Source organism: Catharus ustulatus, chromosome 1 (assembly GCF_009819885.2).
Source record: "Catharus ustulatus isolate bCatUst1 chromosome 1, bCatUst1.pri.v2, whole genome shotgun sequence".
Classification (NCBI taxonomy): domain Eukaryota; kingdom Metazoa; phylum Chordata; class Aves; order Passeriformes; family Turdidae; genus Catharus; species Catharus ustulatus.
The window spans coordinates 116,188,144-116,260,232 of NC_046221.1; the positions used below are offsets into that span (position 1 = coordinate 116,188,144).

General features: G+C 37.7%; 1 protein-coding gene across 4 annotated transcripts; it reads right to left on the minus strand.

Annotated features, from left to right (window-relative positions):
* Positions 1-870: 870 nt before the first annotated feature.
* On the minus strand, positions 871-53,082 carry TRAPPC8 (trafficking protein particle complex subunit 8). 4 transcript variants are annotated; one of them, XM_033063510.1, is made up of 31 exons: positions 52,747-53,082; positions 47,211-47,405; positions 44,510-44,593; positions 41,691-41,780; positions 40,222-40,396; positions 39,681-39,834; positions 38,503-38,581; positions 36,873-37,120; positions 35,219-35,334; positions 33,800-33,950; positions 32,381-32,481; positions 30,805-30,910; positions 29,161-29,292; positions 26,989-27,213; positions 25,882-25,990; positions 24,947-25,141; positions 24,627-24,757; positions 23,494-23,568; positions 22,675-22,801; positions 21,520-21,677; positions 20,499-20,941; positions 17,984-18,131; positions 16,603-16,699; positions 16,080-16,148; positions 15,925-15,965; positions 14,305-14,490; positions 13,709-13,810; positions 6,990-7,037; positions 5,495-5,640; positions 3,896-3,985; positions 871-1,910 (listed from the first exon to the last, which is right to left on the minus strand). In XM_033063510.1, exons 1-31 carry the CDS (start codon positions 52,901-52,903, stop codon positions 1,676-1,678), a joined length of 4,413 nt encoding a protein of 1,470 aa, XP_032919401.1. In that variant the 5' UTR covers positions 52,904-53,082; the 3' UTR covers positions 871-1,675. The 4 variants fall into 4 exon arrangements, with proteins under 4 accessions (XP_032919401.1, XP_032919417.1, XP_032919408.1 ...); XM_033063526.1 differs by lacking the exon at positions 44,510-44,593; XM_033063517.1 differs by lacking the exon at positions 6,990-7,037.
* Between the last annotated feature and the right edge of the window lie 19,007 nt (positions 53,083-72,089).

The window sequence follows — 72,089 nt, forward strand, 5'->3', positions numbered from 1 at the left end:
CAGAAAAGCAGGTTGCCAAGGACCCTCCTTCCCCAAACACCCACAGCTCTTCTGAGTCTCAGACTGATGAATCACACACTGCTCAGACGTCCAGGTGAGCGTCAGAGCTTACGCATTTGGGTTTGGAGTGCTGAGAAGCTCCAGGAGCTGCTTTGCCCTGCATCATTTCATCTCACTGCTCTGTCATTCAGAGATTCTCAAATTCTCACTTGCTTTTTACCTGCCACCCACTGCTCAACAACCAGATCTCACTGTGAATTGCCATTTGTACCATCTCCAGCCTCCATCAGACAAGTCCAGTTCCCCCTACAGGGTCTCTCTTCTTTTCATCCAGTTTCTAGACATGGTGCTCTTGATAACCCACTTTAAACAGGCTGTCTTAAAATATACACCGTGATGTAGAACATCGTGGCCTACAGTGCACAGCTGAATAGCACCAATAATGACTTCTCTTTCCATAACCAGGTGTGAGACAGAAAAAGACATGATGGCACAACTTAAGGCTACAATGCCAAGAATATTTTAGATTATTCTTTCAAGCTGTACACCAGCAGAGACCTGAGGCAACATATTCATTGTCAGAGGATGCTTCAGTATTATATTGATTTAGCAAAATGATCTACAGTCCGATTAAGTTTGGCTGTGGAAGGTTATGTGCTGTGTATGGGTTCCAAGACTTTCAGGAAGTCTAAAGGCCTGAAGACAATCATACAGTAGTACCAAACACGAGTAAAATGGAAACCTAAAAATAATAAAATGCATCAGAAGGCAGATGCACTGTCTCCATACCAGCACTGTAGTGTGATAGCAGCAGCACCTGTGGATTGCTACAGCTGTATGTAAAGGGAAACAAGAAAGGCCACTAGTCCATACAGTGAATATGGTGTATGCTTTATTCTATTTACAGTACATTTGTTATAAATATAATACATTTCTTGAAAATCTTGAGTAGATTTTTTAAACAGATCAGTTGTTATAGTTACATAATAAAGTAAGTGACAATTTAAATGACAATCTCATGGTTGTGAAATAGTGCATTCTGTTTTGAGATGAATGTGAAAATACTCAAACTGGTTTAAATTATTTTTTGAACACCCTAGGTGGACTTTTATGTAAACCTTGGAAGTCACCAGTTTCCATAAATATGAAACCAAAATCTTAAAACTAAAGAACTGAGAATCAGAAATGGATTTGAGAGACCTTATTGAACTTCACAGTAAGGTTGGGATTTACCATGACTAATGGCTTCAGACAGGAAAAAGCCAATGAGACTTTCTTCCTGAACCATATCCTAATACAGCCACAAATATTAAACACACCATGCTGGAAGTTGTAACAGCAGTCAAGCTGCATTTTTGACAGGGCATTGGACATACAAGTATGTTCAGATCTGCAGTTAGAGTATTTTATGTTATGAGTATCTTAATTACCAGAGAAGAAATACATTATAAAAGGATAAATGTATTTTCAGTCCAACGTGCATTGCATCGAGAAACAAACTGACAAGTCATCTGAATATTTTGCTATTTTCTTTTCTACATGATCTTTAGTAACAAGTTAGATGTTTGAGGTGATATTTCAAAAAAACTGCAGCAAAAATGTCAACCAGCAATGTAAGAAAAGAATCCCATTTATTTTGTCTTTTTAGTGCTCTTTTTTTTTTTCCAAGAAGTGGTCAGATATTATTGATAATAATCAGTGCAGGCATAGAGTTCTGCTGACTTGTTTCAAACAAAGTAACTTGGTCCACAAGCTTGGCAAATACTCTGGGGGTTCCAAGGTTATAGACACCCGTATGGACAAAGCAAGCCTTGAGCTGCAAGCTATAGACCTCATGGCCTTTCAGCTGAAGCTTGTACTGTGTCTGCCCAAGCCATGTAAAAGATCCATGTATTTCTAGTGCTTCAGAGCTGAAAAAATAAAAGAGAAAAATATTAATTCTCTGCACTTGATTACCAATTTACAGACTCCCTCCAACTTCAAGTTTTCCCAAGATTTCAGAATGCACTGTCCCCCTCATCAGGTCCTTAAAAAGACTTATACTTAGCAAAAACTTCTTTCCAGAAGTCAGAACTTGGGAAGTTGCTATTCTGGTTCTCTTTGGATGAGTGCCTACTCCATTTGTCTTTGATGTCTTAGAAGCTCCTGAGTCTTTTTAACTGCTTGCCTACAATCACTACCCTTAAATCACTGCTTTCCTCAAATGCATACTGCTGTCTTTTTTCTGTGGACCCTCCTCAAGAGATTTAGGTTTACCTAGCAAGACAAAATGAGACTTTGCAAGGATAACAGTTGCCATCATAGCTACAGACAGGACTGTACTTAACATTTTATCAAGGTACTAAATGCAACTTAAAATTAAAAAAAAGGATCACGTGTGTCTGTCTTCTTTCCTACTACATCCATATCCACATACACTTGTTCTCACAAATGCATGCAGACTCAGAGTACCCAGGATACCCTTGGGTAAATTGAGGGATGTTTATGTCCATCCATCAGTTCACTTTAACTCTGGGTCTTACCAAATACTTTTTAATGTTCTCTGACTCACTTAAAACTCATTAGAGTGGATGTCCCCTTAGCTCAGATGAATTACTACAAATCTTGAAAGCATTTCTTTGGTACTATACACAGGACATAAATTATACATGTATGTATAATGAAGAATTCAGTGTATTGTCAGCTTTCTACATAACTGGCACATAATACTAACACTAAATGTAGTAACAAGATTCAAACCATCACAGTTTAAGGAACTCCTATTTAAGGCATTCTTAGGCCTGTCCCATGAGCTAGAGTTCAATCAGACTGCATGTCACACAGGAATAGTCAACATGGACATACACTGCTTTAGAGCCATTGCATTAATACATTAGGAGAGAGTGTGGGGGGGTTTTTCTTTATTTTTAAGTAGTTTCAAGGTACATGAGGACACTACCCTACCAAAGACATGTCTCACAATGTAACACAACATGACCATCTTGTGAAAAACAGCACATCAGTGAATGGCTTCCTAACAGTAACTGAAAAGTAAATCACAATTAAATTTTCTGTCTTCCCATTCTGAACCTGTGTATTAGGCTCTGGGCTTTTACCATCTTACTCGGCTCCATGGACTGTTGGCAAGAAGCCAGTGTTCCCCCATGACTAAGCACCCCCCAGTATCCTCACAATCTTTCTCCCGTCCCTGGTGGTAAACAGACCAGGCAGTATTACATCTAAGGGGGCAGAAGGAGGGAAGGGGAGCAGTAACCTGCATTACTCACGAGTTGAAGTTGCCTTGTTTAAACAGAAGTGGCAGAATTAACTGGTATACATATCATGGTACTGAATTCTCTATCCCACAAAAAATCTTCAGTAAAACTTTTAGACGTAATTAATGAACACTTCCTCAGTACTAATATTTATTTATACTAATATTTTCCCACATATTACTACTAGTTCTATACAAAAAGGCAGTCATAAGAGTCAGTTGTTAAACCTAGACGAAGTCTTAAAAATATCCAATATCTACAAAATTTAACACTAAGTCAAATTGCAGGAGGAAGTTGTTGGCTACAAATTCTTTAGTACTTTAAAAAACAAAAACCTAGCATCTTATGTTTAATAAAGGCTGGTGAAGCTCCTACTTCACTAGTTGAAAAGTATTTCCCTTTTTCTAGAAAAGACCTGCAGAGTTTCAGCTATTCAAGAGTCACAATTAAAGGCCCGTCTCAGCAGAGACTGAAGACTCAGAGTTAACTGTATGAGCCCTTTATCAACTTCCATTCCTTGAAAGAAGCCACTGTTGAAAAGATTCTATTCCAGATATTCAATATAGATAAAATATTACAAAACTCCCCAAACTAGGAAGGGGTCTTAAAAAAATATTGTTTTATTAACATTTGCACACTACCTTGTTGGTTTATGCCTCAAATCAATCATCACATCTACAACAGCCTGGGAACAATTGGAAAGTAGGAGAGTGACAGGTACCAGACAGAGGCTGCAAAGAAAAACAGTTCCACATTAAGGAAAGAAAAAAAATCTTATTTTGCATAGTCTTAATTATACTCTTAAACAATTAAAATTATTATCAGTAACAGAATTTATATGTAGTTGTCAATTATTCCGGAGTCAAGACAGTGTAGGTAGAAATATAATAATTTACACTGACTAGAGCTACTTATAGTAAAAGTTATTAAGACAAACAGCATTGTCTCATTTGGGCCGAATGAAGCTACCATCTCCCTTCATCTAGCAGAGAAAGGACAGAAAAAGCATAAATACCACCTAAGTTTACAGGAAATCTGCTTGTGTGACAAGAAACATTCCAGAATGAAGTATTCCAGTATACTATTTTCTGAATTTCTGGTTGGTACACTATGTTTGGATACTGGGCTTCTGCACTGCCTCCTGTAGAGGAATTGCTGGCACTGGGCTTTAAGTTACAGCCTGAACAGTGCCCAACCAGAACAGACAGTACATGTATATCTGGATTTAATGTAGGCCTTTATCCTCAATAAAACTAATACAGTTAATTGATATTCTGCTTGTTCACAATTACTATTATTGTTTCTATAAATAATGCTGCAGCAAGAATGACTCAAAGATATCAATAGGGAGGAACACAAACACCACAGCTAAAACAGCTCTATGTATGCAGCAAGTGATTTTTGTCACTGGAATTCCTTGCCATTGCCTAACGGCTTAAATATCCTAAACTTGCAAAAAAAGAACAATTAGACTATAACCAATAAGAGGTGAATCTCTTACAGGGATAATGCATGCTTTATCACTGTTATTAAAGTATAGCACCTTATAGAACATTTAAATGTTAGATTTTAAAAACAAATCCCTTTCATTTGACAACTTATATTAACTGCTACAAAACACTATAACACAGTAGAGCTTTCAGGTAAAACAACCAAGCCTAAATAGGTACCTTCATATTTCAAGCACAGCCCATTTAATGTTTGGAAATTAAGCCAGGGGGTTGGTTCATACTATTACAACTTTGAAACAATCACGGATTTTACAGGTTCCAACAGAGGTTAATTCTGATATTCTTCTAGGAGATAAGCCCCAGAGATCTGAACTGTTACCACCTTTCCTTCTGACCTAAGTCAGAAATATGTGCAGCTAATCTTGGCAAGTGAGATGCAGACATAACAGCTCCTTTGATCTAAAAGTACATCTTTCTGTCTGGTTTCTCAAAGAAATCACACTGTTTACTCTGACAACAAAAATAAACAAAGGGAGCAGACTATTTTTCTTTCAGTAAGTTTGATAACATTACTTGTCAACATTAAAACTGTGAGCTATGGTATTAGTCTTTTTTTTAATGAAACTTTCATTTTACTTATAAACTTCTGAAGCAACGAATTTAAAAATTGAACAATATTTCACAATTGCATACTAGACTTTAATATCATAACCCACACTGCATCTCTCTAAAGGATTTATGTCCAATTAACTGTATTTCTAAAGTTTTTAAAGGTAATGTTTCACTAACCTTTTTTGATGAAAAGAATGATTGAAAGACTCTGGATAATGAAGACTTGTCTTAATAAGATTAGAAAGCTGCTCTGGTGTTGGTCTTGTAGGCACCGGTGTGTTTTCTGGTCGAAAAAACTTTAGGAGAACTGTTTCTGGTAGTTCCTGAAACAAATTCAGAATAGCATTGATAATAGTAATATAAGGTACAAGAAGTCCGGTCTAGTAACAGAAGCTACAATTTTTCATTACCAACAACAGCTCATAAGGAAAACAAGTCTGAAGCATCATGAGCTCACAATTTTTTTCCCAACGTGGTCTGTATTTAAGTGCACTGGATAAGTAACTGGTATGATTTATCTATCACCTTCTTTTGAGACAGATTTCACAGTTCCTTGTGAAAACAACATTGTGCAAGTTTCACAAAAACACGCTATTGGTGCAGTGGTTTTCTAGTGCCTGGGTCTGGCTTGTAGGGAAAAGGGACAGCATTTACACTGTTCCCTGCCCAGTACCTGTATCTAACAAAAAAAAAATTCATCACCTGCCCTAGGAAGTTTAAAACAAGAAAGTCAATGCATAAGTTTCCCAGAATAGATCCAAAGTAAAGCAAACGGAAATTTACAGGAACATGTGAACACTGACAGAGGGATTTAATAATAGAGTATCTTTGAAATTGCATAACAAGCACTTGCAAATATGAAAGTTACCTTTTGTCCCCAGCTGAAAGCCCAAGAAAAGCTCTAATACACTACCTAGGATTCCCCCTAACCCTTTGGACAAAATGAGTCTCTGAAGCAGAAGAAATTAAGTGATACAGAAAGCTGCAACCAGTCTGCATTTGGTGAAGCATTTCTGTCCAACATCAACTAATCTGGTTTGTGAGCAGGATTTATTCAGGAAGGGGCTGCCCTTTAGTATCTCCTTATGAACCTACTCTGCAGAAAATCCATCTTTAAAAAAAAAAGAATTTGCAGCAGTAAATGTGATTGCCTGCTAAAAACACACAAAACAAGACTTCTAAAACGTCATCAGTCAGTTAGTACAGTATAATAAAGTTAATACTTTTCATTAAAAGTTGATAGACCGTACCTTTTAAGTTGAAAAGAAACACTACAGGCAATGAAACCTGATTTAAAAATCAAACACACTGGGTGTTCAGAAGTGTGTGTGAACACCTTAGTCACTGTGCTGATAATAGCATGAAGACAGCAAATGTTTTAACAGGCTTGCAAGTCTTTCTTTCAAAAGGAAGAGTGGTCTTCTCAAAATGTAATTTGAGAAGAAAAAAAGATATTCCACAGTAACCACAAAATACATTTTCAGTGTTGAATGAATTTGGTGTTTCCATCCTACCCTAACAATACAAACTGACAGCATGAAACACAGCGGAGATGATAGGTTTTCATTTAAATAATTCTCTCCCCTCAAATAACAGTCCAACCAATTTTCAAGGCTGCCTTCAACCACACAGCAATAACCTACATACTGTAGTTTGCCCTAGAGTCAATTACCTGTTCCAAGTCCTCCCAATCAGAATTCCCGAGTATTTTTTTAAAACCCTAAAAAAGACAAATACGAATATTTACCTCTGCAAGTAGACAAGAACATCATGAAATGCAGTAGAAACATTTACAGGTGAAAGTGCAGAGTGCTGTTAATACCTTGAACCTTTAGTTCTAATATTACAACTCTGTCAAAGGACAGGAAAGCAGAAAAATTAATGATTTTCCAGTAGAGCTAAACCTTAATTCCAGACAGTTTCTTGGGTGTCAGAGTCAAAAAAGATCTCTGTCTCTCCAAGTTTATGTGCTCAAACTCTAGGTTTTTTGTTACTGTGTACCTAGACCAAAGGCTAAGATACAACATTTAGCCCATGATTCTCTTACCTAATGAATGGTTCAGGAAAGAATTAAGCACTTCCAAACGATAACCAAGATGATGTGCATACAGATCAGAAAGCTACCTAGACACAGCTAATAAATGCTAAGTTGAAGGATGCATTAAACTCCCACTCTACTCTGGAGCTTGTGAAATTGGACCAAGGCTTTAAAACCAAACCAAAGAGCCCATACATACTTGGTACCTGCCCCCTCCCTTCAAGAACATACACTGAGCAGTAACAGCCTTATACTGAGAAACAAAGCACAAGAAAAACCAAGAACTGAACAGGTGATATTTTATTGCTGGACTCCTAGAATATCAGCCCAAGTGAAGTACTGCAGTACTGCCTTTCAAAACAGGGAAAAAAAAAAAAAAAAGAAAGAAATTCTGACCTAAAATCTGCTTGTTGACCCCGTGTGGTTCTGCAAAGTCTACAGAAGTGTCACAAGCTCCACTAACTAGCATAAATCACATACAAGAAAGCCACATCAATGGTTAGGATTGTCCTTCTAAAAAAAAAAAAAAAATAGAAACTGATAAACTGATAGAGGTAGAGAGGTTTGACTGGAAGAGACTTCCTAAAAGATTGGAAAAGGGGTGTGTGTTTTTGTCATTGTTTTACATTTTCTAGCTGCATTTTGAAGCTTTTTCGGTTTTGCCTAAAAATACACAACAGGCATTAGCACCAGAATGACAGTGCTCCCTCAGTTATGTTCCAAGAGCTACAAACCGTATAACTGGTGCTTGGAAAGTTGTTTTCATTTTTTAGAAAGCTTCTTGCTGCCCAAAGCCATTTACAAAGGTCAGCTTCAAACAAATACACTAAAATCTAGATACAAGATTTCTAATTCAAGTAGAATAATCTCAACATCTTCACTAATTTGTGTTACAACAAAATCCCCACCATTAGAGTCTGGTATTTTGCTACATTGAAATAGCTATAAATGATCTTTAGATACACTTGCTAAAGTAATGGTACTTTAGTCATTCACACCAGATTCACATTCAGATCTCTCCTACAATTATACTTAGCTAAAAGTTGAAAAAGCAACATTTTAACAATTCAAAGCATCTCTTGATAGATGTAAACAGACACATCTAGCCATAACACATTCCTTAATATCTTAGAATGCATCTTCAAATTGAAAAGTTCTTCCTTTCTATCAGATGGACAGAAGTGATGGTATCTTCAATATAATCACTTTAAAAGATTGTTATATCTAATATTATGCAACTTAAAGTTTTCAGTTCCATAAACAATTTCTTAGAGACTGGGTCAATGTGCTCTTAAGCACTGCAGTTTGATTTCCATGTTGTATGGAAAAATCAAATCAGCATATCTGCCTTGTAAACTGTTGGGGAGGATGAAACAGGAAAACCTTATAAATATGATTGCCTGGCAAAAGATTTTGAGAATGTGGAAACTATAAGATTGAAATGAAAGCCATCTTTGAGATACCAAACCTTAGTTACTAAATAACTAGAAAACAATAAAACGGTCAGCTGAAAATAATCCCCTCTTCATTAAACAATTCCCTCTGCTTGCAGACAGGTCCAAAGGTCAGAGAAGACCCTGCTAGCTTGGCAGAAGGGGTCTGAAGAGTAGTTTTTAGGGTTTAAAGTGTAACACAGTATGGTAATGCAATGATTCTCATATGTTGATTGTATGTAAATGCTATAAGATTTATATCTTGTATTAGATTGGTTAGTGAAAATTAGAATATTCAACACAGAAGAAGATTTATTGTATTGGAATGGGAACCCTACTCTCTGAGCTCTTACCACCCTCTTACCTCTTTCTCTTACCCCTTGCTCTATTACCCCTTACTCTCTCACTGCCCTGCTCAGAGCTGCGGCTGGCAGCTCCAAGCAGGGCCCTTCCACCCACGCCCTTTGCAATAAACCACAAGTTCCAAGACCTGGTTTTAGAGATCTCTCCATCTGTCCCGACTGCCTACCGTCACTCCTGCAGTAAACCACAAGTCACACATAGCCAAAAGGATTATTGACATGATCAGTCCAATTTGAAGGGGCAGTATGCACAGCAGACAAGAAAACCTAAACAGGAAACTCTTGAATGGAGCTAAGCATAAGTAAAAGTAGAATTACGAAAGCAGTAAAGTAAGAGTGAGACATCTAAGTGATGCGCTTTTCTCTCTTTTCCATTTTAGATCTGAGAATTTCCATTTTAAAACCTCAGTTTTAAGTTGCTTCCTTCAACGTGTGACTCATCTATATTCATTCTAGCTCTCAACTACAGTAATGACAATTACAGGAACAGTGTTTTACTGACACCAAGAATAATACATTTGAAAACAGATATCATCAGCTCTGTCATCCATAATAGGTAAACCAAACGTTGCAGTTATTTGGAACATTTCATTCATGACAGTAATTTAAGTCAGTCCTCCCAAACTGCTACTGTATCTGCTCCATTAATTGATACAACAGAGTGCAAAGTGTGTATTTCAGCTGTTGATGTTGATATACCCTTAAGAACTTGGCTTTTTCTCTACTGAGGCCGTTTAAGTAAAGTCTTAAATCAATTCCAACAATCCCTGTTGGATTCAAGCATCTCCTCCCACGTATTCTATAAAAAAAGTCCTGAACTAGCAAAAGATGTCACTTCCACTTATAGGAAAAATAGTTTTTTAAACCCTACCCTTCCTACATTTCAAGAACTCCTGCTTCCAACCAAACTGTTGCTGATTCACTAAGCTGCATGTATTTTAAGAAGAGGTCTTACCAAAAATTATCCTTTCTGAAGTGAAATACTGCCAAAAAGTCTGCATCCATCCTATACACATTTTATGGATTTTACTCTGGGTTAGTGCTGGCTAATTCACAGGACAAAATGTGTAGCCCAGAGGAACATCATGTGCAGTCCTGAAACACACCTGGGAAGGATGGAGGCTACTCCCAACATGCCAACATTCAAATGACAAGCCTTCCATTGGTGTGAAGACTTTGCAAACCAGAAGTAATACAAATGCCCCTATTACTTCCAGCCCACTATATTACACTGCACTTTTCTTTTGGAATCTTTTGGACTGAATTCACCAGATTAGAAAAACAGGGAAGAGAGCAGTAAGAAATAATATTAATCAACAGCCCTGATTGTGACTGGATGTTTAATGCGTTTGTAATTTTTGTCCTTTCACTAATTTAAGATAGAGAGGTCAAGAAAGACAGAATAGCTGTATTTCAGGTGCAATCTTCAGATGACCTTCAGTTAAAACTACCTGATTCCTAAAAGCATGTTTCAGCAGAGAAATAGAACCTATAAGCAGGATCATTGTCAAAAAAAACAGCCTTGATTTACAAATATTCAACTGAATTAGTGAGCCTTTTATTACTTGGCCTGAAATGGATCTATTCACAGAAAGTCACTTTACTTACATGTTATGTGATTTTTTTTCCTTCATATACTGTTGCCTGTGTCCATTAACACATCACTTTATGGCACCTTCTGATTCAAGGCAATAAACTGTATTCAGTACTTTTCCCCCCTATCTTTAGCCAAAGGACATTTTTGCAAAAACACAAGCAAAAGGAAGGATAAGAAGATAAACGTTTTCCATATAATCCAGAGAGATTTCTATATGAAACAAATTAATGCCTTAACAAAGTCAATATTCTGTTAAGTGTTCTTTCAGCACACTACATGTTATGACTCCAAACTTCTAGAACACAAAATAAGTAGTTCATCACATCTCCTGGTAGGCCTACTGTGTCCAGTAGCCTATGTTCAAAAGTAATGCTATTTTCTTACACAAAAAAAATCTCTAGTCTAAACAACAACCAAAATAAACTGTATTCAGTGACAGAAAACCAGCTTTAAAGTCAGTTATTGTAGTGATCGGAATGAAAAGGATTAATATTTCTAATTCTATTTTGAACAAAAATGAGAAGAAAAGGGACCACATGAATTAGAGCACCAAAGAACTTGTACTGAATTTTACTGTTACTTACATTTTTAATATGCTGGTACATATAGAAATTTTACCCAGAAAAACATTTTAGCCTTTCCCAAAGCCCCCAAAGTCATGGTTACATGACTGTAACCAGAGGTTTTATCTTGATTTTATCAAATACAGCAAGTTATGCAATACATGAATAATTGCACCCTGTTGTCTGTCCCACATCCCTGTTGTGTATTAAAAGTCCCACAAGGAACCAAGCAGAAGTAACCACCCATCACTGCGGACTCCTGCATACTAGGTGAGACCCTGTTCAGAATCTTCAATTAAGTTTTTTATTCCCCAGATTAAAGCAGTCCTCTATCACTTATGAACTGGTAACCCACATGTGTTGGTAAAAAGCATGCACCTCCAACTCCCTCTGCTGTTGAGTCCTCAGAAAACAACCAAGCTCAATTCTGTCAGCACAAGGCAAATCGGGACAGTCTAGCGAAGTGTTCATGACTTAGGAGAATAAATACAGACTTAAAAGAGGAAACTACATAAGGAAAATATTAAATCAGAAGTGTGGGTTTGCAATTTTCTACCACTGCTCCACCCCAGCTTTCCACTGGCTGTGCTACTTTAAAATGTAAAAGTAAGATCAATCAAAGACAAGATGCGATTGTTAAGAGATTAAGTACGTTATTTTCTCTATTTAGCCTCATTTAATTCTATTTTGGGGATTCTTTTAATTCTGAAATGTGGACTGAATGAAGCAAACTTCTACAAAGTCTCAATTCAATTAATTTCTTACACCTCACCTCCTACCTCAGAGCAGTTTATCTGCTCTCCTCACAGTATTATGAGCCAATTTTAAAAAAGTACTATGTCAGTATGTGCAATTTCTCAATTCTTAGCAGTCCTGAGATCACAGGTTCTTAAAATTCATGCTAACTCTGAGCTTTGGTTATCATAAGGACACAAAATTTACATGTTTATTAAAAAAACACCCAGCAACCAACTACTCTTACAGCAGATTGCAACTGCATGACGATGCAGATGCTTTTTTGCTTCCAACCAAGGTACAGAATGTTTCAAATGAAGTGTGTTCCTCATGCTCAAGGAAGTGAATACAAAAATCAATGCAGAATCTATATGAAGATAGTTGTAATAAACCCTGATGAGAAACGATTTTATACAGAAAATTGTAATATAGAAGCATATATTCCTCAAAAAATTGGAGAGTACATACAGATCCTCCTTGCTGCTGGTGGCAGGATTAATTTCTTTAGTTTGAAATTTATTGTGATACAGACAAGAGTTTCAGTAAACAAGAAATGCGAATTTCTACCCATATCCTATTTAGTAAATTGTTTATTTTAGGATGCAGATGTGATTACTTTCTATTTTCCCTTCCTATTCATTTATGATAACCAGAACTTAACGCAATCTGAAGTTCACAATGTTTTGTCTCAACTTTAGCTGTCCACAGCGTGATCTACTGTTCCATATACATATATTAAGACAGGGAAAGCAATACCTGAGGGGGCAGATGTCATTGGACTAATACAGCCTCCTGTACTGCTCAGCATAGCTAGAGCCATGTGTGCAAATACCATTTCATAGCACAAAGAACTAAATGGAAAAAATTACCTTGGCAATCTACCAATACTTAAAGGCTCATGAACCAAAGCCAAATGTACAGCTTCAGAGTAATTCACTAGTTGTATTATAGCATGGTATTTAAAGGAAGACATTCGTCCTGTATTGTTTTCTTGACAAAATTAATACATAGTACTCTTTGCTGCAACTTCAAGAGCTCACTAAAAGTTATATATTATGCTTGTAGTATTGGTAAAAACATAAAGAATGTCAACAAAACAAGAAAGAACAGCAATGTGCTGCTCAGGAGAAGACTAAACAAACCCAAAGACTTACTCCCTCTTATTCTGCACATTAGCTTTCTTTGTCCACATAAACTGAATTTAGTACAGATGTTTTAACAGAACTTTATCTGTAACTTCCATAGGTGTTATCAATTCATGTACCAGAAGACAGCCACCAATTTCTTACAGATGCTGTTTTGTTTCATCAAGCAAAGCAACTATAAACTTCACCATTTTACTATTAACTTTATAATGAATAATCATTACCTTTCATACCATTAACAAGTTTCTAGTTCTACTTGAAACACCAAAGAACAGTTTACTTCAACAACAGCTCACTGACATACTTACCTGCATATTGCTTTTCTCACGTTCCAACTGGGCCTAGCTAGTTCAATAGAGAAGACTAAGCAAACCTGGTGTTAGTCAGCCCGAATTATTTGGTAGTAACACATATCTGATGTTAAGATTCTACAAAAGCTTCCACTTTTATAACAGAGAATTCATTAGGTCCATTCAGAGAAAGAAGCAAATGTAAAGGAAAACTTCACAGTAGATTACCTGCTTCTGAGGAAATGAAAAGGCCTCCTTCCCAACTGTGTTAAGGGCAACATGATGCTGGCCCTCCAAAATAAGCTGCTTGCTGTCTTCCACAACATATGCCTACAGAACATAATACAAAGACATCTGCAGACCAGGAACTATCGTAAGATTCATAACACCATTACTGACTGTTCCCTATTTTAGGTGGAACATGCTGTACTGATCAAAACTTAGAGGTTAGCATGACATTTATGCCAATTTCCACTGCTTCAAATGAGACTTTTCTTCAAAGCAAACTGGGTCACTCTTACAGTTCTCTAGGAACAAGCATTAACAAATCTCTTAGCGTAAGATTTTGTAATTTTCTCTTTTAAGAGAGAGCTTACAAGAATTGAGTGCATCCAGAGTAATGTAAAACCATTTAAGGACACTTATTACAGTAATAGATACTAAGACTATCTTTGCTTTTATAGTCCATTTGATTATTTTCAGAAAAAAAAAATTCACCCATAAATTTCATATACATATGCCTGAAAGTTCAGGATTACATTAAATTATTTTCTAACTGTAATATTTCATGTCCAAATTACCACAAAGGCCACAACCATACATACCTTCCACAGTACCACAATGTTCAAATCAACTTCACTGCACCTTTGTATCAATCTGACTGTTTCATCAAGCGATTGTTTCACTACCCTTTGAGATGCGTGAGTATGAGATTGCACGTGAGTTCTTTTAAATTCAGAGGATAAGCTTTGGAAAAAAAAGTCCGCACAAGGACTGGTTGAACTTATTATCTACAAGAGAATAAAAGGAAGAAAGTGTTCAGAACAGGATGTGAGTTAACTCAAGTTGCTCTAACAGACCTCATCATTGTAACATTTCAGTTCCATTATTCTGGTTGGCATCCCTTTGCAAAACTACAGGGTGCCAGACACCTTGATTTCCATGCTTGACCTGTTAGAGATCAGCCCTATCTAAAGGGCTGCTAAAGGCAATATAGAGAAAACAGAGCTATAACTTGCTAGTTTAGAACTACAAATACCAAACTTGCAAATAGGAGCTTTGATTATTTTCACAAAGCAGCCTACGGTGATACATCAAGTCTATGAGAGAGCCAAAGCATCCAACTAAGTCACACAAAAGTAATTTTTGCTTAGTAATATTTTCCTCAGCTTAGCTGGAATTATTTATCTAAGTTAGGAACATCACTTTGCTAGCAGCAGCAGAGATAACAGATTGCACAGCACATCCCCATAGATACATGGCACAAACAGAAGCACTGTGCTGTCATGAGTGCCAAGCTCTTCCAACAACAAAAGCCTGGTAAGGAAGCCGGTTTTTAAGAGCAACAGCAATGATACTGTGTCCTGTTGGAGAAAACAGGATAAGCAAGCAACTTTAGCTTCGCAACCCCTCCCTTCAAAAAGTGCTAGCTGACTATTGCACTAGCAGAATGCTGATACCCAGGGAGAAAAGCCACTACTGTAGCAAATGCTCAGACGGGAGGACACCCTCCCTATCTCCACACTATAATAAAATGTTCTCCAGGAAAGCTAAAGTTACTGTAGCTCAGATTTGTAGTCCTAACTTCAATTTATATGCCTATGAAATGAAATGGCAGTGAATAGATTTTCTTTGGCTTTAAAAGCTGAATACATACAGGGAAAATGTATGCTCAGCATGAAAATAAGCAATCTGATACTCAACTGACTAAATCAACTATGCAGATTTCTGACCTAATGCAAGTGGCCTACTTTCCTCAGGTTTTGGAAAAGCATTTGCAGTACCAAGACCATTTACTAAAAGGATTATTCAGTATCTGTATGTTTAAAAAATATTAGAAGAGCATGGTAGTCTAGAATCCTAAACTTCTAGTAAAATCAAACAGACTCCTTAAACCCACTGCTACCTCCTGTACTAGTTTTGAAATTCTGTGACCAACATCCATTAGTTTTCCAATTTTTCAAATAAGTTGTAATTAGAATTTTTAATATGCCTTAGTAAAGGTGTAATTAAGAATCTGATATCTGCAGGAGGGCTGGGATACATTTAAAATAACTACTCCAAAGAGCTGAAAAGGAAGGAAAAGCATAGGCAAAAGAAGCCAGCACTGTAATGTGATTCCAAAGTAGCTCAACTGTGGAGCTGGGATCCTAATATTCCTAATATATGCTAGCCTAGGGACACCTTAAACAAGAGAAAATATGCAGTTGCACCCATCCACCTACCTGTTCATTTCCAAAGACAATATCTGCAAATGTGTAATTTTCTAAGGGATAAAAAGAGAAAGCACTGTTTTAGCATCATGAGAAGTCACAACTTCAGCATACAGCGTCCAAAAGAGTACTTTTTTTAAAGTTACCACATTCAGCGAAGAACCTACCTTCTGAATTTTTGCATCTCACTGCTTTGAAACACAACTTTGCTCTCTCTCTGCTTGCCAGTTTAGTATCTGAAAGAAAAAAGTGGCAAGATTTTTTTCTTCATCCTCAGCATAATCTGAGTCCCTTAGATAAAAGCCGCAAATCTTGAACATTCACAAAACAGAAAACACACACTGATGACACTCAACAAGCACAGCTAATCAGGCATAGTAATGGCACACAACACAACCATATTTCTTGTGAGGAAAGTTATCAGTCACCCCAGATATGGATTTCTCTGCATCACACAATTAATTTACCTGTAAATTAAGTTTATTTTTAAAATTAAGTCTGAATAAGTTATCTGTAATTATACATTTCTTGAAATATAACAAATTAAGGGCTTTAGCATGTTTGAAATGGACCAAGTTTTTGGAAACTAACTATTCTGAAAGCCAAATTCAGCTCCTTGTAAGATTCTTTTAACTGTTTCTACCAGCCAGAAGCTAGGTTTGCTATTATTTCGGTGAAAACAATACATACCTTTGTCTCCAGAGATGTTAACCGATTTTTGAAGCTTCCAGTGCTTGCTATTGCTTGAAACTTGTACTATATGAAATTCCTTAACACCCGTCTCACTCTAAGGAACAGACAAAAGTTATGTCAAAGAAAACCAATCACAACTGTGATGTGCTGCATCACAACTGTGATGTGCTACATCGCATAGTAAGTGTTCACTGCAAGATGCCACTGTTAGAATCTTAATTTAAATCATTATTCAAACCACTCATAACACACAGTACTTAAAACTCGAGATTTAAACCCACTGTAAAGTAAAGCAACAATCTCAGATCACAGCAACTTCCAATTCCAGTAAGCAAAGCCACACAAAGAGGAAATAAGGATGCCCAGAAAAAGACCCACAAGCTAGTATTTTAGATTAAGAACAACTTTAACAAAAACTAGGCTTTTTAACTCCAATGCAGAACACTGTCCACAAGGTACTTAGTTTCTATGATCACTTTAGGAGCACTGCTATATCATAAATCCTAGAAACTCAAGATCTATTTTGGGTTTATATATACACAATAAAATGTAGCTTTTGGAATTAGCTTCCTTCCTTGTAAAGAGTGAGGTAGTAGTGGAAAAATAAGCCTCACATTGTTAATTTGGTACATCCTTTATAGAAACATTCCTCCCTCCTTAAAGGAGTGGACAATATTCAGAAAATGAAGAAAAAAAACCAGAGTGTACACACCTTTAAAAGAAAACGACAAATCAGCTCAGTGGCTCCATTACCAACTAAGTGTCTATGAATTCTACAAACAGACAATTCAGTTACCTTGCATTGTGATTGAAAAAATGGGAGCAGCTTTACCAAAAAAATGAGTAAATTTGTATTAGCATGGTTTGAAAAACTGAGTACTTTCATCTGCTTTAGTAAGCCAACAGATCACAACCTACATATCTGTATTTGGATTATATTAGCAAAAAATGTCTTTATAGTTTGGTGATAAATGTAAACACAGAAACTTTCTTCAAATTGGAGCTTAAATTTTGACTTTGCCATTGCCAGTAACTCTACCAGTGTTTTCACTAAAAGGTTGTAGGGGACACAGACAGTTCCGAATGAGACAACCTTGGAAGTTGCGATCAAGAACACTCAATTTGGAATAAATCTTCCTAAAATCACCATGAACTATAGTCTTGCAATATGACTAGTACAGGAAAATGGCCTTCCAGAGAGTTAGGATATAACTTCACATTAATACTCTTTCCAACAGTAATTGAATGATCAAATATGCAAGATTTTTTTTGGTTTGCAATGTTACTGTAGAAAAATTTGAGTCTTGGTTCGTATCTGCTGAGCTTCAGGACATTATTATTATTATTATTATTACTATTAATACAAATATGAACTTACAGTATTGATATTTTCTACATCCACAAAGAGCAACATGTTGTCCCCTCTGCCTTCTTCATCCCCAAGTGCATTACTTCTGCAAACAGTAGCCCGAACGTGCAGAGACCGGCTGGTACAAATAACTGCAGTGTGCCTTAGTACTCTATGACTAGAAAAGGGAGGAAGAGAGAAGAAAAAAAAAAAAAAGGACAACATTTTGAACAACCAGGACTGCCCAGAACATGACATCAAGAAATTCAGCATTTAAGTTTGTCAACATTAAGGCCATTAGACAATCTGTTCACTTCAACCTCTGAAGAAACACTTTTCACTGAAGATACCCTATCAAACCTACTTCATATTTAAGCATCTTGCTGCATGGGTAGGTGCTCTTTAAACACAGTCTCAGCCAGTATGAAATACTGGAGAAGAAGGTTCAGGTGTCACCATGAGGAAAAATACTTCAGGATTGTTTCAGATGCAAGACAACTAGCAGAGTGAAAGCAAACATATGTCTTGGCACACAGATATCATTAAGCTATGTAATGCCACCACATGCTCTGGGAAACAGTTTCTGAGTAAATAAGCCAGAGAAAGATCACTACTTAGTCACATCTCTTGCCATAAATATTTACTAAAAAGCACTTAGAATACCACTGCATTCAATAAATTCTCCTGAAAAAGAATTAAAAAACCAAGAAGACCAAACCACTGCTACCCTGCCTTTTTCCAGGCATGCTGAACCTCCAGGACAGCAGACCCTTCATGAAAGTTATCTTCCTGCTTTTCTAAAGATGAGTACAATTCCATTCTTAACACATCAAAACACATGAGTTTTTCCCACATAGAAGCTTTCAGTTACCATAACTTACACTTGGAAACATTTTAGAGGCATGTAAAGATTTGATACACATTACATATTAAATATGTTGAAACATTATGTGACACCTGGTTTTGGGAGGGAAAAATCAGTGGTTTCCTAAACTCTGCTTCAAAATGTCACAATTACAGAAGAAACTTTTAAGTTTTGCAGTTAATATTCAGATATACAAATACCTGTATAGCTTCTGAGTGGCACAAATTCCATCATTTTTTGAACACTTAAAAGCTACAAAAGCTCAGTCTATGAAGAGCATTGTTAAACCAGAGCAGTTCCCTTAAGCTCCCCTCAAAACATCAGTACAGTAAGGAACAAGCACATTACTCCAACAACACTCTTCCATCTCTTAAACACCTCTGTCTCTCAATACTATGAGTTGTAGGGGGGAAAATTCCCTATTCCTACAGACTAGCTTAGAGACAAATGAAATCCTAACTTTGGTATTTCAGGAGCAACAGAAAAATCTAATCAAAAGGCGCATTTGCATGACTTCAGTTTTGAGAATATGCTACTGATCCACACTCTCAACCATCTTCAACTTACTCTGCTTTAGTTTACACTGCAAACCAGTCTCGCAGCACATGCACTTTGTTTCTCTCTCAAAATTTCTCTCTCTAGCCTAGAAAACAAGCTTAAGCCACAAGAAGACATTCAGTCCATCTTACCAGAGCTTATCTGAAGTAACCCTGGTACAGACACCAAGTGTGCAGGTTTAGGCTGGCATAATTAATTTTCTTCAGAGTACAGGGTAAGTAGTCGTATTTTGGATTTGTGCTAGAAATAGTGTTGATACAGGAATGTTTTGTTATTGCTGAGAAAGGTTTGCACAGCATCAAGGTCTTTTCTGCTCCTCACCCCGCCTCACCAGCAAGGAGGCTGGGGTTGCACAAAAGGGTGGGAAGGGACACACTGGGATGGTTGAACCCCAACTGACCAACAGGATATTCTACACCATATGGTGTCATGCTCAGCAATAAAATGAGGGGGAAGGAGAAAGCAGGGCCTGATGACATGTCTTCCCAAGCAATCACTACACATGATGGGGTTCCCCTTTTCTGAAAACCTGCCTGCCACAGGAAGTGGTGAATTAATTTCTTGGGGTTGTTTTAGCTTGTGGTATCAAACTTGATTGTGAACTCTCTCAATATGGCTCAAAAAGGAACTATACAACAGTGTGCAAGTCAAACTTGGTACTTAACCCCTCTAAAGAGAACATCTTTCATCACAATACTGACCAAATTTTAACTAAGAACAAAATCTCTCATTCAAGATAGATAAGATGTTGTTTTATAAAATGTAGAAACAAATTAGGTTATGATTTTTCACCTTACACCTAAAAAAGACATAGTTCCAGAGAAACAAAATAAGAACAAAGTTTGTTTTAACAGAATTCCATTAATCCTCCTTCTATTACATGATTTTAATAATTTAGTATTTACTACTTTAATAAAAACACTGTAGGCTATACAATTTTCTATGGAAATTAGATCATATAGTAGAAAAAATATTGTTTAGAATAGCAGATAACAGGCCATTTTCACATCATCATAGCAATTGAGAGGAATTCAGTAATATTTACTTTAACCATTACAGTCACAAAATCACAGCACCTGTGTCTAATAGGTATGACAGAAAATGCAGATTAGAAAAACTTACCACATTTTTGAGTGCTTTTTAATACTTTCATAGTAAAACAAGAAGTTGATTTCATGAACGCCTTCTTCATCTGGTCCCCGTAACCACATTGGTAGCTGCACTGAAGCCCCAGGAAGAAGAACAGCATCAGGAAGCGGAACCTGTATTACTTCAGGTGAACCTCCCGTGCCAACCCCAAAGTCTGCAGAAGAAGCTGAAGACAGCAGTGCTGTTCGCACAGAGGTAGGATCTGTCACAACAGTCTTGTAAGCACTACAGTTCTCAGAGGCTGAAGGACTTAGTGGCGTTAGAACAGCAGTATTTCCACCAAAAGTGAAAAATTCTGGATGCTTGGACACAACCTTCAGTGCAGTAAGAGGACACTTGCTTACGTTCACAAATTCTACATATGCTTTCTTGATTTCTCCACAGAGAAGCCCTGTAGGAAAATTTATAAAGAACACCTGTATGGGAGAGAAAATGAGAAAATAAAAACCTGAACACTAAGCCAAGTCAAGAATGCCATGATAACACTGTTCAAAAGGCATTTGGAGAAATCCAGTAACACACTGTAACATCTATACAGTACGTAACTTAACATACTGTAACTCAGGCAGCTGGACTGAGTGATGACTGTAGTTCCTTCTAGCTAATCTATCCCACTACAGGGCCTTATTCATTAACCAGACCATTTTAATAACCCTAGAAGGGAAAAGCACTGTGTTTTAATCAACCAGTTGGAATAACTGCTCTAGACGATTAGGAAGCAAACAGAAAAAAGTTTCTTTGCCTGTTCCCCACCCATCTTAAAATCTGGATACCCAAACCTGTTGCCAACTAAAATTCTAAAGGGAATGTAGCAATTTCAGAAGGATACTAATTTCAAGGCCTCAAGTTTCAATTGGAAAACCCACACAAGCTTGGCACTGAGAGATCACAAATTACCTGGATTTAAGCATTAACAAATTCATGCTGCCATTATTAGAACTACATTTACAAACTGCTCTTATCTCAAAGCTGCCAACAGGAATTAGTCACATACCTCCAACAAAGGCATTTCTTCTGTAATAATGGGATCTAAACGTCTGTCAGGTCCATATTTAATGGATGTTTTTTCCTCTTTTGTGTTATTAAGTCGAGGTCCTTGGATTTCTAAATCTTGTCGTCCTCGTACAGATAACCCATTGGAAACAAACTTCCCTGAAAAAATCATTAAAACTTTTGTTTAGTTGGGTTTTTAAAATTAATTCCTAACTTGATCTCTAAGAAATGATCCAAAGCTCCCAATCCAATCTCAAAAGTAGTTTTAATTTTTGTTATTGGGCCCATGCCATGGTCATTGATTAAGCAGCATCACCAACAAAGAACTATTCAAAGCTTACAGTCACCTAACACATGCCTAGTTCAAGTTCCAACAGCCAGTTATCCATTGTTGTGGACTTAATCTGCCCTTCAATAGTTGACTACAACTGGAAGGGAAGTGGCAGACACAGTGCAGGAAGTTGATGCATTTATTTGCTTTCCCAATTTCTGCCAGGCTGGAAAGTCACTTAGAGGATTATTTGCTTTAAAGACAGCCATCACTCTCCAAATGGTTTTTATTCAAAAGGTTTCCAGCCTCTAAACAAGTTTCTATTTCTTTCAGATACTTTCACATGTTTTAATCTCCGTTTCATCACACAACTAAATTTTCCATGTGAGAGACAATTCCAGAAGAATGATTCAACAAAACAGAGCAAGTAGTATGCAATTAATTGTCCATTTACAGATTAATGTAAAGGAAAGAATTCAAGATGCTAAAATAACCTGTATCAGCCAAATTTAAATTTGGGAATCTATAAAAAGAACTTCAATGCAACAATTAGACAAAAGTTGAAAGTTAACAAAGCAAAAAGATGCCAAAGAAAAAATGAATGGCAAGAAAGTCAATGAGAGTTGGTATAGATTCAACATGGCATAAATGGAATGGTTTTTTACTGGTTTCAAAATTTTAACAAATCTGGCATCCTTCCTCATGGGATTCCTACAAGAGCCAATTTGTTCTTTTCCCATTTCAGCTGTTTCTCTTATTTCTACATCCCTACCTAATGGAAGGCCTTGTATCATGGTAGTCAAACACAAAAAACTAGAATTTAGTTCTACTCTGCAGAAGCTATGTCTCCTTCCAGAAACACACAATTTTAGGTAATACACTTACCTGGTTGTAATCCAATAGAAGGATCTATCCCATCTAATGACACAGCACCTTGAACACTGCCAAGATTATAAACGACTCCCAGAATGTGTAGCTCCCCTGTTTGATGGGGAAAGAGCTTTAGTCTTGCCTGTGGAGATATGTTAAATTTTTGTTGTTGTTGCTACTAGAAAGAAGTATTATTACAGTTACACGTCCAATTGCTAAACACACTCACAGCTACATTTACTTTCTAGCTGTGTCAGTTATAACTGCAACAGTAAATATAGATAATTTATTAGAATCCAAATTTCATATACACAGAATTTACCAAACTAGTCCATAGTGGAGAAACGTTCATTACATTAGGAAAAATTCCTTAATGTTAACTTTTACTGTGATTAAGAAGGCCATAATCACAGAATGATTGAAGATGGAATAAACTTCTGGAGGTCATCATGCCCAACTTGCCTGCTCAAGCAAGGCCACCTAGAGCCAGCTGCCCAGGACGACATCCAAAGGGCTCTTAACATCTCCAAAGATGAATATTCCACAAACTTTCAGGGCAGCCTGTGCCAAGTGCTCAAGTACTATCACATTTACAAAATAACTAAGTGTTATAAATGAAGTTATAAATGTTTCCTGATGTTCAGGAGGAGCCTCTTTTGCCCACTATCTATGGTCCTTTCACATTACACAAAGCGGTAAGATATATGAGAAACTGGAATTTCTGATTCAGTCATGTGCTCTGTCAGTTTAGCATTAAGTTCAGATCATAAAAAGTCTAACACACTAAAGTTGAATGCTGAAAAGACTATTTTTAAAACAAAATATAGTACTTACCACTTTTGTCTCCTCACTATTAATTAAAAATTCCGCTATTGCTTCAGTTCCTACCATATCTTCATCACACATACCCTGAAAAGAAGAAACAGCTCTTTAGATACTATTACTCCTAGGCACAGAAAGTGCCATAAATAATATTTCCAATACCCTTCCTAAAGTGTTCAAGGGAAAAAAAAATCATAAAAATTTCCAAACAGTTTGGAAAAGCAAGTGCTGCAAGCACATCTTCTCAGTATCTATGAATTTTAAAAGCAGCTTGAAAGTTCAGTAAATATTTAAGAGAAACTTAAGATTTAGTACTATAAACTGGAACCATTCCCAGTCTATTTCAATGATATTCACAGAAGTATTTATCACACCATCAAAGTAGCAGTTCAGATCAGAAGGGAAAGTGCATGGTAAGTCTCGAGACTTCAACTACATGGAACCATGTTTATAACTCTGGTAAATACTTACAGCACCTTTAGAGATCACTGTGTTCCCAATATTTTGACCAGGAAAACAAATTATTTTGGAATTTACTGTACTATTCAGTATTATTATATTAAAACCTTTAAAACATAGATATGAAAACAGTCCATCAGAGCTTTTAGCAGCATTAGTTGAAGTATTAAGTCAAACAGTAGCACAATAGCCCATCTAAAATATTCAAAACATTAGTTTTTAATAGATTAAATTTTCAATTCTCTTCCAATCAAGATACTAAGGTGTTCCTATATTATACGAGCACAGTTTTTCAAAACACACATTTCACTATGCCCAGTAGCTCGAATAAGAAAAGGATATTTGATAATTTGCAGGTCAAAATAGACGGCAGTACATATACAATGAAATCTTGCAAGTATTTTGTTTTGCATTCAGCTTTACAATACATGATACAATTTTTTGCTAACTTGGTTGCTTTGTGCCCTACAGATCTAGGAAAATCTAGATAATATAAAAATTATTTCAGAAGCTACTGTTTTTTCTTGACTTTTTTCTTAGTTTACACTTAAACCTTCACATTTATGAATACAAAAATATTATGAACATTCATGTTATGACTGTTTTCATAATACAGAATTTTGAATACTCAATATATACTCCATACCTGCAGCGGTTTGGGTAGGAAAAGGAAAAGTTTTCCTCACCTGCTCTTTTGTTTCTCCATCATGCTTTGCACTGAAGTCTTTAGGCTGAAACTTCCACAGCAATGAAAGGTCAGTCAAAAGAAGTGGAACTTTCAGAGGGTTTCGGAAGGACACTTCTACAGTTATTGGTTCTATCAAAAAAGTGCGAGAAAATAATGACAAACAGGTTTTCCCCATCACAACCCAAAGGTCCACCTATCTCAGAGTATTTACATACAAACAACTTGCACAAGAATGCTGGGTCAGATCTCAAGACAGGAGATATGAATACAAATTTATCTAACTCAGGTTTTTCTTAAGTGTAAAAAGTTTAACTTTACCTTCTACCACAGCAAGCGGAAATTTGGAGTTATCTGAGTAGCGATTTAAACAGAACTGTGTTGGTTGAAAGTTTGAAGGTACTGTTCCTTTATTTATCACAGACACAACCTGCTCCTCGAGCTCCTTCCACTGTTGTGATGATTCCGAGTCGTACTCCTGATCCAGGCTTATGTGCGTAGCTGCCTGCTTTTCACCTGGGAGGAGAAAGGCAGTCTTAGGAGGCCAGAACAGCAACTGTGCAACAGCTACATCAGAGAGTTGCACTGGCAGTTTGGTAACTATTCTTAAAATACTTTAAATATTAGGACATTACTGCTCTTATACTACAATTCACTTTAAAAAGTGAATTGCAAAATATTTTGAAATACACACATAGAAGACAACACTGAGAATACTTTGAGTATAATTTGGATACTGTGGCAATCCAGGATTTTAGCATGCTACATGGTATACTCAGGCTACAGATCATTTTTACTTTATAACAGACTTCAACCCCATAGTACAGCCCTGGTTTCCGTAAGAATTTCTACTCAGCTTTCTCTACATTCAGGAATAAGAGTGTTTTAAATATTTCATCTTAGAGGAAGCTAACTGTAAAGCTAATTTGTAGCATTGCCACTAGCGTCCAGTATTTGCTCCAGCAATAATAATCTCTTCCATTAAGTTCATTACAAACTTGCATTGAAGCTTCCCAGGTGTGAAAAACAATGATAATCAGAACAACCACATACACATATTTCACATTTACACAACAAGTCTGGAAAAATCCAGCAAGTATATATTAAGCTCAAGTTTCTCTTTTGAAATATTTTAAATTTAGTAAGTCACTTTAGTTTCACATAATGATAGACTTCTTTTAAATAGCACCAACTCTCACATGTGTTTTGGTTCCTTAAAAAAGGGATTTGAAACTGTTTACTTAAAATTTGCTAACCTTCTGCTGGTCGTCGATCATGACCAAAGAAAACACGAGTTGCTGAGCTGTTAATATATGGTAAAGGAAGCTGTGGTAAGGGACCATCAGGTGACAGCTGGGTTGCATTCTGGAGCAAAGGAGCAAGAAAACAGAGTGTCATGTACATTAGCAATGGCTGAATGACAAGGAAGCCAAGTTAAAAACACTCAGTGTTTGAACAGGGAGTACTTTTAAGATGGAATAAAAAATTTCAATTAACTGTTTGACATAGCTTTTTTTTCTCTTTAACAGGAGTTTAAAGTTCGTGAAATCTTTATGGGAAAAGGAGAATAATTATTTTAATCCTGAAATCCGGGGCTACACTGCTGTTACAAACTTTCTTTGATACAAAGCTTGACTATCTAATTCAGAACTTGATAAACAACATTCACTATCACACCACCATTAATCAAGACTCTCAGGAAGCTGACCTGTGGACTCAAACACCAGCCTTTGAGTAAGGTCTGCCATAACTTAAACATAACAGAAGTTCTATTCATAAGCTTTAAAAGACAGTATCTACATGGCTGCATATTGTGTGGCAATATCAGCACTAAACACCCCATAATGTATATGGTGTACAGAAGCACCCATAAACTTAAACACAACTCAGTGAGTCACTTGATCCACCAAATTTCATCCTTATTAAAGAATGAAATTCACTATATGGATGATGGCAGAGCTACCTAGTCTTTATTAAACACATATTGTCAAAAGCCCCCAAAATCATTATAAATTGATGATAAACAGAACAGCTCCATTTCCTCTAAAAAACTAGGAAACTTATCATAACTACAATTTAAGCATGACCCTCAAAAAGACAACTTTATTGTAATAAAAACATATACATTACTGTAGTAATAACCCATACTTATACCTATCTATGAAAGTACTACATACAAGAGATGCAGCATATGTGAGTTTTTTGAAGTCTGAAGTAAACTGAACATATCAACTAGATTTAAAAAAAAAAAACAACCCTGGAACAAAGTAGATAAAACAGAAAATGATTTCATGATTTAATAGAAAATTGCTGGTAATAAAATTACTTTTTACTCAAAAAACAGAGACAAGGAAATCATTTACCTTATAGACATAAAGATATTCTCTTAAAAAAGCTCCTTGCTGAGCTGGAGGTTGTTTACTGTCATTGATCAAAATATGCCTGAAGGCAGACACAGCATTGTCCATCTGACGAAGTGTAAAGGACTGACGACCAATGGTGAAGTTAATGTGGTCTTCTGCAAGAGACCAGCCTTTCCCTTTGTAAACCTGCATGGCTTGACAGTAGCAACGTAAGGCATGTTTCTTCTGCAAGAAAAAAATGTAATCTCTTAAATAATCCCATTATTCACTAACTGCAATTATAACATTATGAAGACTGAACAGTAAGCCAGAAAAGCAGATTTTCCCACATGCCCACCACTATGCAAAGTGCAGTGTTTCAGAACTGTGCCACATATAATCTGGTCAATTCCAATCTAAGCACAGAAGTGTTTGTTCCTATAGTACAGAGCCTGGCCTCCAGATTAAGTTTACATTTTCAAAGACTATAGTAACAGGTAGTAAGTTAAAAAAGCAAGTAACAAGAAAATACTACTTTTAGGAAGGTGTTTGAAGTTCCTTTAGGACTGACTGCTAAAGTCTACAGAGTTCTACAGCCAAGCCTCAGGACATAAGCAAGATTTAACACATTTCAATCCACCCAAACTGAACTTTCAGTGTGATACTTTCAGCCAACTACTATTCAGTATGCACATCTGGGACAAAAATCCACGCCAAGAAAACCAACAAAACACAGCCCTGCAGTACATACAAGAAAAATTACCTATCATCATATCAGCCACTGGAAGACAGATGGCCTGATACCAGTCAGCTCCACAGTTCCTTTCCTGTACATACATGAGGACACAGGCATTCAAGGCCAAGTCTAGGTATTGAACAGCTGTATAGACATTCACTGTACAGCTAAGTCTCAACTTATAAAAAATGGCAACAGCACTCTCTTCCTTACAGCACTAACGGGGAAAAAATCTAATATTTGTTCACACTGGTATGGCGATGACAGCAGAGCACAAGCAGTAAATCCTTTATGTCAGCACGTACTAGTGACACTTTAAAATATGGCATTATGGTCTGCAGCTAAACAGCCTGGCTGATTTCTCTTTTCAGTAGCATTTTATATTTTTGTACCTCTAAGGATATGAAAAAAAAGTGCTACATTTCCTACAACACTGAAAAAGTATTTCTTGGAAACCAGAATCCCTACAAATACTAGACACAAACAAAGAGCTGCTACACAAAATCAAAACTTTACAAAATGCATCCACTTTCCCAGACAGAAGAACAAGACACAAAAGAATGAATACACGAAAAACTGATCAACAGTTTCCTGTCATTATTATTCTATCATAGCAGCAGACAGGAGAACTGTTGCATGAAGAAAACAAAGGAGGTGGAAAAGCTCTCCTACAACTCCTCATATCATATAAGTCAAGAATGCAAAAATACTTTTTTTAGTATTAGCCAAGACCACAAGGCTTTGTTCCAAATAGAATTTTGACACCTTGTTTCTCCTGTATTATTGTCTTGCAATAACAACCTCAGCAGGAAGCAAGCACAAGCTATCTTTACAGAATCTATCCCACAACTAATGCAGAAACAAAGCACAAAAGTTCTAACCAAAAAAGTTTATCTACCACAGTTAGAGCTGCCTGCAAAGGAATGTGAATGGGAGTAAAAACGATCTGATCTGTATTGTTTTAACTGCCATGTAAGTCTAACAGCAATAGAAATGCTTTGCTTTGTCATGTAGTAACTGTCCACGCACCCGCACCTCCAATAAAAAGCATCTACTTAAGGCATCAGGAAAAACAAATACCTAAATTTTGCTATTATTCCAATAAACTGAGTTTAACAAATAATTATCTCCCGCAGTTCACTCTTACCTCAATAGTAAAGATAGTCCTTCGCCCAAAAAAGCCTTGAAAATTACTGTGTATAAAATGAGTCTCAGAAACGAAAACACATTTAAGTTTCAAGTCAATGATCTTCAGTATTACTTCAAAAACAGAAGTAAAAGACTAGCATGATCAATTCAGAAGTCATTTTCAGAAGATTACAGAACAGAACACTGCAGACTAACACAGAAGTGCCAGAAGCCAAGCACAGTTTTTTTTCAGACTAATGACACACTTAACATATTTTTCAAAGTATCTAATACTGGTTATATTTTCCACGTGGAAAGATAATACTTACCTGGCCTGCTTTACTAAATCTGTGGCCAGCCAATATCATATGAAATGCAAACTTTCTAACCATGGGACTTTTCATGTTTATAAAACAATGGGCTGCCTGCTCCAACAAGAGTGCACTGCGAAGATCTGAATCCTGTTTAAAAGGAAAAATGAAGAATTAGCCTGAGTTGAATAAAACCATAAAGGTAACAGTGTCCTTGTTTTAATGCTAAGAGGGACAGCAAGTTGTAAGAGCTCTGTAAAGCTGAAGATTCTTCTATATGCAAACATTATATACATATGTGAGCACATAAAAATAAGATTAAAAGTATTTTTCAATAGTGTTCAATATCATCAGGTTCTTATTTTTTCTAGCAAAGAATATATGAATCTGTTTCAGTATGAGTAACAAAAGTATTTTCTGCTTTTTCAGTTACTCAGACTACAGTTTCAAATACTTACCATTACCTCTGAAGCACTCTCCTACCTTTTCCCCTCCCTCCCTCCACAGATATTAAGGTTAGAACCAAAAAACAAGACCTCTACTAAGATGACTGAAAACTATGGGGAGCAATGAAACTTGGTGAATTCTTAATCACATGAACCTTTTGAACACATTGATTTCTTAATGTGCAATTTCTTACTATTATACCCTTCTCTTCTCCTGCCAAGACACAGCTATATTACATTAACCAATCAGAACAGAATCTACTTGATTTTACCACAGCTGAACTCCACGGTATCAGTGATGACTACAAATACACTCTGAGACACCAGTAGAGTATCCTGTGAAGATTTTCCTTGCCACTACCAAAATGCATCACAGGTATGCTATGTGCAATTTTAAGTTGTAAAATGACCATGCAGAGCTAATAGTATTTCAATTCCTTGCTTAAATGTCTTAGGATGCTCTTGTAAACATTGGTAGCAGGCTTAAGGTGAAAGGGCAAGAATGAAGCTACAGAGACACTTGAGAATGAAAACCGCAGAACTAAACAGATCTACTCCACACCTAACCTGTCCCAGGAAAGTCTCAGAAGTATCACATTTGGTGCAGCTAGCACCATGAAGTCAGAACTATCAGTTAGACTTCCCTCCAAGTTTTCAAGTTGATGCTACACTATTACTGGAATTATATTTTTCTTCACTCCTTTTCAAGCAAGACAATTCCTGGGTTAGAAGCTGATTCCACGATTAATTTCTGCCAATTAAAATCACAGAAGTGTAGGATTTCACTTACACAGTAAGGTTCTAATGATACATACTAGCTGAGCTACAGTAATGCCTTAGCTGCTTAAACTATAGAGAACTTCCAATTATATATGGGGTAGCATCCATTATGGCTCTGGCAAGCCATGCTAACTCTTAACACATGAGTTTGTAAGCTACACCATTCGAGAGCTAAGCAGATGTCAAAAAAATTAGTTACAAAGCCAAAGATAACATATTTAGCATGGTTAAGGAAGTCAAGCAAGTCATTTGACATTGTACTAGTTTCTTCACTTACAGTGTAAACAGTTTTCTTCACTTCATGCTCTATACCTGTTCATTTGCTACCTTTGGCTAGAAAATACTGTAGGACAAGAATCAGAAGGTAACCTAGAAGTGTTTGGGTAAGAAAAAAAATAGTGAGAGGGCAGAAACAGAAAAAGCTACTAAGTTTTACCTCACTGGTTAAACGAATCAGAAGAGCAGCTGCCTCTGAATATTTGCTTTGACTTTTTAAGATTTCAGCACTAAGCAGTACACAGCGTTCAGCCAGAACCATGTTCCTAAAGTAAAAACATACATGTATTAATAAATGTTTATCAAAATAAACCTCATCAAACTTTTTATCTCAAATCTTACTAATTTTCTTACTACACACAGCATCAGACTGAGGTTCTGTTGCTTATTCTTAAAGGAAAATATTTGAAAGTTCACTCCCCACAAAACAATGACATACAATCGACACATTAAGTGTCCAATCCTACTAAAAGAGGAGCTTTATGAAAGTCAAAGCTGGAGAGCATTTTTGAGCAGAGTACTGCATTCGCAAAAACACCAACTAAAACGATCTGATAAACAATAAATCCAACAGTTAGAAGCAGGTTGTACTCAGAAGCTGTACCTGGGTACCAGGTACCCACTATGCTTATCTGTCACACCCCCTGCTCAGCAACACAGGGGAACATCAGACTAAAAACCCCATGTGCAGAGAAAAGAGACGGGGATCACTCACCAGTTAGTCATGGGCAAAACAGACTTGTTTTGGGGAAGATTAAATTAATTTATTGGCAATTCATAACTGACTAGCACACTGATAAACAAAAGCAGAAATAAAACACCTTCTCCTGACAAATCCTCCTTCCTAGGCTCAAGTTCGTTCCCAATCCCTCTACTTCCTCTTCCCCATAAGCAGAGCAGGGGAACAGGGAAAAAGAGCTGTGGTCACTTAATATTTCTCCTCTGCTGTTTCTTCCTCCACATCCCTCTCCCCTGTTCCAGTATGTGGTCCCTCCCACAGATGCAGTTCTTCAATAATTACTCCAGCATGTATCCTTTTTGTAGTGTACAGTCCTTCAGGAACTGACTGTTTCAGTGTGGTTTCCCCACAGGTCACAGCTCTTGATAGCAACCTGAGGTGGCATGGACTGTACAGGCTACTGCCACCTTTGGGGTACATCCACCTGCTCAGACATTGGGACAGGCTGCAGGGTAGATCCCTGCTTCCCCACGCACCTCCATGAGCTGCAAGGGAAAATCTGTTTCATCACTGTCTTCACCATAGGCTACAGGGAAGCCCCACCTTCTCCTGACCTTGGTATCAGCAGGGCTGTTTCTCTCATTTTCTCACTCCTTTCTCACAGCTGCTGCACAGCTATTTTTACCCTTTCTTAAATGTGTTACCACAGAGGTAACAGCAGCACCGCCAGCTTGGGCAGTAGCAGGTCCATTCTGGAACTGAGTGAAAACTGATTCTGCCACAGGCTGCTCCTGCTGTCTTCTCAAAGAAACCTTCATTGCAGCCGCCCACTACCTAAAAATCTGCCATGTGAATTCAATACACAAGTTCAATAAGCACTCTGTAAAGAACAGCCCAGATCTCCGTTCATGCTATCCTAGATATGTTAGTTTATCTTGCTCCTCAAAAAGTTACCATCAGTCTGTGATCATCTGGCACTATTACTGTGCAGGGCAAGAAAGTTAAGCCATCAGATCTTTCAACTTTCTCTAGATCAGTTCAACACTAAACAACATACTTGCAGATATCTCGATAGGTCTGAATTGCTGTCTCCATATAATGAGCAGGATATGGCCGAGGAGCTCCAGGCTGAAGAAAAGCTGATACTGCTGCCATTTCCTACAAGAGAAATTCAGTAATGTCACTGTAGTTTTTTCAACAAATCAGAAACCTCAAAAGACTGAGGAACATGCTTCAATAGCTACTAGATTCAAGATCTTCATCTAATCAGTCACTGGTATATAAAAGTATCCAATACACTGTAACTGATGAAAGCTTTAATACAACAGCCTATCTACGGCTCTGCTTATAATTAGCCAGAGAGTTACACACAGAAGTGTTTGCAGTTGATAGCACCCCCAACATTGTGCAGATGCATTGATTCAGTACAGTTTTACAAATCCAAAAGAATTTCCTATTATCAGGAAGATTGTTCCTGCAAAGTAGCACTACCATGTATTTTAAGATGAGGACTGAGTTTTGCTTAAATTAATTAAATTATCAGTTTCCAAGGAAACTCTAGCAAACATGCAGTCTGAAATTTTGCTTCTTTTCTCATGGCTTGAAAATACGATAGCAAAGATTTTCTGCAGAAAGTAAACACTAAGACTAGTCTAGATTGACTAGACTAGATTGCTATAAATTCATAATTAACACTGCTTCCATTCATTCAGAAACTAAGATCTCTTATTATTTGGCTTATTCAGATTATCCAAATGCAGAGCACCCGTCTGACCTGTAAAAACAGGCATTTAACTAAAAGTTTTAATCAAGATGCAAAAGTATACAATAATACTTCCATAGCACTAGGAAGCGAAGTTTCAAATTTTAGCAATTACCAGACTAAAGTTCACAATATATACATCTTCTGAAAAATTATGACACTACTTATTTTCCCCCAGTACTCCCATTTATCCTGCTGAAAATTATTTTAATTATAAATACTTTCATTCTTAGGAGGAAATCATGAATGAGTATGTGTTTAGAGTCAAGTTTAGTAATGACATACTCAAAGTATATCCTTGAAGTTTTAAGTCGCCCAAAAACAGGTACAATATCATTTTTATAGTGAAACAGTCTAGAATTTCTGGCAAATAATTATTTTGCCTAAGTCTAAAAGATACTATAAAGCTATTTTACATCTGGCTTTGAGTTATCAGTTTAAAGATCCATTTTTCTGGAGGTTGCATTATAGGTTTTCTCCTTTCCATATTTTAAGAATGAACTCTCCAGTTTTTATTCATACCTTTATTCCCTTCATATAACAGCAGTAAACAGATTTTACAACACCTTAGAGTTTCCTAAAAATATGCATATTTGGGGAAACCCTTACAAATTTGGAGGTGGAGGGGAAAGATCGCCTTTTGTTACCTTCAGACAAATATTAGAGATAATTAGAAAAGGTTCACAGGATGTTCATGTTATGTTAAGTACCAACCAGTGCTCCAGCTGCATAAAGCATTGCCTGATCATTTAAGAAGTCTTTCTTTGCTGTATGGTAACAGCTATATGCAAGTTCATAGTGCTGCACCAAAAAGCACAAGTCTGCCATTTTCCGGATTTGAAGCTCTGGTGCTTCTGGTGGATACCTATAAACACAAATATTTAAATTCAAAGTCATCCTCTCTCATCTTCACATCTATTCACAAAGTAGTAATAAAACCAGTATTGCTTTCAGCCTTGCCCAAAAACAGCAAAGAAAAGTGAATCTGCTTCCTTTCTGCCACATGTAACTTCAGTTTCACATCCTACTTTCTGATTAGCAAGGTTTACTTTTCCAGTAGCATTCAAAGCAGACACTCCTCTTAGTCAAGAAATACTGAATGAAGCTTTTAACTATCACTGAAACTGCTCAGTCAGATTAACCAGCAGAGCTAAGCAGAGCTGTATGAGAAGGAAAAAAAGTAAGACTTTGCTCACTTGGCTGTAAGTTATTCCTCTACATTTCTCTTGAAAGAAATAAGTCGACTAAAAAACTACACTTAATGCCAAAAAGACTGTGCAATTTCGTGTCCTCTGCAAGCAATCTAATTTTTAGTTAATACAATAAGATTCACTTCAGTAATAATCAAATACATTTTCACAAACACTTGTACATCAAATGCTGTAGGAAGTGAACTACACTTAGAAGTTCAAAACCGAAAGTTGGGATTAGCAATATTTTGATAACAAATCCAAAGATACACAATGTAGACATTTGAAGCTGTACGTGCATGCCATTGCCCTAGACTAGACAATGAACAAAATTATTTAGACTTCTGTGGTAAAGATAGTTGGACAGTGATTTTTCTGATTATACATCCTAATTCACAGAGGGAAGTTACCAAAGCATACAGAATTAGTATTTTGGTAACATTTAAAACCTAGTTTTAGTGTATACTAAGATAGAGGTGCACTAAGTATGAAATTCCCTTTATTTAGCTCTTGAACATATTGCAAAAGCAATGTTCTGCTGATTGCAAAGTTGCAGAAGCAAAAACACCTATACATGGGATTTGGTTATAATGACAAGTGAAAAACCTTGTACAATATTTTTTTAAAATCCCTCATGGCAAACCATAGCTTCTTTTTATTACTATCACATGTGTTCTTATGAACTTAAAAAGCTTCACTGTAAATACAGCAATCAGATAACTCTGCAAACAGTTTTTATCCCCTTCTTAAGTTCTGCTACTCCTTTATTGTACATATTCAGGCACAGTAGTCTTCATGATTTTTCTGACTGAAATCACTCACAACATTGTTGGTTTAGTTCACTTTGCAGAACACCATCAAACAAGCACATGCCTTCCCTCCTACCCCCCCCAAAAGGTATATTTTGAGATCTAAACTGCAAATAAGGACTGAGATTACTTACAGCAAACCAGAAGTATTCTTGAGTTCATTTATACTTTTCTCTGGAACCTTGCTGCCACTAAACCATTTTTTAGTAGCAGAAAACAGCGATCGGCTCAAGCCTTTCCTGGATATTAACTGGAGAAAGACATTGAATTAGAGCATTACATTGCAAGAGATGTAAGTTAAACTAATATAAAAAGCCAAGATTCATTATGGCTTCATAATTTAATTTTAATTCCATAAAACGGAAATAAATAAAAGGAATAAAATCACTAAGAATACACTTTCTTAGAATTAATCTCTGACACTAAGACAGAAATTCATATATTTATTTTCATATTTTCATCATTCATATATTTATTTTACCTCAGCTGAGGTTCACTATTTTTTCTGTAAACTGGAGAAACATCCATCTTAAGAACTTGAACATTTGATACATCTTGAAACATTTGAAAACTAAATTCTAAATAATTAGAACATCTAATTTTGGGTAGTAGTCCAACCTAAAATCTAGACTAAGTACATAGTACAAGAACCTTCTGTCACCCACATAAAACACTATCACACCACAAACATCAATTTCGAGTGTCATAGGTATGAGGTAAACAAGGTTACACAACTTCATTCTTTTAGATAATTTCCACTTAGAAGGAAACTTCTGCAGGAAATTACCACTCCCATCCTATAATTGCTCTTTAAAGGTAATTTTTAAAAGCAGAAGAAGGTCTCTCTTTTCTTACCAGGACTAGGAATATATCACTGCATTCCTGTTTGCTACACTTTAAATAGCCACTTCTTTTTAATGTTTCTCCATAAAACTTACTAAAGTAAACATGGTCACACGTACTAATTTCCAAAGTCAACTCTCAGAGTGAGCATTCCTAACAGGACATGATCCTTAGTATGAAAAGCCCTCATACTTAAAACTACAACTTGAATAGAGAATCCAATCAAAATAAAATCAGAGCTCAGACAACAGACTGAGTCCAAAACTGAATGCTAAATGCAGTAATTTGATAGTACTAACATAAGTCAACCCATCTCCACAGGTGTTTAAGCACATGAAACACTTGCAAAGGACTTCACTGTGATACAAAAAACTTTAATGCATGACCTTGACTGAACATGGGCATGATATTAATCCCACTTCCAAAAAATCCTAGTTTGAGAGAAGGATATTGAGCTGCAAAAACTGCTAAGATGAAGAGAATTCCACAATTCAAGGCATCCCTGCATTTCTTCCCTTTCAAGCAGCAACTGAAGGATACAGCTTTCTTTGCAGATGATTATTGATTAAACAAATTTCTTAAGTTTAGCTGTGTATTCTGATGTTGAAACACAAAGTCCATTTTGTTCCCCATGCCAGAATCATCCAAAGGGATAGAATATTAAGATTCAACAGATTTCCCTGGAAACAGTTCACACAGGCTTTCACCAAGAAGCCACCTTCCAGTGGAGGTGTTGATACACATTAGTTCTTGTTTTTTTAAAAGACAAATTGAGTAATAATGAGAACACTTCAGTTATTTGTCTTCAACCTCCTTACAGTTTTCAGCAAGACTGTTGAATCATTAGATGCAGAAGGAAGCAATACTGTCAAAACAGATTTCTGGATTTATACCCCAACCATTTTCCCTTATTACAGCATGAATTGTTTTCAAGGGTAAACTGACCTGATCATTGAGTTGTCGAATTGTTTTCTCTATGTGTGGCAGAAGTCCCCGAAATGTGAATTCCTGTATGAACTGCCTAATTCGATCGTGATCTGTGAGAGTTAAGCAAGCACCATGAGGTGTCCCAGAATTTGACTTCTTGGAGTCTTGCAGTGATGTAGAAGCCTTCATGTAATCAGTGCTATCCAAACTGCCACTGGGATGATCCAGTTGAAGGGGGTGAGTCTTAAAGTTATTTGACAAGCCATCTGTTGAAAGATTGAAATAAAACTCCAGTAAGCAGAAAGTTACTTGAATATTTTGGGTTTTAAAGGTCATTTTTACTAACCTCCTTCAAAGTTCTCCTTACTCAGAACTCTGGAAAGCAAAGCAATTCACCAACTGTTCTGCACTACAGATCAACGCTGAGCAGGCAGCAATAGAGCACTGAGTATTGCATCATTCCTGGAATTCTCACAAAGTTCAGGGAATCTCAAGAATTACAACATAGCTAAATATGTACAGTTTTGGTTCTCAACTACAGAGCAAAAAAATCTTCCAGTATGCTAATATTAACAACATTGAAGGAAAACTATGGAAACATTAAAATCAAAATAAAGCACTCACGAAAGTTGGAAATGCAGCAATTACTACAAGGTTCCATTGAGTCCATTCTTTTTCTGCTTATGTTTTAAGGTTAAAAAATAAACCAAAACAACAAAACCTAATTTTCCATGTCTTTCCAAGCACAATTTCCCCCAAAGTCCTCTTTGTTCAGTGAGAAGGGCTGCTGACCACTATTGCATTTAGCTCTGAAATAGACTGAGACCCCGTTTCACTCTAAGACTTAAGTTGTTCTCTTATTTGTAAGAAAATCAGCTTGCCCCACCTGGCACTGAGCAAATAGGAGATGTGAAAGCAAATCCATAATGGATTTTACTAATTAAATATAAAGTTGAGTTGGTAAAGTTCAACTGGCAGCTCCCAGACTGCATCTGGGCTGAGAAGCCTTAGAAAAATGACAACTGGAGGCTTTCCTAAACATGCCTTTAAAGTGAAGTATGAAGGATCCGGGCCAAGACAGGCCAGGTAATGCAGGGTACTTTATCCCTATTTGATGATGCCTCTCATCTGAACCCTACACAGCTATCGTAATTGTTTTTTAAGGGTGTAATAATTTGCACTCATTTAATTTACCATCCTCTCCCCATCCACAAGCTGAGTTCCAAGGCAAGTGCTTCCAAACAACTTAAAAACTAAACACTTCCCTGACATTTACAGATTTAATACCAAAATCAAGGATAAAAACACTCCAAAACTTCAGCTTCCAGGTTACAGTAAAGCACACAAACCAAAACGTGCACTATTAGGACTAAAAAATGGTAAATTTTCATACGTTATTTTCACCAATTACCAGAGTCGGCAGACAACATGCTTAAAATTACAAAATATGAGCCAAATACACCATTAAGCATCTCATTAAGGAGATGTCACCAATTCAGTAGGTAAGTACCACAGCATTTTTCTCTGAAGACAAAGCATTTAGAAAACCATTACTCTGAGTTCAAATCATCTGATTAATTACTGTCCAAGATGAAAGACAGTGTGTACATGTTACAACATAAAGGTTTTCATAAAGTTCCAAAAATACCTTTAATTTCACTGTCTGTTCCATCTGATATCAAGTGATCAGTATTCTTATTTGAAACAGTATAATCTTCATAGGAATCCTGCAAGGAAAGGGGGGAAAAAAAAGTCAAAATTTTACTCAACCACATACAAAAATCCTTAAACAGTAGTTGTCAACTTCAGTAAGTTAACTGAACTACTACAGCAGCATGTTTGCTCATATGTATTAACTTCTCTAAGTCGTTTCTGGGTTTTAAGAAACTCTTATTTTAAAGATGAAAATTACATTCACCAAATGAAGCAAGTACCTTCTAACTTGCTCAACTAGATTCCCTGACAACCAAAGCAACTCTTACACAGTAATGCCTACAGCAGCATTCCCTAAAGCAATTCCTGAATAAGCTCACACAAACAAAGACCTACATTGCACAGTTGATGTGGGACAGAAAAGAAGAAAAATATCTGATTAGTTTATGGCGGACTATAACTCACTGGTCCTCTTAGCTTATAGAATATGGAATGTTTTGACTTTTCAGTAGCAGCTGATGCCAAGAATGGCTACCTGCAACAGAGGCTAGACAGTTACATTTGGTAAAGAAATACGATTCCAGAAACCTTTTAATCGTAAGGAGTTATAACTGCAAGTCAGTCAAAACCAAACTTAAAAAAGAGTATTTTTGGTTCTAAAGCCAAAATTACACATATTTATGGCAAACTCAAAACACACTAACAGTTGCAATCTTAGCTGATGACAGACCAGACTAGACCACAAGAAACACACATACTCCCACAAAACACCACATTCACACTATTTCGTGAAGTACAGAAGAGTCAGGAAAAAAATTTAAGACTGAAGAGGACAAAAATGCAGGTAGAAAGTTACTATGAACAGGACACTTCTGAGGTTACTTCCGCTTACAGCTCTTAAGACACAAGTCCATTATTTCTGTGCTCCTGTCAGTCTACTTCAGATAGTCCAGTGTTTCAGTGCTCCTTACTGTGAACTTAAATAGCATAGAGGACAGTTCCCCCTGAGGACTCATCTTATGCCCTCACAAAAGTCACAGCTGTGTGAGAAGTGTCTTGACTGCCTATTAACTCATTCTGTAGAAATACATACTTAACACCAAGGTGAAACGTAATGCAACTGAAATGGACTAATAAGCACCGTAAAATCTGTTTTTTAGAATACTATAATACCTGGTTTTGGATAGTGTTTTTCTGAAGGTACTGACTCCAAGGATCTGGTATCTGTTCGTCTGCTCCTCTATTAGACACCCGAGAATTTATTTTCAGCAAATAGCAACCCTGAGTTCCATATCTCTGTTTCATCTCTTCATAAATGGAGTCAGCTCTGAAACAGTAAAATAACATTTATCTTATCTTGGTATCAAACTAACTTTAGAGCGTGTACTGCAACAAGCTATCTTAGACTATTATCCATAGTGCTTAAACAGAAAATTCTCCTATTTTAAAAACAATCTGTTATGTAAAATTGAGATTCTTTGAGAATTAGTTCAGAAAGCTAGCAAAGAAAGCACCTACCCCAAAAGCTGGGATTGATTCATTTCATCTTACATGAACATGAGAAGATCTAAATATAATACTTTCAAATATCTGCCGTGATAATAGCATACTGGCTAATGGATCCTGTTGTGTGTCTAATCTCAACAGAATTTATCAACACAAACATTTTGGTAAAAAAGCTCATCTGTAAACTCACTGAAGGCAGATGACCCACCTTTGTTCTTCTCCTGTGCTTACATCATGCAGTAACACATAGTATTTGAGCGTGTTTGGTATGAACCACTTGGGATATGAGTATTCACTGCTGTGCTGAATCCGGTGCTGTTCTTGCGACAGCTTCAGGAACTGCTCCACAGGGTCAGGTTCACTAGAAGAAACTACCAGCATACCTGAAATCATTAAGGACACATACCCAAAGAACAGGGACAGCCACTGATCACAGAATAAAATAGGAAGCGTCTAAAATAGACTAGATGAGTACAATACTTAAGCACGGAAAACATGCTACCGGAAAAGTATGTGCCTTAGAATTTGGCCTTAGTCTCAATAAAAAACAGTTAACTAACATCTGCAAAATGAGATGAAACAGGAGTTTGCTCCAATTCTGACAGTGAATCCAAGTTTAAACTGCTACATGATAGTTCATTTAAAATTTTAGATAGAGACCAGATGTTGACATAGCAAAAATGCAGCTGAAATTCATCCCCACTGTATTTTAGCTTTCAACTTCCAAAGAGTTGTTGCTTTATGTTATCACCTGAACAGTGATAACCAGCATTCATAAAAACAGCAACATCACCTGAGTAAAAAGCAGAAGTGTTCAAATTTTTACCTCAATGCAACTACACAATCATTAATAAGGAACATCCTGCTCTGCTACATCTACTCTCCAAATCAAAAGACATTAATTCAGAGAAGCCAGAAAGCAAAGTCATATTTTAAATGTTATTAAAATTCAGAAGTCAAAATCAGTATTTTGCGAAGTTAATTCCGCACAAGAGTGGTCATTAACATACCTTTCTGCTGTACTGAAATTATAATGTTTAGTACAGAATTAGGAACAGAGTGTCATAAAACCTGCAGCATCATAATTACTGTAAAGCTAAACACCAGCTACATCATGAAAGAGTGATTATTTTCAATTCCCCTGTAGACAAGCAAATTGGGCTCAAGGTTTGGTAAAAAAAACAAGTGAAAGTATTCAGGCATTGTTCCAGCCTTTCCAGACTTCTTTTTGTCCAAAAAAGTTCAATGTTCACCAAAATACTAAAACACAGTCTCCCCAACCTCCACCACTCCATCCGCTTACAAAAAGCTATTAAAAAGCAGCAGATGCATCCCAAACACACATTCCTCTGTTGTAGATAAGGGACAGTCAATAGATACTTAAAGAGTTACAGCAGAAAGTGTCTTAGGATGATGGAGTTTCATTTACAGGTATTGGCTTTAAGCTCACTTTGTGTCAAAGAGTGTGTGGAGAAAGGGAAAAAGCCCCAACACAAACACCACAAAAAAACTTCAGGCCAAACAGTCACAAAGAAAACCCTGACACCCTTATGAAATCAGTCTGTGTAGTCAGACATGGTGGAAAAATGTACAGGCTTCAAATAATAATTTCAGTGTCTCCTGTGTTACATTTTGTAACAGCCTTCCCTGGAGTGATCTGTAACATTCAAAGGATACATGCAACATAGTGGTTTAAGAATTCGTGATCAGACGCAGGCATGGACTGAAGAAAGCACTCTCTGTAAGACTCAAACCAAGGAGTAGTAGCTGAAATACACAATAAAACAGGACAAATTAGACTATTCAGTCAAACTTGTTTACCCATTAATGAAAAGGAAGTGTGAAAGACTACACCTGCAAGTGAAGCCTGCAAATTCTGACAAGGTTTGCATGGTAGGGGAAAGAAGGTGAAATAGTCCAAGGAGAAAGTATTTTAGATGCTAAGTAGGAGAAACAGTAACACTTGAAGCAAATCCTGTGAAACTGAATAGCACCTTAAGCACTACATTCCTCACCACTGGAGGCTCACCTGTATTCAGTCCTTGTTAAACCGACTACCCTTTACCACCCCATTTAAACTCCCATACATTTGGCAAAAAAAGACATAAATTCTTCCAACAGACATTAAATTTCTGGGCTAGGGATGTGAGAATTGACCAAGAAACAACATTAATTTTTGAGTACATAAAGGAGCTAAGGATTACCAAAACCTTATGCTGCCTGTTTTCTACAAGTGTTGACTTGGATTGATGGCAGTCCCCTTCCCATGTCTTGCTATAATAAACATTTCAGCTGCCAAAGACCCAAGAAGATAAAACCTCAGATCAGAGTTGTGTCATTAATGCCTAATAATTTTAACCAGCCATGTTTAATGCCCTTTTACAATAGCAATTTCATTTTCCTAAGAGTAACAAATCAAAGGAAACCAAGGATGTCTGGGACATCAAAAAGACATGTGAACCTAATATTGTCCATTTCTTTCCACTCCAGTTATGGGTCAAACAATGAACTATTACTTCTTTTAAGCCTATTCTATGCCATCTTAATTCTCCAAGTCCTTTCCCTTGAGTGGGAATCAATCCACTTTCAATAATCTGATTTCACACTAGATGTAACTAGAATCCAGTGTCATCAACCTGCAAACTAGAAAATAGTCACTAGTAGAGAAAAAAATATATTAAGAAAAATCTATAAATATTTTCTTTATATGTCCCTAAAAAATCCACATTGTTAGACTTCAGTAAGTAGAAATAAAATAAAAGTAAATAAAAATTTCTAATGCTTTGTAAAACTCTCAGGCACCCCCTCATAAAAACCAAGCCAAACCACCACCTCGATTTTTTAAGCTAACTTCAGGAAACGGATTCATCTTCATGTTGGAATTATTTTGTAGGGTATTCATTTAATTTTGTTTAATCCCACATTGTCAAACCATCTTAGATTGGCTTCAGACACACAGAAGTCAGATATACCCATACTTGAATTCACTCTAGCAGTCAGCACATGTCATAAAATTAAAAAAGCCTAGTAGGAGACAAACTTCCAGCTTTTGATTACAGCCTTCCTAGAAACTGTTCTGAGTACTCATTTAGGATATAAAAAGTTCTTGGCTTTACTGAGTCCTACATGCTAACATGCCAACTATTTAAATTAAGAAAAATACAGCTTGTTATTATTAAAAATAAGCCATAAGAAAGTGACTCATACACATTTTTCACAACTATAACAAGCCTTGGAATAACCTGGGTTCAAAGTAAACACTGTTAAACAACCTAAGGCAAAACTGTCAACCACATTGTACTTTCATGAATTGTTTTCAAATTTTCACTTCTGTTCTACTGCTGAATCACGGCAAAATAAAAAAAAAATCACATTTTTTTAAAATCTGACAACTACAAACAGAGAAGTACTACTTTGTTTTGTGGATTGGTTCTCCTGCCCTGTTTTTTCATTAGGCCTCTTTAAAACCTTGGAAGCAGCCTCAAAGGCAACTAGATTCCCTCCACACAACATTAAAAGGATTCACTTGAGTCTTTTACAGGGCTGTAATCCCTTATCGTAGATACTTGATAAACACACACCTTATTCATAACAAAAGCGGTATTTGAAAAAACCTTGATATTATAACATGTTACAGCAGTGCAGACCAACACTGTCACTTAGGTACCTAGACCAATATGTTCTGTATTTTTCCTGTAAAATGTTTCCAGTACGCTGAAACAGAACCAAAGCTTTGGCAAACTTGTTAACATGTTCAGAACTTTCTAAGAAAGAAAAGAAGTAATATTTGCACATAACAGCTTAAGAATGGGAAGTCTATTACGCATTTAGCAGGTTCTGAACAGATACTACTCAAAGGATAGCTGTTATTAACCAAAAGCATAAACTACATTTATAAAACTGAAAAACATCAAAACCTGGCTCTTATAGACCACGATGCAGAGTCTTGAGAGGTCAATAACCAACGTGGTTTGGCAGCAGTAAGTCAGCAATAAGTCTCATAAACTACATAAAAATAAATTAGAAACCTCTTTCTTTTTTAAAGGGTCATACTCCAGAAACAATGTCAATAGAGCAGAGACGTGCTCTAAGTACAGTCAGTTCTTGAATTCCAACCTCAAAAGTGTTACTATTCCTTGAAAAAAAGTTCTTTGGAGAAGCAGAAAATACATTTGAAATACAGCACAGTGACAGTTCCATAGGATCAAACAATCCAGTGTTTTTAACAGCACGAGGTAATTTACCACAACCACCCTTATTGATTGTATGGAAAGACCAAATGATTTTGATTAACAAGAGTAGAAATGTGATTAAAAGAAAAATCAAAACAACCACCACCAACGATTTTTCAGTTAGAGGGGAAAAATGGAGGAACACACATCTACGTCCAGGAAAGTGCTGAACAGTTGTAGCAGATGGTAAGGAAAGGTGGATGGGGCACATGGAAAAGGATTATAGGGCAATTTGGCAAATCAGCACCAACCACAAAAAAATACCTGAATAAAACGTGGATGTGTTCAGTTCCATCAGTGTCTCTTTCCAATTACTGTACCAAGGAACACTAGCTTTAACTGAGCGATCTGATAGAAAAAACATTATATTATTATACTAAAAAAAGTCAGATGCAAACACACTCTCAGTTTTTACACTCTGGTAGCATGAAGTAGGAAAAAAAATCTACACCATGCAGGTCCATGAGGGGCATTGAAAAGATTTGACTCCAGCTAACCTTAACCATGAATATTTCAGGCATCTCAACATTTGACAGTGTACTTTAATGGAAATCAATATCAATTTCTAGTTCAGCCCCAACTCCAGGCTCAAACAAAAAAGGAAATTCTATCAAGTAGGAAAGATTTAAGTTGTATCTAGATGTTACTTCTATTTTACTAGTTGGAATATACCCTAAATCTAAGGCACTAACTTGTGAGATCTCCCTGCCTGTAGAACTAGTTAAAAGTAGCTGAATACATTAGTTGCTGAAAGTGGTTGTCCCAACATTCTCTTTCATCTCAACCACATTCCTCCAATGCCTCATGCCAGCATTTATATCATGCAGCCCAACAAACATACCAGGGAACTGATCTAGTTGAAAAAAAATTATCTTCTCTCTAAAATAATTTAATTCCTTAGTGGGATAATTTTTCTTCACTTTCTACATGCACCAGTACATGAGAGAAGTAGGCATGGCTGAACATAAGCAACTTCTCAGCAACCAAATGAGTCTCTCAGCACTAGATTATGGGACTATAAGAATATTAAACAAAATTGTAATGAAGAAGGATTACAAACAATTAAATCAATACACACAGCAGTTCCAAAACTTTCTCAAAAAAAGAGCAGGATTATGACCCCAGTGCCAGAAACAGTCATACCTCAGCTTCTTAAACAATGTTTATCTTTTTTCAGAACAGACTGCACTTGATCATCATTAAAATTAAGGAGTATCTTTTAGTATCGTTATTGTAAAAAAGTCTCAAAAAAGCACAAATTAAAGAACTGATGATGAACATTTCCCATTTAATTGCCAAATAGTTATGTTCTCCTGTCAGGAATGAATGCATCCCTTGGTTTGAATAAAATGTTCTAAGAAAATTGAAAAAAAAAAAACCTAAATATCTTAGTAAATGCTCACAGTCATCTAAGCATAAAGGAACCCTACTTGGTACTTCCTCATATTCTCCTACACTGTAACGGGATACAAGTTCTACCATCAAGAGCACTGCCAGTGTTTTGTGCTAAACACATGAAACAGGGTTCCACTGAATGACAAAGTTACTACATCAATTTGTCCTTCCATGTGATCTTTAACAGTTTATGCACCTGCGCTCCTGCTATATGCAGCCAGTCTGAATGGAAATGGGAACCTAATCACTGAGATACAAAAGCTAGTCACACACAGCAATTTGTACATCCAATGCTCCAGCAACAAATATGGCAAACAAGAGATATTTGCTTCTATAACTACAAAGCATTTCTCAGTGTAGCCACTATTTTTCTTCCCTTCTTTCAAAACCTAATTTTTCAACTAAGGTCCTTAGAAACCCCACAGAAAAGTCTCCACACTGAAATCATTCTGCTTTCCTAGGGTCTTTCCATGTCTAGAATTGAAACAAACTTTCCATCTGAAAAAAAATTCCATAACAAAATGGCAATTCACCAATGTGACCTATATACAAGGGCACAGAAATTGAAAAAGAGGTGGGATTTTCAACATATCTCAAAACCAAGAAGTTTGTAGGCTCAGGTCTTTTGCTTTATAACCAACATGGGACATCAAGTTGAAGACATATCTCATAAATTAGGTATTGAAGATGTAAGAATTATGCCATTTTTCCATCACCAACATAAAAAAAATATTTACTATAGCACCATCAGTTACTAATCCTCACAAAGTTTTATCAGTCTGTTGCTCTAGCAGAGCTGAACTCTTCACTGAAGACTGAACTTTAAATGCAATAAATTACGCATGTTTAAATAGGGCAGTGCATACATGCTTTGAACTAAGTATGTGCTCAGAGGTTTTAATGGATTAGGATCTTAATTGAGAGGAGTTTAATCTTCTCAGCTCCTAAATCAGGTCTCATTCACTTAGCATTTTTCACAATACCTCATCCCTCAGAGATCTGAGGAAAAAAAAAACATTTTTAGAATACTCTAGTCATTTTGACAGTGAAATATGAAGCACAAGTTCTACAGAAGAAAAAAATAAAGACAAGGAATCAAAGGAGTCACACACCTTTCCCAATAGCCTTTTTTCCTTAAACTTTTTATGACTTTATCATAAAAAAGAAAAGAAGTCAGGACAACTAACTTCAAGATAAAGCTGTACAGTAGTACCAACACTGCACATTCTAATATTTACTCAGTCAAGTGCAACAAGTCACTGTATCAGTTTCGTAACAAGAAAATTATACAACCAAATAATCGGTAATGGTTACATTAAAATAATGATTTAACACAAGCTGAGAAGAACTACAACACTAGGAAAATTAAAATTATTATCAAGTTCTACCACTCTTTCAGCATTATATAAAGCCAAAACTATTCAATAAATCCAAAGTTTCAATAAAAGCAATGTCTCAAAACTGATAAACTCTGAATAGTTTTAGTACATGCCATGAAGTTGAAATGAAGGCTAGAAACCTCTCATCTAATTCCAGTTTACCTTATGAAAAATACAGTATCATTACATACCACTGATGTTGAGATCATAATCTCCAGCTGTGATCACATTAGCTACCAGTCCTTCAGCAGGCTGACTGACAGACACAACATCATGCAAAAGTTTCCGAATGGCACCGGGCTGAGGTGGGTGAGTAATGATGTTGTTGACAGCGATCTTCAAATTTTTAATGATGTGAAGCTGATTATTGGGATCTCTCATGTGAACTAAAAAGGAAAAAGAAGAGGATCTGTTGAGGACTATAGCAGACAGTTAAAATAGTTGTCATAAATTAGTCCTTTCCCAACACTTTTGTTCTTTGAAACTGCTCCAACATCAATTTCAGATCACAGACCATAATGCTTGACTACCAAAAATGGAGGAGGGGGAAGGTGGCAACAAGAAATTACTTGATGTTCAACATTAGGTTCACCTAGGCAGACAGATTAAAGAACAACTGGTAGGATCTTAGCTGGTAAGAATATCCATTCCATCTAACATAGTATGTGCACATCCTACACTGATGCACTCCCTTCCTTGGGAACATATCAACTTTCATAGAAAGGCCATAGGAACCGCATATGGGTTTCATACAACACATCATGTTTCAAGGAATCCCTAGTTTCCAAGAAAATCTCCACAAACTAATAAACAGCATTTAAGAAACTTGACAGGGATAACATAGTACTAATTAATCCAAAATTAACATATCTTAAAAGATAACCTGAAAGAGTTTGGGTTGCTCATCCCAGAGAATGGAGGAGACCTAAGAGCAGCCTTCCAGTACCTAAAGGGGGCTTTCAAGAGAGCTGGAGAGGTACAAGGGCATGTAGTGACATGACAAGGGGGAAGGGTTTAAAACTGAATGAGGGCAGATTTTGATCAGATATTAGAAAGAAATTCTTTACTGTAAAGATGGTGAGGCACTGGAATAAGTTGCCCAAAAAAGCTGTGGATGCCCCAACACTGGAACAGTCCAAGGCCTGGCTGGACAGGGATGTGAGCAACCTGGGCTAACGGAAAGTGACCCTAACCATGGCAGGATAAAGCTAGAACTAGATGTTCTTGAACGTCCCTTTAAACCTAAACCATTCTATGACTTTTACCACTTCAGCTTCCTTTGCAGAATCTTTGTGAAAACTGCTCCCTAAAGCCATCTGTTTTTAAAAAACTATTAATGACATTTTTAACACTCATTACAATACCAGGCCTGGTGTGATTTTTCAGGTAAATTCACCCTATTTCAAACCACACCTACCACCAAGCAAGCCAGACTGAGTGCAGGCAGGACACACTATGGCTGCCTAAGCCACCTGGTGCTACCATGTGCCACACAGCACAGCCCTTGACTCTTCTGTATGTTATTTACACAAATTCCTGTATGGCATATAAAAGGCAGCACAAAGAAAAATTCTCACTGTTTTCTTCATCTTTCAACTAACTACAGGATTCTCACTGTAAAGGTCTGAAACTGAGTATTCGATCTGCTCCAGCCTGGAAAGCACTCCACACCTTTTCCACAAGCCTCTTCAGAGGTAACAAGTACACAGCTGAAGTCAGATCACTCTAGATGCGTTTACAATCCATCTGAAATGTTAAAACAGATTTTTAATGTCATTTAAATCTTGACTGGTGCAGTTCTACCTTCCTCAATCACATATTCACTCCCAAGCTTTAACCAGCACTCAAGCTGGGAAAACATAGTAAAGCAGGTTAGAAAACTCATCTTGCCAAAAACAACCTAAAAATGTGCAAGTTTTTTAGCTATAAGTTTCAGCTTGAAACTTGTACGCCATATGGCTATATCAACAACAGAAAGGGCAACTGTGCTGGCTAAACTTTACTTAATTTAGCCTTTCTATCAGAAAGCTGAAGAAGTTGTTTTGTATGGGGCTTCTTTAATCTTATCAAACCGGTAAATTATCAACCTCACTGCCATGCAATTACCAAAATTATCAAATGTAAAGGAAGTGGCAGGAACAAACAACTAGGAGACTAGTTTGGCTTCACCAGCCCAGCTATAACACTACAACTCATCCTTGCTGTCTGTCCTAAAACATAACAGCCATAATAATGAAGAGCAATCACATTTCCATACAGTACACAGATTACATCTCTGGCATATGTTTAATGTTAAGGACTGAAATAACAAAGGTACTTGAAATCCCAAAAAATGCTTGTCTTAATACAAAAAAAACATGTCTAGTGTTATACATTTCCTTCAAATGTTTGTAAGATCTTTTCAAAAAGTACTTTGCCAAAAGTGGCAGCAGTAGCATGTATTAGAACAGTATCTTCCTCATCACATGTTGAAAACAATCAGATGCTAGGATACACATGAACAAGAAATCCCTAGCATCACACTACACTTGAACAAGCACAATTTTCCCATTATACTTCCTTATATCTTACACATATTTAACACTTAGAATCTGATAAAGTTATCAGTAGCTTTCCTTTTTTTTTTTTTTTAAGGTCAAACACTTTGGTTTAAGAGTAACCAATGCTATCTTAAAGTGATACTTGACATGTACACTGTAATTCTCCCTCTCACAAAGACCGTATGAGTTCATAGAGTATTTTTAAAGATTCTTAAAAAACACGATTCTATTTTAAAGAAAATCTACCTATATACAAAATAGATGCCTACCAATATATACAATGCATACACTTGTTAAATCAGGCATCAGTTGTTACTAACTGACAAAACAGTTAAGAAAGACAACCACTTGGAGAATAAATATGAAGGTAGAAAATCCTCAGCATACTTTTGGTTTCCTTTATTAAAGGAAGTTGAAAGTTTGGGGAGGGTTGTGGTTTTGCTTTTCTCTAAAGTCAGGAATTATGGGGATAGTAAAGCTGTCCTTTCACTTCTTTAAACGTTTCTCCTTCACCAACAAGAGGTGACTTACAGAAGAGGCTAAAAATCACAGCACACAGCACCCTGAATCTGTGCACAAGACACTCCACCACTGCAGTTTGCTGAGTATTACAAGGGTATTTTTGGTTGCACCAACATTAGCAAGTCATTGATAGGCCAAGGTTGATGAGTAAATTAAACACTGATTTGTGCAAAGGGTGGGCCCGTTGCATCTACATTACACATCTTTGCGGGGGTTCTACCTGAAATTAGATAGAATCTGGCCACCTTAGATTGAGCAACCTCAACAGTGCGTGGTTTTACACTACCTGGATAATCACACTGTGTTCTGGTCCTTCACATCTGTTAGCACATGAAGGATGACTGATAAGTGCACAGTAGAGAGCTCAGCTTAGTTCCTGTTTATCAGAATTGTTTTGCACATATATCAGCAGATTAATTTCGTAACTGCACTGCTTCTCTAAGCAATGAGCCTTCAGCTGGTTCATAAGCCACATAATTCCTAATATCAGACAAGAATATGTATTGCAACAGGACTTTAAAAATGCAATAAAAATCCATGACTGAGCTTTTCAAGTTATAGAAGAATTCAAGAGGCAATGCATGTACTTTAAACTTTTGCATAAGTAAGGCACAGCTGATATCTAAAGAGATGAAATACCAATCAATCCAATTTTATGTTACAAATTCAATAAAATAGCCACTAAGTAAAAAGAGATGGATTAATTTAAATGAGACAGCATTTCACACACCCTTAAGAAAAACTGTGCTTAGAAAGGAAGACACCAAAACAATTACAGAATCACAGAACTGTTATAATTGGAAGGGACCACTGGAGATCACCTACTCCAACCTCCCTGCTAAGGCAGGATCACCTTGATGATCCTGCCAAGATCCAGGTAACAGGACCTGTCCGGGTGGGTTTGGAATGTCTCCAGAGAGGGAAACTCCACAACTTCCCCCGACAGCCTGTTCCAATGCTCTGCCACCCACAATGCTTTTCCTCACGCTGAAGCAAAACTTCTTGTATTTTAGCATATGGCCACTGCTCCTCACAGAATCCCAGAACAGTTACCACCACAATATCATAATCATACATAATATGAGAATAATAACAAACCATAAGCAGTAAAACACACAGCATGTCATATACACACATTCCGCTGTTCCACAATCAGTTCATTTAATCATACCTTTCTTCCTCTCTATCCTTACCCTCACACATGCTGCTTCTAACACAAGAAGTTACAGTCAGCATGCAGTAACTCTTTTTCCAGGGAGCAGGAAGAGGAAGTCACTCTTGGAGTGGCCTGGTGGATCACAGAGTAGTACAGCAACAAAATCCACTGTACCAAGTTTCACTCAGGGAACACTGAGGATAATTCAGGTTTGCAAATTCCTTAACTGTTACAATAATTGGACCAAAATAGTCAGTTGCAACTGAGTGAATTAATTAACCTTCCAAGTGAATGCTTCATTTTGAATACTCTGCCTGGTTTTGTCTGCTAGATGCGTTTTGAGAGCCTTTCACTAAAAGAAAGGGATAATTAACTTCAGAACTCTAAAGATGTGCATCTGCATTTATTATTTTAATCTCTGCTGCATTCTCATATCGTTTATGAGCACTGCAAAACAAAATGGAAAACATTTATAAACAAGTTATAGTTGGTAAGTTACTAAGACTCACCTGAAAGTAAAGGGAGACTTTTAACACAAGGCAGCTTTTAAGCTGTTGCTGTTTTCAAAGTGAGAAATGCAAAAACCTAACGAGAATGACAGCACAAGCCTCATTTCTTGCACTCTTATCTCAGCACATGACATGCAGAGGCTGCAGTCTGAGCTACATGTCTGTCAGAAACCAAATCTGACAAATGTCATCACTATTCTGACAAGCAGTTCTCTGCAAACTGCTGTCCTGCACACACCACTGCAATGAGCAGCTGCTTGAAACGCATAGCTTACCTAAATTAAAAACCAACAAATAAATTCTGGATAGTAAGTTAAAGCATCTCTGCTAGAAAATGCTATTGTTTCTCTTAAGTGGTCAATCTCCAGTTTCCCTGCTGCTTCACGTGGTTATTTTACCACTGTCATATAAGTAGCTCAATTCCTGCTTCTTCGCACAGGTCTTACTCACAGAAACGTCAAAAATAAAATAAAATAAAAAACATATAGGATATAGGCGAGAGAAAGGAAAGCCCTGCAACTGAAGCTACGATTAATGTTTCTGAAAGACTGGCCATACTTTCAACGCCTGGCTACCACAAGCGTGAAATCCAGTAGAGTCTACAACAAGAGTCAGGTACGAGTATTAGGGAGGTAACAGTAAAGTGCTTGTAATGGAAGACAAAAATCCGTCTGGAAGAGCTGAATTTACAGACGCCTTCCTCTTCAGCCGTGTGATGTGTCCAGGAGAAGCCAAAGTTCCCAGGTTCCGCAGACCGAATGAAATTAAACTGACTTAACAGCTGTCACCTGCGACAACCCCGGCAAACGCGTGCCTCCACCAAGCCTGCCGCGGCTCCAGGTGACGGCCACCCGGTCCCCGGGAAGGGCAGTCGGGCCCGTCCCGCCGGCGCAGCCCCGGCGGGCACAGCCGTGCGGGACCCCCGGGCCGCGGGCGGAAGGGAGCGGCGGCGCCGCCTCCCCCGCCCCGTGTAAACAACGCGCTCGCAACCGGCACCGACCTTCCGAGGTGAGGCGGCAGAAGGGCCTGACCAGCTCGGCGAAGCTGAGGTTGTTCCTGCGGGTGAGCCGCTCCGCCTCCTCGCTGCACAGCGCGGCCACCAAGGGCACGAACGAGTCCTGGATGAACTCCTGCACCGACTGCACGCACTGGGCCATGGCCGCCGCAGCCGCCGCTCGGGTCCGCCCGAGATGGGCCCGCCACCTTTCTCCGTAATTCCCCGGATTACTCTCTGCCTCCTTCCCTAGCCGGTGCCTGTCCGCGGCTCCCGCCCCGGCCCCGCTCAGCACCCGCCGAGCGCCGCCATGTTGCGCCTCAGCCGAGCCCCTCGGGGAGCGCCCGCTCCCGGCGGCCCCCGCGCCCGCTCATGTGATTGGCCAAAGGGGCGGTGCCGGGCCGGGGGAGGCGACGGTGGCCGGCTGGAGGAGGGGAGGGTTGGAGTGGTGCGCACCCCCCCGGAGCGGACAGTTGGTGCGGTCCGGGAGGGCGGGGGCGCGGGGCCTTGGGATGCTCCCGGGAATTCCTGGCGCCGGGAACAGGGTTTGGCCGCCCAACAGGAAAAACATTGCTCTGGGATTTATTTAAAACAAACCAACAGCTCAAAAATGACAACAAAAAGCGACAAATGACCCAAAAACAAGAAAAAAGGAAAAAAGCGCCCCGAAACAACAACAACAAAAAAGCGCCAAAATAACCACGAAACAAATGAAAACAAGAAAATTGGAAAAAAAAAAAAAAGGGCCAAAATTACCACAAAACAAAAGGGGGAAGTCAGTTTTATTAATTAAAAAAAAATAAAAAGAAAGAAAGAAACAAAACCCCCACAACAACAACAACCACAACAATAATAAAAGCAGAAAAAATACCCTGAAAAACCCAAATAAAACCGCCCAAAACCACACAAAACCTTCCAGAGTGGTTAACTGATGCACAGGAGGCTCCACTTGAACATGAGGAAAAATCTCGTTGTTGTGTGGGTGAATCTGGTGTGATTTTCCAGACAGGTTAGCAGTCTCCCTCACTGGGATACTCAAGAACTGGATGCAATCCTGTGCCATGTGCTTTAGGATGAGCCTGCTTGAGCATGGAGGTTGGACCAGATGGCCACTGTGGTCCCTCCTAACCTGGCCCATTCTGTGACTGAGTTAAAAATTAAGGAGTTTTTTGAGTATTCTCTGGCAGACTTGTCACTGCTCAGTTGTATGCATGAAATTCAAATGGGGCAAAATAGCTCCTTTTCCTTTTTTTTTTTCTTTTTTTTTTTTTTTTGAGATTTGCATGTTAAAGCACAATTATCATTCAAAGTCGCCTGAGTAAGGAAAAGGAAGTCATGCAGAAACAAGACAACAGTGATTATCCATGATGAAATAAGTAATTTTGAACATAATATTTAGAAAAAAGGAGTACCGTAGTAGGGCTGACTTTTAACACCCTACCAGGGACAGTCCTTGGGACAGAGCTTGTAAACATCACAGAAAAGCCCATCCTCTGTGAATGAAAAAATAATTTTTAATATACACAGTAAGAAAAGAAAAACTAATAGGCCATACAAGTAGCTGTTGTTCAGGATTGGGTCCTGGGAATGTTATCTAAAAGTACTGAATATTGCAGAAAAAAAGTTGTTTTGCTTTGATTATTAGAACAAGAGGAATATTTATGGCTTATGCACATTTGGAAATTCCCCAGAGCTATTCCAAAATCATGTTTTCACAGATACTTTAAACTAGCATCTCCACATGGATGCTTTGGGAGAATGGTGCCTCTCTCCCATTCCTCTTGATCCTTTACTTCTGAACATGAGTTATATCCAGTAGAGTGAAGTAAATCAGAAACCCCGATCCTGTGCACACATGACTTGAAATTAAAAATTATTTTTAAATTCTGACCATTATCATGTCTTTCTGGAAGATACTCAATTTTTTATTTAAATTTCTGGCAGAGATTCAAATTTCATGTGGCTATTACAATCTTCAGTAGCCACCAGAGAATGACAAATCATTCATTTTAATTGTAATTGTGTTGGAGGTTTGTTTTTTATTATTTTAGCAGCTCTAAACTTATATTGCTGTGCTCAGAATTTATTCTCTGTGGATGCAAACATGTTGTACACATTTTCTTTTAACCCAGTATTAAAAATTTTGTGCTTAGAATGTCTCTCTCTTTGGATGATCTCTCCCAGTAGGACACTGTCTACAGGACTGGTTTTGTCATGCTAGTTTAATGCTGCTCTGCCATCTCATGGACTGCTCTCTGCTCTGCTAAGACAAGGTAACAATCACAGAATCAATTAGGTTGGAAAAGACCTCTGAGATCATCGTGTCCAGCCTTTGATAGAACACTACCTTGTCAACTAAACCACAGCACCAAGTGCCATGTTCAGTCATTTCTTGATCACCTCCAGGGATGGTGACTGAGAACCTTTTGATGCAGACTCAGACTTGCCTGGAGTACTGAGGAGGGATGAACAACCCCATTTTCAATGAACACAGCAGCCCAGGGTGTTGTATCCCAGATCTGTTTCTAAAAAATCGGGTAGTCAACTGGGATTCAAATACCTTTATTAACAAGGCAAAAGATTAATTAGAAGGAATATATCATTGCTAATGACTTGTAGCACCCTAAGTCTGGCAATGTGTGCATAACATTTTGCTTTCAGATTGTGACAACATACAAATAGATAGGACAGACAGTGGACAGAAGTACAATGGGATATCGGAAAAATACAAAAAGTATAAAAGTCAAAGTACATTTGAATTATTTAACTGAAAATACTGGTTATTACAGAGAAAGTGATGGATCAAAGGAAATGGTATCTGAACAGAAGTCAGAGAATATAGGATGGAAAGGGACAGGGGAGGCCTAATCAGGGAATAGAAAAAGAGAACAAATAGTAAGGAAGTGTCATTAATAGATCGGAGCACAAACATTACTGAGACACAAAAATACATCCACTGCTTCAATTATAAGAATAACCAGAACATGACTGTAAAATTTGGAGCTGAAACTGCTTAGACTCTCCCCTTTGCCGTTTCTTTGCTGCTGCCAGTTTTGCTTTTGTAGTCCTTTGGGCTGGAAGCTTCCTGAACTTGTAGGTTTTGCAATTCTCTTATGCAGATAACCAAGCTAGATCTTTCTGCTGAACTCAGCTACTGCTGAGGAAGTTCATTTGAAAGGGTTTTTCCATCTCTTAATAAAATATTTGTATTACTGTGTAGGTTTAAAACAGAGGAAGAATAATACAGAATTGCAAGAGCTGCAATCTCATGTTGAATCCAATACTTTCATTTACAGTAAATTAAATATGAGATGTAGTTGTTTCCCTGTGGTTACAGGCTAAACTATGTCCTTGAAAGTTTACAACATGGACTCCCAGCTCCTTGCAAACTTCAACTACACATTTGAGTTTATGCTCAGTTCAATTTTCTGAGTTACAGAATTAATGTTTTTCACAGCAATCCTCTGCAGCATGAAATGAAATTTTACAGGTTTTGCTAAAATCACACAAGGAGCTATCTGTTGGAGGGGTGGAGTTGGTTAGTTGAGGGGTTTTGTAATAAACCACCGCAATACAAATAATTTGAAGTTTGGTACCAACACAGATTTACAGCCAGTAAGGTGTTGTGTGGTAACTTCTCAAGGTTAATCTGGGACCCTGATTTCTCAACTTCTGGATTTGCTTATGACCTTAACAAACCTGAGGATTGTGACCATCTGTGTCAGCAGTCACTGGTATGGAAGATGAATTGCTGCTAGAGTGAAGCTGTGGTTTCTTCAGTCTGCCAGGCCATTAGTAGCCCTGTAAGTCTCACTGCCTTCCACAGATCAGGAAAAGCTCTTGAAATGCCCTTCAGCAGCTTGCAAGACAAAGGAAAAACAACGGGTGTACAGAAGAAAGAGGAACTCCTCCTAAGCTGAATCAACACAGCTTATCTTTTCCCAAAAGACAAGGAAAAGAACCCAGTTCTGAAGGAAGATTTTAGACAGCAAGGCAGTAATAATTGTTCCAGGGGCCTCAAGTGTGTACCAAGGTCAGGGTGCCTGGGACATGGTCCAGATAATCCTCTGGTCAGATCTGAAACTTCAAGGATTAATGGGAAAGGTTTGTCCAGCTAGGCTTCAAGGTGGTGGCAGGGGTCAATCTCCAGCTTTCCTGAATCAATGGTACACTCTCCCTGACTGCTCGCATCCCAATGCCCTTGATGGGCGTGAGATGGGAATGAGTGATCACGCAGTTCTCCTTCCAGGCATGATAATACAGCTCTTCCAGTGAACAGCTCCTGGTATTTAGAGAGAGCTAGGAGTGGCTCCTGATGATCCTGCTCTGGCTGGGAATTCCGAAGTAATCATTCTCTATAATCTCTCTTTTGTTCCCCAGAACCAGACGTCTGCCACCCCCCTGACTCAGCCCAGGATTAGCAGCAGTCTTCTATTCTTTGCCGGTAACAAAAGAGAGAGAGAAGTAGAAAAACAGAAGAAATTAAGTAAAACAAGTGAATCGAAACTCAACAGCACAGTCCTTGAATCCATTCACCACAAAACTTTGGACACCTATAAATATTGACACTCTCCTTGTAAGAAAAACTGAAGTTCTCACACTCACTCCCTCACAGACTGTCATACTTCCTTTTTCCTAATTATCTCAGAGATTTCTACCTAAAGTCTGTCATCCTTGTTGCTCCTTTATTTTAAAATGTAGTCAGATAATCTTCCTTATTCTGGGGGTCCCTTTGTCAGGGAAATTCCTGGGGTTGTTGCCCACCACTTGCTGAAACTGAGTCACTAAACTAGTTGAAGAACAAACCAGTTCTTCATTTGTAGGCAACATTTGTGCTAATTTCTCCAAAGCAGTTCCATTTTTGCAGTCCTACTCACATGCAAAGCCCTACATGTAATGTGTCCCTTTAACAAGGTGTCCACTGCAGTATTTATGACTTAGTAGGCGTGTATAGCGTGCAGTTTTGATTTGTGGGTGATCCAAAGCAAGCAGGTACATTTTAGTGGGAGGGAGGCAAGCACTCGTTACAGTATGCATACACAGAAATGTGGACAAATAACTGAAAGTATGAATTAAAACTGATTAGTTAAATCTGGTTCCTCAGATTCCACTCTGCTTTCACTGAGTTTAGCTATCAGAGTGATGTTAAATATAAAGGGAAAAAGCCATCACTGAAGCAATAATTAGAGAAATGACAGCTGGGAATGTGGAAATGCAGGTGAATATGCAATTTCATGAATATACTACATCTGTTCACCTGAGGTGAATCTATATAATTACTTTTTTTTAAAGTCAAATGGCAATGTGCTTTATGCAGAGGAATTTGCCAATACCTCTTACTACTACATTTTTTTCTCATCTTTTCTCCTTAAAACATAGTGGTGGCACATTATTGTTATATCCAACCAGATTTTCTCTTCTATGTTCAATGTATTTTAGTAATTATTCTTGGAGACAGAAGATGAAAATGAATCAAAGAGTAGATTCTCAGTTAGAAATCAGTATTTTCCTGGTTCACAAAGAGTATTTCTTCCTCAGGTTTTTGGGTACATAAATACAGTCTTACGTAGTAGTTCAAAGTCATAAAATAATAATAAAATGCTGTGAGATGATAACATCAGTTTTCCATTGTTCACCAGACATTACTCCAGGGGATAAACTCACTTTGACATTTCCTGTCTTTCCTATGATTAGAATCACCTCTCTGTATTTCCACAAACATACTCCTTTTACTACATTTAAGAGATCAACAAATAAAATAATCTAAACAAACTTTTCCTTGTCATTTAAAGAAATTTTGTCTTTGAATTAGCAGTTCAGATTTTCACTGCAAAATGTATTTCAATGCGTTGGAAACAATAGGCAGGCATAGAAGGGCCATTTTGAGCTTGACAGTCGCAATAGTCAAGTAGATGCAATTAATCTATCACATCACGCGGGAGGGAATTAAATAGACAGAAATTTTTAAAGCTGTCTTTATTGTAAGCTTAAAGGCGTGAAAAGTAGTGTTTCCAAACAAATAATTTGTTATTAGGGTTCTAGTTAATAGAATTCGCTGTATTCCTAGAAAGTGCATTGTTTAGACTCTCTGTCACTGTAAATTATTATTTTTGGGGAAAAAAAAGGTCATTGAAGAGGAAGAAAAAAGCAAATGAGAAATGCTACTTTTTTTTTTTTTTTTACTAATGGCATTATCAAAAATGCTCTTGAGAAACATTCAAATTACATATTCATTTTACTTCCTGTGCCTAGAAAGCTTAGGGAAATATGGAATTGTCCAAATAGCCTGTAAAATCTATAAGATTTCCTCATTTTAATATATGTTTAAACCACAGTGCTTGCTGAATAATATCAGCATTAGAAATAAATACTATTTATCTTGGGAGCCATCATGTGTATTTTAGTCTATGATATTATTCAACATCTTAATTGCTGCATTATAATTTGAAGCACAAAGGAATTAATTTGGATCTAAATTGTATCAGGAGCCACTGGACTCAGTGCACAAGACATGCTCCTATATTTTTGTAGGGATATAGACCTCAGCCTGGGGAGAGATAGGGTGAAAGTGAATAAAAAATCAGAGAACTCCAGCAGCTTCCAGACAGCCTAATGCAAGCACATGAGAGAACCATCCTCCCTACTAAGAACTAGAATTGAATGCATAATTATAATTATATTTTTGCTGTTTGGGAAGGAAGACAAATGGAGGAAGGAAAGGACTGTGATAGATTCAGCATGACAATACTGGTTCCCCATATAGAAAACCCTGACCAGAGGATAGAATCACATTTTCTTCTGTGTCTTGTGTCCTGTACCAGACATAGCAAAGTAAAAGCCAAACTTTCCAACCACTTCTAAACAGCCTGCTTAAATTTTTGCATTTAGTAATCCTACTTAATTCAGAAAGGTATTTCACATTCCTGACTTTTTCTAACCCCAAAATGCTGGCTGGTAGTAGATTTCAAAATTTCAACTCTTGCTCCAGTTTAAGGGGGAAAAAATTATGAGGTCATTTCTTGAGGAACAGAAATTAAACTATTAGTTCTATACCTACTGTGCTTCATCAAAGTCATCATATGCTCCTGAGCTGAGGCTGGCAAAGAGGTGCAATGCCAGTAATCTGAGTGTGATCGCTGTGGCTACGCCCTTGTAAGGCAATTTTAAGTTTTTGTGATAGCTTGCTTCCCCTTTCCCTCCTATTCATGATTCCCCAGGGCCTCTTTTCACTCTGGTTCACTTTCCAAAAGCCCAGCCTGATGGATCAATCAAACTGTCAGCTAACACCAGCCCAGGCCTGCTGGTTCCTTCCCAAGAGAAGTTTCTTCAGAGGAAATTGCAGGGTAGGTACAGAGAAAAATTGAACATTCACACAAGCATGCATTCTCGCATGGAGGAAAATAATTTACTGATTGCAAATAATTTCTACTTCAAATTGATCGGGAAAGCAGTGGGTGCTACTGGTCAGGCAATACTACATGGCAAAACAACAGACAAATCTAGAAAGCTAAGCCAGCAGACATGGGTTACTAACTTATAAAGAAACATGGGTGGGGGAAAAAAACACACTGATGAAGAAAGCTGGACTTGGAAGGACGAGACTGCAAGGAAAAAGCATTGGACTCAAATCTCAGTTAAAGGAGGATGACAGAGCTATACTCTGGTGGTGAGTGAAGGACAGGCAGGAGGGAAGGTCCTCATGACTGCAGTGGGGTGGTCAATGAATCCGCGTGGAAGCCACAGCTACAGATAGGATCAGAGCTTGAGGCAAATACAAGGAATGGGGAAATCAAAATACCAAAGAAAGCTTCAAAAGTTTTCCTATACGTTAATACCAAAAAGTAAATTTTGGGCACCGTATTGCCACTTTGTCATGAAAGAAGTGATTTCATAAATTAACAAAAGGATTTTAAACCTTCTCTTAAAATCCTAACCATTAAAGATACTGGTACTTACATGGCTTATCTTTTCGGCCATCTTTTCTTATTCACAAGGGTTTTCCCTGGGGGAACTATAGTTTCTCAAGGTATAAGCAAATGCTAGAAGTTACCCCATGATTTTTTTAAACCAGCTTCATGTCAACACATGCTTTCACCAGGCACCATGTGACTACTTCAATTGGCCTTACCCAATTATTTAATTGTATGACTCACTCTAACAAAGGTTAAGACATTAGTGTTTTAGAAAGTTACACCAAATAATATAATTGTCAGAGATTACTTTCTTAGATAATAGTGTCATTAAAATCAGGTAAATAGATGAAGGGTCATGATGTAAATAAGCACACTGAAATTAAAATTCACATTTCTAGGCAACAACACTGCTGCCTGACATACATGCATGCTGTAATGTCTTCTTTTTGGGAGTAGGAAATCCCTGCCTCTTTCTGACTTGCATAAATGACAGGAAACTCATGAGGAAATCCTCTACAGTCTTAGCATTTTCAACTAGGACAAGGGAACAAAGAGGAAAGGCAACTTGATGTGCTCTTTTCAGGTCAATCAACAAACATCCCTTGTTGTGCTTCAGCATGTATCCTCAACTGTAAAACCATTGGCTTCTGTGTGGGTGGGAAAATGCCCTGTGGTTTAACAGCAGTGTTCATTATATGCATGCTCAGGTTATGCCAGCAGAGCATATCCCAGATCCTCTGCTTGGGAAACATTGCCCTGTTTCTCGTCCCCTTTGATTTTCCCCTTGTTGTGTTGATTATCTGTGGGCACAGGCTATCTGATGTATGCTATGCCTTGGATAAGAAAAAAAAATTAGTCATGTTGCACTAGCAAAGCTTCTGCATTTAAGAGTAGTGAATCCAACACAATAAATATCCTATTTTTCACCTTATACTGTGGTTTTTTCCATAAGAAGTCATTTGACTTCATTTATAGCAGAGCTACCAGGGAAGTGCAAGCTGTTTCTCTACCCTGCTTCCAGATTGTGTTCAGCCACTAGTTAATCTTCCAGAGGTATAGTACACATGTTTTTCCCCTGGATATATGAGACTGCACTTGACATTTTAGGATCTGCTTTCTCTGAATGGGTTCAATTTATCCAAGAATGCAGATTGTGCTGTGCAATCTACACTGCCATTGTGATTTATCCCTTCATCTCTAATTCCAGCATCTGCAAATACAGTCCTGTGGTGGTTGTATATTTGTTTCTACAATGTCCATTAAAATATTACCTATGGTAAGGTCGGGTATGTATGTTTCTGATGCTACTTTGTAAGATCTGCCATACAGCATTTCTTGTTTCCCAACTATATCATTTGTATTATATAATGTTCATTTATATTAGTTTGAAGGACTTAGAAAGACTAAGTTAAATACCCTATAGAAGTGTATTACATCAGCAGTTTCAAAACCCAATTATAATTGAAGTTCATCAGAGTACAATCTGAATTGAGCTTGCCAAGTTCTGTTTCTAAAACCAAATTATTGAGCATCAATATACTTCTGTTGATGGTACTTCATCTTTTACATTGTGTAACTTATGGGGTCAAATATGTCTGAGTCCAGCATTGGAGGATTTCCATTGCATGCCTAGAATTATTAACAATTATTAACAGCAAGACAGAAAACTCTTCAGCCAGTTCATCTGGGGTTATTGCATGGAAGTCCTCTCTTCCTTCCTTTTACAATATTTGATTCTTTTTAGAATTTTTATTAATGCAGTTTAAAACTTACATTTTCATTTTGGCCTAGCAAATTGTCCACTACCCTGATCAGATGTAAATACATCCTTTTGCTCCTTACCACATACTGTAGTCAACATTAATACCCTCCTATCAATCTAGCACGAAATCTTACTGGCAGTTTTACCTACTTTTGGTCCTACTTGACACTTCCTTCTGTTGTCCTTCCTTTTACTAGGCTTGAATTTTCTTTGGATTTGTGTGGTAATTTTGATTGACATATTTATGTTTGCTGTCTACTTCCAACTATTGTCTTTCCTTCCTTTTCCAGAAAATAAATAAAATTGTTCCTTTTAATATTTAAAATACTGCTTAACACCATGTAACAAAATCTTCTGATACACATCCTAATTTTCATTAATACTGTTAATTTTCTCACCTAATACATTCTCAGTTTTCCTTATTTCTTAACTAATTTTTTTCTAGGAAACTTAAAATCAGGCATATGTAGAATTTATTTGTATGTGTGTATCCTCAGTAAATGCAAACACTTCTACTGCAAATTCCTACTCAGCCGTAAACATGTGCACATGTAACAGAGCTTGGCTGAGCCTGTTCTCCCTGTGACCTCATTTGATGTAATTGGTTGTGAGCTTTGTGTCTTCAGGCCACCACAATCTTCCAGCCTGGTGCTCATTCCAGCCCTCTCCACCACAAACAGGTTTCCATGTGTGCCATTTATTGAGTACTGGGAAAATATCATCAGTAATCCCTGAAATCTCTAATGCAGTTTTACCACGGTCTTCCTGAAAATTCCATTCTTCATGTCAACAATGACAATGCCACATCTGTTTTCACATATTATTGACAGGCTCTTACGGGCTTATTTGCTGGGTATTTTAATGTTGGTTTGTTGGTCTGTTTTTTTTAAAAAAAAAAGCTCTTTACTTTTAACCTTCCTGATTTAATGCTTTCCATACATTATTCATTCTTACATTAAGTCAGATTTTAAATGCATGTGTGATTTACCAGAAGAAAAACCTTACAGATTTAGTCCCTGATTGATTTTTTTAATAATCTTTGCACTTAATTATCTTAGAGTGGCTAATGACCTTTTATCACATTAGATTATTAATGCAGTCATATGCAAAGAAATTGAATTTGGGTGTAATTCAGATCTAAATCTTAACCAAGTGACATCAAATGTAATGCACTAATAGACAAAATTAGAGTCCAGACAGTGACATGGTATTACTATTTCCTCATGATTTATTGGATACTAAAGGAAACCAGTAGCTGTCAGAGGAAATTCATTGATTTGATTCTGACTGACAAAGTTTCACATGTACTGGAACATACTTCATTGCAGTTTCTATAACAATGCATGATGCTATCCTGGTTTTTGCAGGTTTTACCCAAGATGACATACAATTCTTCTTAGATCTGTTTTTATTATTCATCAGGGGGGTAGCACAGGAATAAATAGCAAGCACAGGAAATATTCCTGTCCTTCTGTTGTCATTACATGTTTGATTTATCAAGTTAATAACATGACTGTAAAGGCTGTTTATATGAGATAATAATCACTGCAGAGTTTGGGCCCAGAAAATGCTGATAACTTCTCCAAAACCAAATCTGTGATGAAAATTTCCAAGAAAATCACTTTGACAGGAGATTACTAGTTTTACTGCAGGCCAGATGCAAACTGAAAGATAACTGAATGTGTTGATGCTTTCATCTTAGAGGTGCCAAGTCTACTGCATTTCCCATTTTATTTCTTAGTCAAAAGTGGGTCATACTTGACTTTGCTTCTATAAAAATATCAAGCTGTGGAAAATACATTGGATAGTGGAAAATATATTCATAAATTGTGAGATATTAGTTTTTTTAGGATTCTATACATAAATTTTCTCAATAATAAAGAAAAAATAATATTCTGTCATGATAAAAAAGACACTGCCCAAAAGACATTACAACCTATTGCAACTGTGTTTAACAGGGCAGATGCAGCTTTTAGCCAAATGAGAACCTAGATAGATCCCAAAACACTTACATGCAGTACTGAATGTATCATACATTTTCCTGCAGAGATAAGTAGAACACTATCTTTGTTCTTTGAATGTTTAAATGCCTGAGGACACCTAGAAGGAATCTGCTTTTCATTTACTTCATCACAGGCAAAACCAACCCAACAGTTGCTTTGGTAGATTGCTTTGACAGCCGCATTAAGGTCACGGTATGATGTTTGTACATGTTCAATTCCTTCCATGATTTTCATTTGGCTTCAGCACTCATTTCCACTGTGGGTAGAGAAGCTTCATGCACGGGGATGAATAATGTGAGAGAATATGACAAGAAAAATCACAGCTTTGTTTCCACACTCAGCACTCCTTGAGCACCTTAACTTCCACTAAAATTAACCTACACTTGTGTCTGTAGGCAACACAAGGATATGTCTCATATCTTCTGTTGCCCTATCTTGTCATTTGCCACAGACATCCCCATCACAGCTATCATCAGAGTACTGGACAAAGAAATAACAGGCTGAAAACACAAAAAAATTAGAATCCTTGATAACGTTTACAAATAGAGCAAAATAAATTTCTCTGAAATATCTGTTGTCATTGTTTGTAACATTTAGCCATTAAGTCTTGCCCTATTTTCTTTCACAGAGGCAGCTGTCATGCTGGCACAAGGAAGGTGGGCCACAGCTGCACATACCTGAGAAAACACCATCTCAGTGCTAATGAAAATGTGTTTTTAAAAGTACATAATCAACGACTGAATGATCAGCTTTGAGATAACCTACCTCTGCCTACAACTATTTTAAATGCCTTGTCAGTTACATCTGTGCTCAACAGTCCCTCCCTTTCCAAGCCTGGCACTTGGCACAGGCCTCCTTCTGCTGATCATGGCAGGCAGAAGTGTCACTTCAGCCAGTGTTCAGGAATAATTCCGAGAGGAGAAAAATGAGAAAAAAGGATGAAAGGTTTCCTTGAATGTTTCTGAGTTCCTTTGTTTCCAGGATCTCTCTTTGGCCTTAGAAGCTTAGTCAGCTTTGCGGTGTTCCTTTCCAGCAATGATCCAGCTAAGCAGTTGCCCCTTTTCCACTATTCATCTGGTGGGGTTTGTTTTCACTATTTATGCCAGGTCACAGATTATGGAAAATTAGGTGCTCCTGAGCTCAGGCACACAAATATATGCATGCATGTCTAAAAGTGCAACTGTTTAGAGCAGCCTCAGTGTCTCCTAGATGAACTAACATATTAGCTTTTGTTGGATTTGGGAAGTGTTAGGCAGCCTCTGGCTTAGGACTCATGACAATTATTTGGAGGCTAGGCAGGAAGGGAAAAAACTGTAGGGCTTTAGCAGCGTTCAAAGTCAATATCCTGAGATACTTAGTTTTTATTTAATCTATCTGCACAGTGTTAAGTTTTGTTTGTTTATTTGTTTTACATGTTTAGGTGCGGTCTGAGCAAACGAAGTGATAAATTAGGTTGAGGGTGGAGGGGTTTTTGTGGTTGAACCTGAAATTTTTGCGAATTGTTTTTATAGTCAAGTGAAGAAATCACTGGCTGACAGCACAAGACCATTTGCATATAATGCATGAGTGCAACTGTTCTGTGTAGCCAATCCTTCTATCCTTTATATCAAATCTTTTTCCTGCTATTGACAGTTTTAGAGGGAGGGTGAACAAACTGGCAAAGGGTAATCTGATTTTATATTCTGTTACATTAAAAGGGGAAAGCTCTCAGACAGCATTTGTGAACCTTGTACAGGGTTATTTATAGAAGATTCATCTGTTCCTCGGGGAAACAAAGAAACCTTTTCAACCCTGTCTAAAGTACAGGAATGATCTAAGTTAAAACCTGCCCGAGGGCAAACAGTGTGTAACAATTCAGAGTTTATCCTTGGACAGGGAGCATGTTGGGTCTCTGCTCTACCCTATTTGCACTTTGTGCAATCATTTATACTTCTGTGAAATAACTGCAAAATACCACCTTTTGTCTGACTTAGGCTTTGATTGCATTTTATATGGCTCTGTGGAGCTATGGATGATGGTGGCTTCCAAAGAAGAAATTACTTCTGAAATCCTCCTATAGATCGATCACAGGCTGTTATGTATGTTAGAAATGCTGTTGCAGAGTGCTCTGACAAGCTTGGCAGGTTGTTTTACAGTGGTTTGAGGTTTTGCTTCAGTATCCAACCCCACTCTGCCGGAGCTGCCTTCTAAATAGCAGAGCTGGTGGGAGCAGTGTGGACTCCTGCCTTAGCAGTTGTGGTGCAAAGGTTAGCATTTTAGCAACTGGGAAAACAGGTGGATTCGCTCTAAAATGGCCAACTGAGTAGAAGTATCTGAGGAAAAGTCTGTGATACAGTGAAAGTTGCAGTCTGGTACAACAGCTTCCTCTACCTCCTCCAAAGCCAGGGGGGCTGTCAGTGAGTCAGTCAGTGTGCATCCTGTCTTTTGTCCTTCCATGCAGCCCCAGGCTGTTCTTTGGAGCTTCAGATCCCTATCTCGACATGATGGAAAGCAGTAAGCAAGTGTAAAGGAAGGCATTTTCCTCTCCCATTAGCACCAGGAGTTTTCAACACTGCTCAGACACTTAAAGGGCAGCAATGTTTTTTCTACATCGCTGCAAGAAAATTCACCAAAGCTTATCTGTCATATCTGACAAATTTGACAAAAGCTGAAAACAGCTTTCAAAAGCAGCTGCAGTGACCACTAACTCAATCAGCTGTTATTCCTAAAACCAGAGACGTGGCTAAAATATTCCCGGAGGTAGGTATGCCTTTCCCCAAGCCAGACCCCGAGACAGCTGGATCAAAGAACCCCTTGCCACTTGCTAACGCTTCTGCAACTGCTTTCTAAAAGCCCCGAATGTAACTCTCCGTCTCCTGACTTCGTCATGTGTTGGAGAAATTGCCTACTCTTAACTACCTGAATAGTTTATAGCATCATAGAATATCCTGAGTTTAAAGGGACCCACGGGATCATGGAATCCAGCTGCTGGCCCTGCACAGGACAACCCCAAAATGGTTGTACCTTATAGCAGCAGCATGAAGCATTCTTCTGTTTCTGGGCTCAGGAAGATTTTCAGTAAGCTGTTTGTGTGCATGTTTGTGACATTGTTCAGCAGCAACACGACAAAAATGAAATAATCTTTGCTGTGATGTCAGGTCTTGAAATCACTGACTGTAGGCTTTGCCTGGCCCATGGGGAATGAGTTTCTCACTTCTGTTCTCAGTGAATTCTCACACTCGTGCATTTTGGTGCTACCTGGAGGCTCAGTTTTTCTGTTTTCAGCGCTCTGCTTGATGCAAGCAGGGCTGCAGGACCAATTAGCACAATCTTAACAACATATTCTAAGAACAAATATCCTGCATGTTACACCAGGGATGTCATGTGGCACAAAATGTTTATTCTTTTTTATACACCCTGCCTTATTGAAAGCCTGTTTTAAAGCATTTGGTTTTGTTTCTTTCTATGTATAGATTCTGTCATTTCTGTATTTCTGCAGGTTTAAAGAATATGGCATGGATGTGTCCTTACTGCTGCACTTATCTTCCTTCTGAAGGAATTTCAGCCACTCTCATTGCCAAGACAGAAAGTACATACTGAAATTGAACAGAATGCAAAACATGGGTTTGCAGCCTTGAACATTAACTGTTAAATAATTCCAGAGATGTATCCATGCATGAGAACTAACACTATTAAGATCCCTTTTTAATGACACGTATAAATAGAAATTCCACCAGCAGAATGATAGAAAAATAAGTTTTTGTAATTCATCAAGCTCATATCTGAAAAAGCTCTAAAACATTCTGCCAGTGCCATTGCAAATATTAAACTCAGACCTAAACCTACAGGAGCTGAATCTTCTTGACCTACTACATTGGCTTTGACTGGATAAAAGACATAAAAAATACCTCATTATTCATCATGCTTCATCAGAAGTGTAATACTTCACTGTTATATGGAGGTTCTGAGTTCATGGAAATCAGACAGCAATATCAAACCCCAATTATCCTTAATGAATCTGTAAGAAAGTTTGGCTGAAAACAACACTAAGGTCAGAATCAGGCTCACACACTGGAATATCTTTTTGCTTTTAGTACAGTTAGTCTAGATTTTCATCACAGAAAACAAGCCAGATGTGATCTGGGAGGGTCCCCCTGCCCAAACTATTTTTTTTTTCCTTTTGCCTTCCAAATTTAATTCAAAAATATTAAGAGCCAACATAATGGACAAATAAATTCACCACAAACTAATAATTATTTCACCCAAATGGACTTTACTTTTACAAGCTGAATGTTATTATTATATAACATATTAGTGCAATACTGACCCAGTAATAAAATGTTTGAGGAACTGAGCCACTAGTCAAAGGAGATTCTTCCCTAGGTAAAGCCACAATGTTGTAGTAAGGTTTGAAAAAAAGTATATTGGGTAATGATTTAGCATGAATGAATCATGCAATAAAACATTACAAGCTGCTGCTTCTCACTGCTTAGGTAAGTCTGAGTAAAATGAGGCCTCGTTTAAGAACTTCTATACAGGTATGTACAAAAATATGGTCCCATACAGAAGCTTGGACTTGCTGTAACAAGGTAGACCTCAGTGTTGAAGACATTTTAAAAACACTTTTAGATTTGTAATCCCAACACAGTAAATCCAATTTGGTACATGAATCCTTTGTTGATTTTGTTGGACTTTTAGTTGGACTTGTTTCTGTTTCATGTAATTCAATGTGAATCCTTTACTAATATTTTAAAATTGTGATACTGAAATGGTACTTAAGATGGATGCTATTTTTTGTGTATGACCACAAAACAATCAATTTTGCTGGCATTTAGTAGTTTGATAGAATTTAGCTCCACATGACCTGCTTTCTAGATACAGCCATATTTTGAGAAATTGGCAGTTTTTTCTGTTTTTCTTGGGGGAAAATTATGTTTACTTTCAAATAAAACTCCTTGAAAATGTTGAATAAGACTGATCATAATCTAAATGTAATTGACCATCTCCTAAGAATTTGTTCTTCCCAAAGTTTTTAATTATAAAGACTGGCAGCTCTCCTTATAAATATTTAGTATATAGAAAGAACATATACAGTAATTTCACAACCATAAGGCGCACCGGACTATAAGGTGCACCCCCCAGGAGTCGGCAAAATTCGCAACTTTGTAGATCATATAAGGTGCACCAGACTATAGGGCGCACTCTTTTTTTGCAGCGAGGCTCCACCCCCAGCTCCCCCCACGCGGTTTCTGGCCGAGGCCCCGCCTCAACCCGGCAGCCATTGGCCCCCGGGACTGCCTGTACCCGGCGGGGGCAGTGCCGCGAGCCCCCAGGCCCACCTGTACCCGGCGGGGCCGGGGCATGGCCACCGCTGCTCTGTGCCGCCTCTCTGGGGCCGGGCTATGGCCGCCGCCCCTCCGTGCCGCCTTTCCGGGACCGGGGCATGCCCACCACCCCTCCATGCCCCTTCCGCAGGGCCGGAGCGTGCCTGTAGAGGGGCCGTCCCGCCTCCATGGGGCCGGGGAGTGCCTCTGGAGGGGCCGTGCCGCCTCCACAGGGCCGGGGCGTGCCCGCCGCTGCTCCGCCCCGCCTCCACCTGGCAGCCATGGCACTGCCGGCTCCCCCCGTGGCTCGCAGCTCTCACTTCCGGTTTGGCAAATTTCTGAACTTTGTCAATCAGATAAGGCGCACTGGACTATAAGGTGCACTTCCGGGTTTCGGGAAAAATTTTAGTCAAAAGGGTGCGCCTTATAGTCATGAAATTACTGTATATTTTTAAAAAAGTGTGTTGTATGTCAAAAGTTCAAATCCTTTATTCCTTTCATTCTCTTTCAGAGCAGGACACATTAGAGAATTTGATTAGGTGTGTAGCCATTCTAAAATGACTCGGGTCTTGAAATACAATGGCCTTTAGTTTTGTCTATAAATAAGAAGCAATTTTTGGTATCATTATCAAAATGTTTTTATTTATGAATTTAAAGTGCTGTGTAAATTCCTAAATGACTTGTTATTCAGGTTGCTGAAGAGAGACTTATCTCCTTATCAGTTACTGTTCTGATGCTCAGAAAAACTTGAACATTCGTCCACACACATTAGAAAACTGAACTGACCAGAAAAAGTGTCTCCACCATGCAACAAGACCATGCTCTGTACTGAAAAATGAGTAGAAATCATCTGCTAAGAGGTGTCAATACCCAATGAGCACTCCTGAGAATTCATAGTTTGGTCACACCTGCTCCAAGAATATCACAGCAATTAAATTATGCTTTTAGAAAATGCCTGTAGTAGTAGTGATCAGTATTTTCATCTGTTCTTCTCTAAGGTCATGGATAACCATAACATAAGTTGAGTGCTTTTCGGGATCGATATCCTGACATGCTGGCACAGTTCTGTGCAGCATCCATTAGCAAGGCTGACCTCTTGCCAGCACAGCATACATCAGGTGCCTGTTACACACCCATGCTGCAAAAGAAGGATCCTTATGATGTCTGGCCAAGGAAATCTCAATACTTCTTTTATGGTTTGTAGTACCAAAAATGTATCAGTTACTCAGCATCCACTAAAAACATACTACTTATTATTCCCAGATCCTCTTTTCCTTATTGCCCATGCAAAGTTGATGAGGGCGAGCTAATGGACCATGTCTCATGCACCACAAATCAGAAGGGACAGCAGTAGTAATGTACATAAGCATATTCTTTTACTGAATTTGCACATTAAACTGATTAATTCTAGCAACCTATTTGCTGATAGGAAATAATAGAGAAAGTATATTAATTGTTTAATTGGTTTTGACAGCAGAGGACAAATATACATATATTTTTTCCCCTTTCCCGTCACTCACAGACAAGCAGGTATGCACACAATGTTTAAAATTTTAGCACTCCTATCATTGTGAGTGCTGGTTGGATCACTGAAAATGTGTAGTAAGTCTTATGATGGATACAACAAACATTGTTCAGTGACTTGCCTTATTTTAAATCCAGCATGTACTGTCCTAACTCAGATTTGTGTAGCATTTCCTGTGTATTCTTGTCTGGGTTTTGAAGTTATAATTTGAAAACTGCTTATGTGGTCTTATGTAGGAGTCTGTCACATTGTGAGGGTTAACTTTTTTTCGTAAGTTTTGATAACTTCACATAAATGGCTTCATTCTGAAGGTCTGTGCAGGTCTTACTGCAACTCTCTTTGTAGGTTTGAGGTCAACAGGGTGTAGCCTTGGATCTTGACAAATGTAATTTACTTCTCTGATCATTATTTGCCATGGCATTTTAGACGCTGACTCACATCTCACAGAAGAGGTGTTTTAGAGAGGTTACAGACTCAAGGACCTGCAGGCAAATCAACCAGTAGTCCCATTTCCCACAGTGGGTGGGATGGGGGGAACACACTGTTCCCTTTAACACTGCAGCTTAGTTTTCACCACTTTAACCATGACCATATATAAGAGACAGAACCCCAAGTAAATTAAAGGAAACATTCACACTGAGTGTATAGAGTTTGCACCTTTATATGAGTTAATGCTTTCATGTGTACAGTATACAGGTACACTGGCTTTTACAGCAGCCTCTCCTATTTGCTTGCAGCTCCATTCCAGGAGCAGGCCAATCTTGCATGTATTGAGGATGACAATGCAATGCTGGAGGTAGATGAGAAACAGCATCATTTCAGATGCAACAGGACCAAACAAAT

What these genes read in the sequence shown, in the direction of transcription:
- TRAPPC8 (XM_033063510.1), bottom strand. Translation starts at nt 52,903, where the DNA reads ATGGCCCAGTGCGTGCAGTCGGTGCAGGAGTTCATCCAGGACTCGTTC. An exon ending in GATTTAGTAAAGCAGGCCAG is followed by an intron (nt 27,214 to 29,160) that starts GTAAGTATTATC and finishes TTTTTCTTGCAG; the next exon opens with AAGAAACATGCCTTACGTTG. An exon ending in TGATCGACGACCAGCAGAAG is followed by an intron (nt 25,142 to 25,881) that starts GTTAGCAAATTT and finishes TTCTCCTCCCAG; the next exon opens with GTGAAAAGCAGGCAGCTACG.